Source organism: Silene latifolia, chromosome X, assembly GCF_048544455.1.
Source record: "Silene latifolia isolate original U9 population chromosome X, ASM4854445v1, whole genome shotgun sequence".
Lineage (NCBI taxonomy): Eukaryota > Viridiplantae > Streptophyta > Magnoliopsida > Caryophyllales > Caryophyllaceae > Silene > Silene latifolia.
In genome coordinates this window covers 328736532-328806953 of record NC_133537.1, presented here as the reverse complement: position 1 = coordinate 328806953, position 70422 = coordinate 328736532, and the positions used below count along the sequence as shown (strand labels likewise).

Sequence of the window (70422 nt, the reverse complement as noted above, 5' to 3'; positions counted from 1 at the left end):
GTACATCTATCTTTTAGTTTTCAAACTAAATTTGGTAGTCATTAAACTAAAATCTTAATATAAATACAAAAAGTTACTCGTAACAAATTAAAACCCTTGAGATTTCTTGTTCTTTTTTGAGTTTTCAAGTTAAAATTGTGAGTTTTGAAATTAAAAATTTAAGATAATTAAAATATGTATATGGGAAGTACAAAACTTCAATTAAGCATAAACCACAACCCATAATTATCGACTTAAAACTCAAAGTTTTCTATTTAAAAACACGAGTATTCAATTTTAAAAGATCAAATACAAACCTAGTTATCGGTGGTCGGTGTTGAGAAGTCGCCGACAACAATTGCGAGATCTTAATCTTGAGTTTTAATTGATTGGTGGAGAGATAGATCAGAAAGGGTAAAAAGAAGCTCATAGGAACGACAACCGTGAAGGGGGCAAAGATGAAACATGTTGTGGCAGTAGAGGCGGCGGGCTGCAACGGAGATGGAAGAGTTGGTGTGATGAGGACATGGGTTTCAAAGGAGATGGCAGGCGTAGCTTGAAAGTTGAAGGGGTAGTGGAGGACTAGAGGGTGAGAAGTTTTCTATTTTTTTTTTTTTCATTTTGGTTTATTCTTCCTCTTGTTGGACTATAGACTCCTTTATTGGGTCCGTCTTATGCTATAGGACGGTCCTATAAGAGAGTTACTGAACTAGTATATGATGCATTGTGATAGTTATTATGTTATTTGTATAGGATGAGACGGTTCCTTGAGACGTTTTGATCCGGATCCGAGTAGCTTGAAGAGATTGCAAAAAGGTAGGTTAATCCTACTCGGTTTCAATAATGTGGTGTTGTTTATGTTGATGTTGTGATTAGTCTCATATAATTAGGGCATTTGCATTATAACATGTTTAGTGGTTAATTGCATCATTAAGAGGATGATTATGATATGTTGGGTTGTATTTCATGTTTTGGTTATTATTGTGTATATGGAGGATGTGTTGTTGTTGAGGAGATGTAAGACGGTTGGGAGACCGTTTTACGCTTGAGTCGCCTCTTGGAGCTTCCCACTCCAAGAGGGATGTGCACATTAATGGCTTGAGTCACGGAGGGACTTGTGTGGTTGAGACACGACGTCTGGCAGGGGATCCAGTTGGCTTTCGAACCCGGTACGTTTGGGCGTGTCCCGATACCCTGTTTGTGGTTGTTGGTATGTCTGGGCGTGTCCCGGTACCAGTGTGGTTGTCGGTATATCTGGGCGTGTTCCGGTACCGTGGTAGTGGAGGTTGGTTGATAGTGTGTCATTCATACTAGTAGTCACGTTGCGTGTTCACACACTTGGGTCGTGTCACACTTTATTTGTTTATTGAAACTGACGTTTGTGTGTCTGTTTAATTGTCACATATTTCCGGGGTGACCTGTGTCGATCCATATGATATTTCTAATCATATGGGGAGCAGGTTATGTACATGTTGTTTGGGAGAGCACGCGGGAGACGGGGCGAGCCTGATGGGTCACGAGACGAGTATAGTGGTCATAAGTTGTATTTTATTCATTTGTTTATGTTTGTAACAACTAAACTTGTCATTTATTAATAAAGTTTCTTAATTGTAATTCCGATTTCAGTCATTTCACTACCTCGGGAAATCGAGACGCTAACATTTCCTAATTACCTTGACTGGGTAAGAAGGGGGTGTTACAGTAAGCTATTTGACTATTACAATTCACATGAATTCTAATTCTAATTCCATCACCAATGGATGAAATTGCTTGCCGAGTTCTCCTTGGCAAGTAATTTTCATGAAACCAAAGTTCCTGCTTGACATCAAACAAGTTTTTATAATTCACGTGAAATATAAAATCATGTGAAATGATTTTTTTTACGAAAGTGAACTTTTTATATGTATATGTATATGCAACCAACCGATTAAATTAAAGCGTTTCATGGTTCATCCTATCCGTTGAACCCGGCCAATCCGGCCCACAAAATAAGCGGTTATAGATAATGTATTTTAAGAAAATTTCAAAAGGTTAGCCGTCCCAAACCCGTAAAACCGCTTGTGTGGGCCAAATTTTAGTGTGATCTCGACCGGCCTTCAACCAAAACCCGCATTTGATGACCTCTAGGTTAAAAAGTTTTTCCTTTTTTAATTTAAAAAGAAAAAATCAACTTGGATGTTAGCATTTAATTTTCATCAATCTATTCCCAACTCATCCACCCGATTAAGACTGTTTTGGTAAGAAACAATACGGAGTATGATAATAAATGGAGTATGTTATATTTGTCAAGTACAATATTAGACATTGGCGCCTTTGATTAGGTAATCTATTGATTACTTGGACCTTGGGTAATTAGGCTGTCACTATCCTAAACTGTGATTTTCTATTCTTTCTTTCACTGTATACTCCTTATGTGTTAGTACAAATTTTGTGTAGCTAATTTAATTTTTGGTCGTATTTTCTTCATTTTATTAAATATCCATTATTATTATTATTAGACAATAGGACATATATTGATTATAGGGTATACTACTTACGTCTTACAATACACTCTTTTTTAATTGAAACCAACAAATAGTATAGGAAAATGTTACGGAGTACATCATATTCGAATTATAAATAAATTCATGTAATATATTTGAAACTCATTTCGTTGGTTAAAATATGATCAATAAACTTCCTGAAAGAACAATTTGACTCGAGATTATGCTTTGATGAATCAGAGTCTGTACCAAAAAAAAGGTGATTAACCTAATATGCGTTGTTTGCAAGATAAGCATCATATATATTGTAATTAACGCAAAACATATCTAGTACTCACATAATAGTGGTTACGAGCTCTCCTTATACAAATACATAAGTGGGACAAAAGTAGGATTTTACGTTAAGAGGCGAGAAATTTCAGCAGGCGCTATTAACATTTACAAAAATACAAATAGATAGACGTGGCAAAATGGGATTGGATAAGAGGAACTAAAATGTAGGAATAGGGAGCTATGAAAAATCCCGTGATAGGTATAAATGCATAACGGTGATCCCGCGGCAGGTCAGTTACTACTTACTAAACTACATACTTTTCTATCATTTTCGCCTTCTATCTCTCCCTTTTTTCTTTCTAGACCTTCCTAAAATCACATTCTTTCCTAGTTTTTATTTCACTATTAATTAACTACATTGTTCATATAACATAACAATGTCTTATAAAATTCATCAAATGTTATGCAAAATCTTCAAGTCATCCTACACCAACATTGCAAATTAATCTATAACTTCTATATAGTATTATTCTTCATCAATATTTTGTCATAAGGTATGATCTATTGATCTTCGTAACATTTTGTATTCATATACTGCCTCCATCCTAATCAATGCTTATCTATTTTCATTTTTTGTGACGGGAAATTCAAACATAGATAACTATTGACCAGGACGGATGAAGTAATAGTACTTGTATAAGACTTAATTACTCTTGTTATATTGTATGTTAATCAACGTTTTGATTGTTATTGTTATTTATTGGATTAATGTGCTCCTAATTTTTATTTTATTTTTTGAAAGTGATTTTGTATAAATGGGGAAGAAAGGAGGTGGTTGGTTTTCTAATGTCAAGAAGGTTTTTAAGTCGTCCGAGAAAAAGGTATGCCATATTCATCACATTCTCCATATATAAACAAACATTTTATTGATTTCTTTTTTGTGTAATTTTCTATATCAAATTTAGAGTTTCAATTATTCACAATCCGTTATCAATTTAACAATGTTGCATTTTATGTTGCATTATTTGTAAATATTTTAAGTGAGGTAACTTTGCGTAGCACATGACTCTATTTCCCAATTAATCCGGAAATTGGAATTGTCAATACTTCTCATGAATAACAAAACATAATCTAAGTGCAATAAAAATGATGCGTACCTTAGAATTTCACATTGTAATATAGTTAGTTGAGTAGAACGAAGTAGAATATTGTAATTTAAGTTACATTTTGGTGGAAAAAAAAAATATGAGTATATGCTAATTTCCGACTCATTACGTATGTCTAGATTATACCGATACGCATCTGATAAAAAGATTACGTTTTGTAAGTTTCCTCATCATCTAAAAAAACTAGACTATTCTATTTATTATATTGATCACTTCAATCACTTGTATGTCAAGTAGCTTAAACTTTTTCATCTAACCACATACAAAAAAGTTGCTTTCTTAATAAGAAAGTAAATAAAATGTAACAACTTAATAAAATTAGGTAGGTATTGAAGAACCCTTTAGTGGGGGGAACCTTGATTCACGAGTGCCCTTAATTAGGACCATGAATCAACATTGAAAAATTGAAATGTCTCCAATTATTATTAGTATTTTTATATATGGTCCCAATTTCACAAGTTGCACTTTATGATGGAGCCTTTGAGATTAAGGCTATCACATCTTCCCTTGTTCATCATCATGTGTTTTTTACATGTTCAATCCCCATCATCATCCTTCAATGATCTATCCAAGGATGCTTGTTTTGTACTATTGTCAAATCGGAGCGAGGAGATTAGTTTATAAGTTAGTTATATTACCTGTTGTTTTGGATTTATTGTAAAAATCTAACAAGTGATAACATGATTCGATGGCAAATATTTGGAGTGTATAAAAAGGAGTCGCGACCAGTGTTTAATTTAAACTATTGATGTCGTATGTTAATTTATGACTCGGTCATTGAGTCAAGGCAGAGTCAAATGATAATTTACACTGAAATAAGAAAAAAAAAAAAAAAAAAAAAAAAAAAAAAAAAAAAACAGGGGCCTAACCCGGCCCCTTCGGACATAACTTAGGTCAAGATTAGTTGGTGAAGATTAGTTTGTAAGTTAAGTGAACTCGTTCTCCTGTCGCGAAAGAAACAACAATTCTACTAACAAGAATTTCAAAAATGCTACTCCGTATATGTAATTTTTCGATAATTTGTAATTTGTGTTCGTTATCTATAATAAATAACCGTGACATGCAATAAATTGTTTTTTTTTTTATTAAATGTGCAATAATAGAATTTGATTTCTTCTAAATAATCCAACAATATTACCAATTTTATGTTCGGTATAAATAATTATTGCATTTTGTCACAGAAAGATAATCTCCAAAAAAGCAACAATGAAGTACCAGAGGTAGTTTCAGTAGAGCGTTACTCAATAGGAAGCTCACCGGAATATACAAATGATGGAAGCGGCACAATGTCACCAAACAGGGATGACCAAACTCATGCAATAGCTGTTGCTGCCGCCACTGCAGCGGCCGCTAAGGCAGCAGTGGCGGCAGCACAAGCGGCTGCTAAGGTTGTTCAATTGGCTGGTTATAGTCGTCACTCTAGGGAAGATATAGCTGCTACATTGATTCAATCACACTATAGAGGATACTTGGTAATAATCTTTTCACTAAATGCACAAATATATTGATTTGAAATATTATTTTTATTTTATATTGTGCGAAAATTGTTAAATACATGCTCTGTTTGGTAATTAGCATATTAATTTCGGCCGAAATGGTAGATTTACCAATCAATCTATTAATTTTATCGGTTTGGTAACAAAGGACAAATTCTGATAACGTATTGGTCGGAATCAATTGTTGAATATGTTGCTGCATATTGTAAAAGCATATTCAGTTTTAATAGAGGAGAGAAGTCTAACTCACAAGCCCAAGAATGCTCTTATCTCCCAAAACCAATTGGCAATGGGAGAAACACCCCTAGGCCTTATAAGATAGACAATCTCTCTCTTTTTCACCGATGTGGGACTCACAAGTGGATTTATACTCCAACAAGTTTATACATGAAAATAATATAACAGTCATATAATTTGTTGATTATCAAACACATGTTCTTAATTTTGCTAATTTAGTTTGATAGTCAAACATTACTAAATCTGTAACCGTAGTATGCTAACATTATCCGTTATTATAAATCTGCTTATATCGTTTGCCAAACAAGGCCATTATATATATGTCGTTTTGCCAAACAAAGTCTTTATATGTCAACCGGTCTCATTAAAAGTTATACGCCTCATTTCTCTATAATTAGTAATGAGACATATAAACTATTATAAAACTATTATATATCGTGTTACGGTTTTATATGTGATCATGATAGTCGATATATATTTTTTTCAGGCTCGACGAGCATTGCGTGCCTTAAAAGGGTTGGTAAGACTACAAGCACTAGTAAGGGGACACAACGTACGAAAACAGGCCCAAATGACAATGAGATGCATGCAAGCTCTAGTACGAGTCCAGGCCCGAGTCCGAGCCCGAAGGCGACAACTGGTTCAAGACAAAGTTCCGAATCAAGCTCATCAGGTTAATCATACTAATAATGGAATTAAGAGTAATGGTGATCATGATTGGGATGGAAGGTATCAAAGTTATGAACAAATTAAAGAGAGTTCTGTGAAGAAACATGATGTTGCTTTGATGAGAGAACGTGCTCTTGCTTATGCTTATAATTTTCAGGTTAGTTATCGAGTTTCCCTACTACGCTCTCACATGCTTCATGTAGAGTCCGCTATTTTAATGGTCAAACTAGTAGCACGACTCTCAAAGTCAAACATTATACTCCGTATGAAGTACTATCTTTTATGGTTGCCAAAAAAAAAAATAGAGGAGTCTACACTTGATATTATACTCCGTATGAAGTACTATATTCAGTGACGTTATCTCATTTTCCTTAATAATATTGGTTGTTCTAACGCGTGTCCTGCTCCTGATGACACATGATCGATGAAGTTATCTGAGAAAATATTTTTATGATTTTATCATGAAAAATTGAAATATATACTCATTGTTACCATTCTCAGTGAATTTTTTTAAAAAATATTCCGAAATAATATCAATTAGATAAAGTTATTTGGCATGATATTATTAATTAATTTTGAACTTTGAAAATGGCAGCAACAACAGCAGTACCAACTAATAGAATCAAATCCGGCTATAGACGATGGCATGATCACGGCATACGCCAATGCAATGGAAAAGCCACCGTGGGGATGGAATTGGCTAGAGCGGTGGATGGCGGCACAGCCTCATCTAGCCACCAAATCCGGCCCAAATGCGACAACCTACGTGACTGCGGCCACTAGCAATGATGTTGTCTCCGAGAGGACGGTTGAGATGGACATGATTGAGCCACCCCTTAGAGACTCTGCCTCTACGTATAGGTAACAACTAATAAGTCTCAATTGATTCATTCAGTTGTTTACCTTTCATATTTTTTGTAAGAGGTGTTTTAATCAAAGAGAAATAAATAATTGAAATGAAGGTTATGCCAAAAGTATGGTGTCATTTGTCATGGACGTGATTTGTTTTCCTACTATAAACATGTTTTGAGTAATTTGCAAAACTCAATTATTTTCTTATCTTGGATGGTAAACCTTGGGCTAATTCACGACATCGACTTATTAACAAACGAATCTAATAATTCCTAATGATGTTTATACGTGCACGATATAACGACTAATGGTGGATTTAAGGGGTCTAACAGAGGCGCTCATTCCCTGAACAATGAAAAATTTCGAATTTTTTCCTATAGAATCTTCATTTTTATTTCCTAGTGCACATTACCAGATTAGCAATTCGTCCCCTCGAACTTTTTTACTCCTAACGAATCTTGGCTCCATCACTAATAACGACCTGTCATTCGCAGGTCACGAAGGGAACCAAGACAATCGAGTTTCGATGGAGTGCCAAGCTACATGGCTCCAACCAAGTCGGCGAAAGCCAAGGTTCGAACCCAAGGCCCATCGAAACCGAGGTCATCATCACCATCACCTTGGAATCACTCTTCTCCAACAACAAAGAGATCTCCATTGGGCCCATGTGGAGGTGAGTCCACTAGCTCGGGCGGGTCGGCCCATTATCAATTCCTTAACACTCCAAGCCCAAAAAGCAGTAGTGGGCCCACACAGGCCCGGAAATCTGCCGGATATAGCCCAGATTCTATTGGTAATAGTGATCGGACCTTTAGTTATGGTTGGAGATGAGTTTTATTTTAGTTTTTTTATGACTTTTGGTGTTGTATTAATGTGGTGAGTTTTATTGTGTAATTATTAACTATTCATTAGTTGAGTGAAGGGATTTTTACAATAATTTGGATTGATTTTAACCTTAGGATGAAAATATTTATTTGATGAATAATTGTGATACAGAATTTCTTGTAAGAGATCGACCTATTTATAGTAGGTGGGTAACATTACGACTCAAATTGTATTATTGAAAGAGATTGATATATCGTCCTATTTTAGTGTGAGAACTTAGACGGTTTTCAAGAAAATCAACTCTACGTTAACAATACTCCTTCATGATCCTAATTTCATAAATTCTATGTTCATGTTTTTTTTTAATAAGTGGTCCATATAGTGACACCAAATAGTCCAACATTAATGGAATCAAGAACGAAATTAAAAGGAGTGGGAAAGAATACTAAAGAAGGAATTACTTTTTTCATATGTATGTGTAGTAGAGATCACATATCCCACTTTTATGTCTCATTTCCTTAAGATCTTGAGTCTTGACACATCACAATTGAAATAATAAAAATGATACTATTATATCTTAAAGTGCTAACGTGTCATTAGGAGAAGTAATAAGACACAAGATGGTACAGAAGATCTGCTCTGATGTATGTGCAGTAGACTCTCTGAGAAAGTAATCATGGAAAAAAAATACTACAAAATCGAAGAAGATAATGTATCCTCTATTTAGAAAATGCGAATAATTTGGCCCTGTTTAGTAAAACTAGCTGAAATCTAAAAAAGTCGCTGAAAACTAAAAAACTAATTGATAAGCTAGCTGAAAATTAGGAATTGATAAGATAACTTATGATATAAAAATGTGTTTAGCAAACTAGTTGAAAATGTCGCTGATTTTGATAAAATGTCGTAAAAATATATGATAATTATTAAATATTACTCCTTCTCATCCACTATATTCTTCCCATTTCTTGTGGGCACAGGAATTAAGGGTGGAATGTGGGTGGAGTTTAGTGTTGGAGAGAGGTAGAAATAGTTAGGATTAAATAATAATAAAAGATATGGGTGGTGTTTGGTTATTGGGGAGAGGAAGAAATAATTAGGATTAAATATTAATAAAGGATATAGTGGAGTTTGGTGATTGGTGAGAAATAAGAGTATAATATTAATAAAAACTTTTCAAATAAGAAAAGAGGGTAGAAAACCTGAATAATCCGTTTTAGGAAAGATGAAAGAATATAGTGGATGAGAGGGAGTATATATTAAAGGGGTAAAAATTGGAAGATAAGTCATTTCAGGGATCTGATTTCTCAAATGTTACCTAAAATAGCATTTCATTTCAGGTATGTTATTTGGTCAAATAAGCTATTTACCAAAAACTTGCAAAAAAATCAGGTAGCTGAAATTTTGGTCAAATAAACTACTTTGGTCAAATAAGCTACCTAAAATATCTTGTCAAACAGAGCCAAATTCGAGATTATGTCCTACATCGTCAACCCGGTGCGGAGCTTTAGTCCATGAATGTACTCTGAACCATTGTAAACAATAAAAAATGCATTATCCAACCTTTTCATTTCAAACTATTTTGTTGGGAGAGCTGAGACGGTTTTCAAGAAAATCAACTCCACGTTAAACAATAATCCTCCATGATCCGTAATTTCATAAATTTATATATATTTTTTTTTAAATACCAAATAGCTCAACATTAATGGAATCAAGAACGAAATTTAAAAGGAGTGTGAGAGAATACCAAAGAAAAAATTACTTTCTTTATATGTATGTGATCCTCTCGTATTAAGAGAAAGTAATCATGGAAAAAAAATATCACAAAATTGAAGAAGACGATGTATCATCTACTTATAAAACACGTAACATTTATAAATAACGTCTCAATATCATGTGATAATTAAATTTGTTTAATCGAATAAATGCGAGAGTATGTCTCGCATCGGTTAACCGGATGGGGGACTTTAGTCCACAAATGGAATTTGAACCATTGTAAACCCTACTGTTCCGGGTGTAATTCCAGAGCAAGTATAGTTACCACCCGTGGCTTGTTGAATGATGTCTTGAGTTGGATTCTCCCTTGGTCTTAATCGTTCCTCTCGGCCTCTCCCGCAACAATGAACAATCGAGGGCTTGGCTTTGAGCCAAGCGTACCCACTCCGACGCCCAAGTCAGTAAACTTAGATGTATAAGTTGTATGCTAATTGGCTAGGAATATATTGTAGAGAGATAAGGAAGATTATACCAGATGAATAGTGTATTTAGGTTAAGTTGTGTATTTCTGGATTGGATCCTTTCCTCAATGAAGGTTGAGGAGTATTTATAGACTTCACCTTTTGTCACGTAGTGGCCAAGTGGCCAAGTGGCTAGCAGGTGGAAAGACTGATCTACCCCTCGGCCGAGGGACCTTCAACAGGCCGGCGGGCCCTGTTGACTCACCGCCGAGGGGTCTTGGATATGAGTACGCGGTATGTGTCCTTTTGGCGTTGTCATGCCGAGACCAGTGACAGTGCCGATGGGGCGCATCGGCTAGGGCCGCCCAAGTCGTTGACTTGTTGTGGATATCTTTGACCTTGCTCAATATGTTGACTTGGTCAGCGGTGCAGAATATGCCCCATCAATTTGCCCCCAGCGTAGTCTATGCCGTGGTATGGGCTCCGATGTCCGTTTGAGCGTATATTCTGCGCAAGTAATTTGTAAAAAATTTTCTGCATCGGCTTCTTCTGCTGCGGCCTCTTTTACCTCGGCCTGGTCTTTCCTATGCCGTACCATATCCCCCCTCCACATGGATGCGTAAAGGGCATCCGATGTGGAAAAGAAAGTGATGCTGGCCGAGACCAGGGTTGAGAGTGCCGGTTGTTTTTGATTGCCCTACGCCGCTTATATAGCCTGGTTGACATGGTGGCCGGCGGAGAACTGATGCCTGGGAATTCGTTGAGGAAGGCGAATAGACAAAGAGATATGAATAGGCGTGTTGAAGACGCTTGGTCACTGTTGCATTGATTGACGTCTAACTGTTGCAACGATTGACATCCCGTGGTTGCATGTCCGACACGTGTCCGCACGCTGATTGGTTGACGCTTCATGGGTCATTTCTTTGATTGGTCCTTCTTCATGGGCTTTTCCCTATAAATAGGGCGATTGTTCAAAAAATTGGCCACCAATTTCATTCTCCAAAATTTTCTTCTCTCTAAACTTCCAAGGGTTTCTTTGTCTTCTAATTTCCGAGTTTGTTACTCCTACGAGCGTTTTCTTCAAGGTAAACAAACTTTCCAATTCTTAATTTTGTAAGTTCATTGTAAACATGTCTTCTGGATCGATGCCGGGCCTAGTAAGCCGGCGCCGGGGACGACCTCCTCGACAAGGCCTGGGGGCCCTAGGTCTCCTTCTCCCGAAGTCGATCCTCGTATTCTGGAGGAATGGGAGGATGACTCTGATGTCGATGATGAGCCAGACGATTTTGATGATGATGCTGAAAGGGCTCGTCCTAGTAAGGCGAGGGAGTACGTTATGGATCATGGTGACGCCTTTGTAAAGTCCGTCTTGACCGTGCTTGGACCCATAAGTTAGCCCGCTTGTTCGTGAGATATTTTTCGAGAAACATTTCTTCTTTGGTGAGGGCTACGAAATTGTTGTCCCGGAGGAGGGTCAGGCTGTCTGTTGCCCTCCCCCGGGCCACACCGGCGTATACATGCGGCACTTGGAGTACGGGCTCCGATTTCCGCTGAACGAGCATGTTATGGCTATTATTAAGGCCATGAACGTTGCTGTTGCCCAACTGCACCCATTGGCTATGAGGACCATAGTCGGCTTTGTCTCTTCAAGGGGGAGGCCCCAACGGTGAACTTATTTCGCCGACTTCATTACCTCCAGCCGTCATTCTCTGGCCGCGCCGGGTGGTACAGTGTGCACACGGAGAAGGGTTATGTCTCGTCGACAAACTTTCCTCTTGCAAGGGCGGGGGGTCGGTGGGTGTACGTTAAGGTGCTTGGATGACTATCCGCCGCCCCGCGACTTTCAAAGACCGAGTTAATTTGCGGTGCGAGACTAAGGCGGAGCATGACAGATGGGTCTCCGGAAGAAGCTTAAAATGGACGTCGGCAAGGTCCTTCTTACGGAGGACGAAACGCGATGAGGCTTTTGAGTTGGACAAGAGTGGGCTGCCGAAAAGATGCATCCCCCGACGCAGATCATTCTTCAGGATGAGCCGCTTTGCCATGTCGGCCTCATACCGGCCCTAGCGCAGGGTGAGTGGGGTCGGTGTGAGGCCCATCACCGTTCTCATTGTGTCTTTGAACTTTGATTTATTTCTTCTACTTAATTCTTGCTTCGTTTCCTTCGCAGCCATTTTGGACCGGACTGTCGAGGATATCCTCCGGAGAATGGGGCTGAACAAAGATAAGACCGTCGCTAACTTACGTCCCAAAGCTCTCCCCAATGACCGCAGGAGGTCGCCGATCGATCTCATGGAGCGGCGGTGAAAAAGCTTGAGTGCGGTGGAGACCCAGGCGAAGGTCGTTAGTAACGTGCCGCGCCACACGCGAAAAACGAAGTCCTCGGCGGTGGTGGCGTCGACACCGGCTCCGCCTTCCATCCCCCTGTTCAGAAGAAGACGGTGGAGATCGTTTGTATCTCCAACGGGGATGACTCCGACGAGGAGGAGGGGTCGCCCCTTGTCCGTAAAAAGAAAGCGACGGTCTTTACCGCGACCGTTGATTCTGGCTGGCCGACGAGGAAACGCGTTTTTCGGCCAAGAAGGTCAAGCACGGTATTGTTCTATCTGTGGCTTCGATTTAGTTTGGTTCCTTAGGCGCCGCTCAGTGATGCTCTCCGGCATGTCTGCGTATGTCGATACTTATGCCTACTTTAAATTTTGTAGATCGGCCGCGATCGTCCGCCGCTCTGTTGGGCGACAAGTGGAGGGGAGTTCGTGCGGTGGTGATCAACACGTCACCGTGAACTCTTCATCCCGAGAAGGTTTTCCTCCCCAGTGCAGTCGGTGATCAAAATGTCACCGCCCCCTTCATCCCGAAGGTTTCCTTCTCCCATTCTGTAGGTGATCAAAGGGTCACCACTGTCCCTTCATCCCAGAAGGTTTCCTTCTCCCAACTCATAGATGAGGGCACGGAGCCGATCAAGGAGCCGGCGAGGTGGAACAGTCTTACCGGTGCTCGTATCGTAGAGCAGGAGAAGGTCGTGGCTCAATCCGCTTTTGAGCTTAATGCCACTAAGAAGGTGGCCGCGAAGGCGAAGCGATCTTCTCAATGAGCGAGGCTTAGGGAGATCTTTGAGAGGGCGCTCTTGAAAGAAAACTTAGGCGGACGTTGAAAAGGAGGTCCTTCTTGAGAGAGCCAAGGCCGAGGCTCATGGCACTAAGCCGCTAAGCTGGCCGGAGAAGTGTAAACTTGTTCGAGGCACGCCGACCTCTACCTCCAAAGAGAGGAATGAATCCAGGGACCTGTTTAAGGCCCAATCGGAGGTGGTTCGGAGCAAAGAGGCCGTCATTAGGCAAAAGGAGAAGGACATTGAGATGCTTCAAACCGTCATGCTCCCTAACATGTGTCTTTGAATCCGGGATTTGGCCGAAGGAGCCGCTAGGGAAGTGATTGAAGAGCTCTTCCCTCTTGATGGTTCCTTTCCGTGGGATAGATATGACGAGCTGCTTGATGACAAGCTCGAAGCCAAGGAGAAGGCCGTGGCGGAGAAGGCTAAAGAGGCGGTGAGGAGAAGGCGGAGAAGGAGGCGGCGGCCGAGAAGGCGACTCTTCTTGAGAAGGCTAAAGAGGCCACGGAGGAAGCCAAGCGGGCAAGGCGGTGAGGCTCACTAAGAGAGTCATTTGGGTTACCCGTCGAAGAAAGTGCATTGCTGCTAGCTGGCGATGGTGAACAACAACGGACATAGGGAGATAATATCCGTAACCTTTTGTCTTTTGGCTTATGCTTGTAATTTCTTGTAATTCGTTGAACATTCTTAATAAGAGTTCGTTTCTTTTGCCTCCGGCCCGGCCGAGGTTTTTACCTCACTTCTTTTTCTTGCGCTAGTATTTGTGCGTCTCGATTGTACCTTAGCGTCTATGTCTTCGTCTGGGTTGTCTCCTTACGTTATTAATTGAGTGTCTCTTTTGTTCCCGCCTCGGCTTGGCCGAGCGATCTAGAGTGCGTATCTCGGTTGTGTTAACGCTTCCAAGGCATTTTGAACGCTCATGAGTATCACCTGCGTTGGTCATTGCCATCGAGGTGTCTCGCTTCCCTAGCGGTGATTGCGCTCTTGTCGGTGTGTGACAAAGTGTGAGCCAGATCTTTCTTGTTATCGATCGCCGTGGTGTCTACCACTTGGAGTGACTGCGACGGCGTCAAACCTCTTGGGGTGACTAGTGACGTCTACTACTTGGGGTGACTGCGACGGCGCTGTTTCTTCATAGAGACTGCCGTGGCGTCTACCACTTGGAGTGACTGCGACGGCGTCAAACCTCTTGGGGTGATCGCCGTGGCGTCTACTACTTGGGGTGATGCGATGGCGCTGTTTCTTCATAGAGACTGTCGTGGCGTCTACCACTTGGAGTGACTGCGACGGCGTCAAACCTCTTGGGGTGGCTGTGGCGTCTACTACTTGGGGTGACTAACGACGGCGCTGTTTCTTCATAGAGGCTGTCGTGGCGTCTACCACTTGGAGTGACTGCGACGGCGTCAAACCTCTTGGGGTGGATCGCCGTGGCGTCTACTACTTGGGGTGACTGCGACAGCTTTGTTTTCTTCATAGAGGCCGCTGTGGCGTCTACCACTTGGAGTGATCTGACGGCGTCAAACCTCTTGGGGTGTCTGCCGTGGCGTCTACTACTTGGGGTGACTGCGACGACGCGCTGTTTCTTCATAGAGATCGCTGCCGCTCTTGTCGGTATGACGGTGTGAGCCGACATCGCTATCGATAAAGACTGCCGCTCTTGTCGGTATGACAGTGTGAGTCGGCGTCTGTTGCTTCCTAGTGACTATGGGAAGAGCGAACATTCTGATGGAAGACTTGGATGATTTTTCATTTAGATAAAAACATGCGTCGGGGTGCTCACAATTGTTTTGGACACCTCCGCCGCTACATAGATTATTCCCGAGATTACCGGCGTCCTAATGGCCTAGTCGGCCACTAGTTACATCCATGAGGTCGCCCTCTGTTGTAAGGATAGACCTTTCCCTTTTTCGATTTCTTTGCCACTTTGAGGGATTGCATGTTGCATCCTCCGCGCTATCCGGACGTTGACCACCTCGTCATTCTCGTCTTTGGAGACGAGCTTATGCGCTTCCCCCGGTCCGAGACATACATCCGTGTTAGGGCCCGGATGGACATCACTGCGTCGGCCTCGCTCAGGGTGACTCGGCCTATGAGAACGTTGTAGGCGGACGAGCCGTCGATGACCACGAACTCGGCTAGGACATTCTTAGCCGCTTTCTTTTCGCCGAACGTTACGGAGTCCGATTGATCCCAGTGGTACCAGGCCGGCCCCGAGAAGTGTATAGTGGGTTGGTGCGGGGGCTCAAGTCCTTGACTTTGGTGAGGCCGAGGAAGCACTCCCGAACATGATGTTCGTGTACGCGCTGTGTCAATCGGGCACCTCTTGACCATGTGGTTGGATATGTCCAAATTGACTACAAGTGGGTCGCTGTGAGGAGCGATGACTCCTTCGTAGTCCTTCCTTCCGATGGTTATATCGGGGATGTTGGAAGCGGGGATCGCTGTGTTGGGCACAAAGTTGATGGCCTGATATAGCTCGTTCAGGTGTCGTTTGTGCCCATGAGCGGACCCTCCGTTCTCGTTGCCCCCGATGACAACATGGATTACTCCTATCCGTTCAAGACGGATTTCTTACCCGTCTTTGCGCGGCGTCGGTCTTTTGGCCTTTGGCAACGTACTTGCCGAGGCTCCCCTTCCGGATCAGCTCTTCAATGGCATTCTTTAGATGCCGGCAATCGTTGGTTAAATGGCCGGTGTGGCCGTGGTACTCACAAAGATCGGCTCGTGTCACCGTCACTTTTTGGCTTGGGGGTTTCTCCCACTTCGCCCTCGCTTTTGCTCGGGGCAAAGACCTCGGCGGGCGATACGACGAGTGGGGTTTTATCACTATACCGCCTCTGGTGGTACGTTCCCGAACTCCACCCGGTGCCCGTCGAGTCCTGTCTCCTGGCAGGTTTGTCCGACCGTGACCTATTATTCTCACGGCGTCGTTCATCGGACCGTGACCTATTGTCGTCACGGCGTCTTTCATCCGGATTATCCCCCCGGCGGCTCTTCTTTTCCGAGTGCTCAGCCACGCTGGGGCCTACCCAGGTCTTGTGGTAGTCCTCCACCTTAATGGCTTGGTCGGCCATCTTCCTGGCGGAGTCTAGTCTTTGGCCGCCGCACTTGATGAGCTCATTTTTTAAGTCCCCTCTCGGGAGACCTTTCATCAGCGCGAAGGCGGATTGCTATTCGGATCCCGAACCTGCTGAACTTTGGCGTCGAACCTCTTCACATAGCTTCGGAGAGTCTCGCCTCCCTCCTGCTTGATAGTCAGGAGGTCCGATGTTTCGACGGCCCTCCTCTTATTGCAGGAATACTGGGCCAAAAATCTTTCTCTCAGGTCGCCATACCCGTATATCGATCCGTCGGGGAGTCCTTTGTACCGACTTTGTGCCATCCCATGCAAGGTTGTGGGGAAGACACGGCACCGGACCTCGTCAGTGTTCCCATACCGACATGTGGGACTCGAAAGCCTCCGCGTGGTCGGATGGGTCGCCTCTCCCGAGTACGATATGGGTGGCAATTTTAGCTTAGTTGGCACCGGATTTCTAGGACGTAGTCGCCGAGGGGCTGTCGACCACGTGTCGAACGACACGCGCGATCGGCTCCTCACGCCCCTAGTTCGGCTCCTCTCCCCGTGGCGGGAAGGACTTCTTCCCGACTCGCGAGTCGGGCTTCTTCTTCTCCGACTACGAGCCTGGACTTCTTTCATTTCTCCGGGGCAGGCCTCGTGGCTGCTGCGGTGACGCTGTCCTCCCGCGAGCGCGGTCAGGACTTGTGTCCACCACTTGCATTCTGGGCTCTTCCGGCGTTTTGACAGGGCCAACTTCTTCTAGCGCTCCATTCAAGTCTCTTGGAGTCACATTCTGGGCCCTGGTCTCCTGTGCGGGTTCCGCCGCTCTTGTCGGTGTGACAGTGTGAGCCGACGTACTACCAATGAGGTCTAGAAGTTGCTTTAGTAATGCCATGTCGACCACATGTCCCATGAGGGTGACTTGGTTGGGTCGCGGCGCGCATCCAGTGTTATTGGCATCCCGAACTCGGTTGGATCACTCCGCCGGTGGAGGGCCGCATGACTCCAGAATTGTTGAAGGTATCATCTGGGTGGAGGGGCTCGTCGGTTACGAACACCTCTTGCTGTTTCGACATTTTCTTAGCTTTTAGTATGCGATCCCCACAGACGGCGCCAATTGTTCCGGGTGTAATTCCAGAGTAAGTATAGTTACCACCCGTGGCTTGTTGAATGATGTCTTGAGTTGGATTCTCCCTTGGTCTTAATCGTTCCTCTCGGCCTCTCCTGCAACAATGAACGCAGGCGAGGGCTTGGCTTTGAGCCAAGCGTACCCACTCCGACGCCCAAGTCAGTAAACTTAGATGTATAAGTTGTATGCTAATTGGCTAGGAATATATTGTAGAGAGATAAGGAAGATTATACCAGATGAATAGTGTATTTAGGTTAAGTTGTGTATTTCTGGATTGGATCCTTTCCTCAATGAAGGTTGAGGAGTATTTATAGACTTCACCTTTTGTCACGTAGTGGCCAAGTGGCCAAGTGGCTAGCAGGTGGAAAGACTGATCTACCCCTCGGCCGAGGGACCTTCAACAGGCCGGCGGGCCCTGTTGACTCACCGCCGAGGGGTCTTGGATATGAGTACGCGGGTATGTGTCCCGGGGCGGGTTGTCATGCCGAGACCCAGTGACAGCCGATGGGTCGACGGCTAGGGTTGCCCAAGTCGTTGACTTGCTGTGGATATCTTTGACCTTGCTCAATATGTTGACTTGGTCAGCGGTGCAGAATATGCCCCATCACCTACAAAAATGTCTTTTAGACTTTGAGTTTGTCACCCTCGGGTGGTTTATCTGGTATACGTTGTTTGCAGGCTATTATTTATACGATATATCGGGGGTTTTCACGAGAAATAGGAACATACATCAGATGTAGTACCGGCCTCAAACCTCATTTGTTATTGAGTTTATGGCCTTGTTTGGTAATCAGCAGATTGCTATTAGCAGAAGCAGATTGGTTAAGCAGATTATAAATGACAGATTGAATTAACAGGTTTGACTAGTATATTTCAATTACCAGATTTAGTAAAAGTATTTGGTAATTAGCAAATTTTGGTTAATAGATTGTTGTATCTATGTATAAATTGTTGACGAATTCATATTTCACAATCTACTAATGTGAATATGCTGGGTAGAGCAGCATATTGGAAAACAGTAGATTGAGCTTCAATCTACTATTTCAATATGCCATTTACCAAACGCTCAAAATAGTAGATTTATGAGTTAAACATGCTAAAAGCCTTGAATATGCTGAAAATTTCTCAATCCGCTGTTTACCAAACACCCCCTATGTGTAATTTTTTTTAGCTTTTTAAAGCTTATAACTAACATATTAATTTTTCGCCGTCAAAACTCAAATTTAATTAAGTTTATATGTAATATGTTTAAGTTATATTGTAATTTTTGGAGCTTGATATTTAAGTGAATGAACTCAGAAACTTTTTGGCAAAACTCAGAAACTTTAAAACAAAACTCGAAAACTTTATTATAATACTCAAAAATTATAAAACTGGTGGTAATACACAGATGTATAATCCACTTACTAGATTTTCACCAGTGCGCACAAAAAATAGTGACTGTCATCCCTCGTCATTAAGAAAACACTAAAATGCGTTATCCAACCTTTTCATTTTGAAAAAGAAAGTTTTTTAAGATTTTTTTTTGAAGTGGGTGAGTTCAGATACTTTACAGAACTCAGTTCGTTAACAACAAAATTCAAAAACTTTAGTACAAAACTTTGATTCTACAACTGGTGGCCGGGATAGTCTATTAATTGCTTGTTGAAGGGGTGTGATTGTTTTGGGTAGTCTTTAAAAGCACGTAATCATGGAAAAAAATACTACTAAAATGTAATCATGGAAAAAAATACCACAAAATTGGAAAAAAATACTACAAAATTGAAGAAGGCGACTTATTATCTACTTGTAAAACACGTAACTCTTATAAACAACGTCTAATTTTCACGTAAAGATAAAATTTGTTTAATCGAGCAAATGCGAGACTATTTCGGTATGTCTCACATCGGTCAGCCGAGTGCGGGATTTTAGTCCACCGATCTAATTTGAACCATTGTAAACACTAAAAAATTCACCATCCAACCTTTTCATTTTGAAAAAGAATCGGGTCAGATTCAATGAACAGAACAACTCGTAAATCGTAAATCGTAAATCGTAATCCACCCCTTATCGAAGGGGTGTGATGGTTTGTGGGTAGTCTTTAAAAGCACACACTTTTAGCCTGGGTGTACCCATGTAGCAGTTTACAAATACACCCAGGAAATTAATTAATCAATTTACCCACCACTCTTCTTTTCACAATTCATTTAGGGAAGAACAATAGTCCAATTTGCCCCACTTTGTTAATTCCTTCTTTCACTTCACATCTTTTTAACTTGTGGGTAAGTTCTTAAATTGGGTATAATCTTGTCATTTTCATATAATCTAAGGATTGACTTTCTTATAATTTATGGCCGTTATTGAATTTAAATTTAGTGTTGTACAGTAAATTTTGCTTTTTGGGTATTAATTTTATGTTTTTGTTTGTATTTATTGTTGTTGATACTGTAATTTTGTGTTGTTTGATTGTAAAAATGTATATGCATTTTTAGGGTTTTGGTTTAATTTGGTTTTTGTGAAGTTTGAGTGTAAATGTTTAAGTTTGATTAGTGGATAAATGAAATCCTTGATTTATATGATTATGATTATTGAAAAGTTTGAATCTTTTTTGTGAAAATGGCGTTTTAATTTTGAATGAAATGCTGTCACATGGTATTAATGATGTTTTGGGGGTTTCCCTCCATTTTTTTTAATGTCTATGAAGTGGTACGATCTGCATTTGCATTTTCTTGATTCTTGATTCTTGTTTTCTTTTGCACAAAATCTCGAGACCGTTTCAAGTTTAAGATGATATCGTTCCATGTTATGAGAATTATATAATGATAGTCATGATTACTATGTAGTAAGTTTAGGACGGTTCTCAACGAGACTATTTTGCTCTTGTTTGAAACTTATTTCTTGATGGGTTTTAGTAATGATTTTGGACTTGTTCTTTATTTTACTAAGTTGTTCTCATTAATCCGTAGGATTTACTAAGTTTTTCTCATTAATCTGTAGGCTTTAACACTGTTTTTCATTGTTTTAACATGTCATTAAGTGGCTTCTTAAATGTCTTTGATTTCATAGCAACCCGTAGAATCAAGATGTTCTCTATAGTTCATTGAATGGTTGTCTGAATTGATTTGTAGACAAACGGGGCTGAGTAACTGATGCCTCTGTTGTCTATGGTTGAGTAATTTTGTTACCATAGATGGGGAATGCACTGATAGAATCTCGGAATTTAATTGGGATATGGCGCATTTTTATCTTTCGTTGCTGCATGTTACTTTTGTACGTCTTTTGTTTCAACCCCTTGTGCTGATTTAACTTTGAAAATCTGTTAATTGGTATTCATAGGATGAATCGAGTGCTGTTTGAATCTGAGGATATAACTGAAACCCAACAATCAATGAGTTTGTCGTTAGTTGCTTATTAATTCTCTGCGGGTTTGTGGTCATATATGGTTAGTAATAGACAAAGAATCAACAAAAAAGTTCTATTTCCGTTTCTACGTTAGCAAAATGTGTGTCGTCTTAACTATTAGACATGCATACGTCAAAGGTTGCATGGCAAATGCTGTTGCTTATTAGGTGTCGACGTGTTGTTGTAGGCTTGTTGCTTAATTTTGTGAGATACTTTCATCGTGGAAAGGGGGGAGTAATCAATGTTATAGATTGAGTTTCTTACATCAAACTTCGAACATCCACTCCATGTTATCATGAGTACTGCCTCACCTGAGATTAGCTCATTGATTATGAACTTCATGTTATCATCAACTTTATCAAGTTATGTTTTTTTATAGAAAAAACTGACGTAGTTATTCTGATGGCAGAGTTTTCAATGTGTAGTTTAATTTTGACATGTCCTTAGCAAGGCTCTTGGTGCTTTCTATATTGAATTGATTTGGCTTTCATGTTTGGAATCAGTTTGCATCTTTTCTTGTTTTGAGGGTTGTCTATACTTGAACAATCTAACCTTTCTGTTAAAGTCTCTCCTCGCCTACTTACTTCACAAATTCTGATATTGGAAGGCTTAATGATAAAATTACTGACCCATATTTCTTAATTAATACGGAGTATGGTAGTTAAATTTTAGTTAGGTGGGTTAAACTGGATATATTACTGACCGGAATATCTTTCAAGAGACTTATTACGTTTACTTCCGGTTTACCTTTTTCAATAACTGATAAGTGTTGCTCTTTAACAGACCATTTACATAATCTTATATTTTTCCTTTTGCTGATCTGCATACTGAGTAAGATATCATAGTCTTTATGTATGTAGTATAAAAACAATAATCGTTTCACTGAAATGTAAGTAGCTTCCGTGCTTCTATTCTACTTTTTTCTTTGTCAATTTTCTTACAAGTAACTTTTCTAGAGATGACGTCATTGAGTAATTATCTCTAAGACTGACTGACTGACTGAACTACATTTTGCAGAAATGGACAGTTAATCAAATTGGTTTCACTGTATACCAGCATTTTTTTTACAAGATTCAGTTAGAAAAAAATTAACTTCTGTGCATATATTTTTCTACTGAATGGTCATATATGCTGTTATATGTTAATGAGTATCCCATGTTATCTAATGTTGAGGCACAAATTTGCGTGTTCTACTTATGCAATGATTACGTAGCTCTTGCGGTCTTCGCATGTGCTCTCTTGGCGTGATGACGTGATTGCCATCTACCACTTTTGTTTTAGTTACGACATTTGTGCTTGACAGATTTTTTAATTGGCTATTACTTAAACACCTTGAGTAATATGTACTCTTTGTAGGAGGTGTGTATATTCATGATGAGCATGTCTGTTTATAAGATTCTTGTTATTATTAGAACCGTTCTTCTCTCCCTTTCCCTCCATGGTTTCCGATTAGTTAGAGTTGAAGAGGATTGTTGATCTCATTTCCGGAATTATGCATGCTCGCTAAGTAGTTATAATTTGTTACAGTTTGGACTGATATACTCATATACCCACATGCTTTTTCTGGAGTCTGTTACCATTCACTCTGTCTGCATTCACTCAGAAAAAAAAAATTGCAATTTGTTTGTTACCTCAATCTGTACTCTGTTCATCGTATCCTTTTTGTGCCATGTTTACAAGAATGGTTTACTAATCCCCTCATCCTCTCAAATTTTGCGTACAGTTGAAGAAATTATCATCCGGAAGTTATTTTAACTAATTATCTTGGATGCACTGGCTGGGTTGTGGTTGTGGATATATTATTCATTTCCGTCATATAATCCAGGGCTATGAAAAAAATTACACGATATGTCTAAATTCATTTCTGGATCAACTGTGGAATTTGGAAAGATATTCTTTATCATGTTGGCATGCTTGGGATTTTTTACTACTCATGTTTCCCTTAGCATCTGGATGTTCTTATCTGATTAACGAATGCTGTTGAATGGTTACTTGAAATATTCGTTCATGTCTAACAAAACATTCAGGATTTGTTTTCAGTTATTTCTTAAAATATGAAGAGAACTCTTGCTTGAGTGCCTGCCATCCTGTTGAATTATATACGTGTTTGATTCCCCGAGTAGATTTGGGACTCCACTAGCTACTCCTTGAGGCTTGGCTGAAATTTTTGTCCAACACTAACGTTCAAAATGATTATTCGGCTCATTTATTTGTTCACCTGTCTTGTATGCCTAATGTATTCTTGAATTGAATTATGGGAACATATTGGTCTGATTAATTCTTTGGAACTTTAATCATTTTTCAGGTGCTATTTTCAAAGAATTCCAGATTTGCACCGACAGTTTACAAGTGAAAAGATGGACTGCAATAAAGACGAAGCCATGAGAGCGAAGGACATTGCTTTGAGAAAGTTTACAGATAGAGATTTTATGGGAGCAAAGAAATTCACTCTTAAGGCTCAAACTCTGTATCCTGGTCTTGACGGTATTTCACAGATGTTGTCTTCCATTGACGTTTACATATCAGCCGAGAATAAAGCCGGGGGAGAACCTGACTTATATGGAATACTTGGAGTTAACCCTATGGCTGATGACGAGGCTATTAAGAAGAATTATAGAAAGCTAGTACTTCAACTCCATCCCGATAAAAATAAGTTTGTCGGTGCTGATGGTGCCTTTCGCTTTGTGACTGATGCTTACAATGTTTTAAGTGATAAACTCAAGAGATCCGCTTATAATACAAGACGCCATGTTAAGATAGCCCAGAAGGTTCCGTCTCATCCTTCTCATCCTAGAGTTCCAGTTCCACAACCTTCTGTAAGACCTGTTGATCTGAAGATCCCAATACCTAAATCGACATCTAGGAAACCTTACAAAAGTCGAAAGACACAAAAAGGTGGTTGCCAGGAACAATCTGCAAATGCGCAATCGTTTCCCATGGACGGTGAGACGTTTTGGACTGGATGTGCTGTATGCAAGATGAAGTATGAATACATGCGAAACTATCTGGGCAAACTCCTTAAATGCCCAGAATGTAAGACTGGGTTTGTAGCTGAGGAAATCGCACCACCTTCAAGTCTCGCTCCACTTCGACCCCGTGGGGCAACTGCTTCGGAGAGACCAGCGAAAAAGATGAGGGAGACGAATGGCATATCAAATAAGTACGGATCAAGCAAATGGCGTCCTGAAGTTAGTACCGGAGGATTTTGAGAGCTGAATTTATGGAAGAAGTTGTTTTGCGCGAGAGACGTGGGATTTTGGTAAGTAGAAAGAAGTCTGTAGTTCTGGTTGGGGAATAGATACATGTAAAACACAGTTGAACTTCCGGGATGTGTTTGCCGGTAATGTTTTTCGGTGGTAACTCAAAATGGTGTTAGTTAGGTTCGAGTCTAGCTTAATGTATATTGTATCGGGTCATAGAAGGGGTAGGTTAGCGCCCGACCTCAACATGTTTCAGGGATGTATTTTCCGCGTTAGATTAACTAAGCCTTCTTTGAAACTTGGATTAATCTTTGAATCTTTTCCATAGCTTGGTTGATGTCCGAAACCAAATGGGTTCGAGACTTCTTCCGACTCAACCTGTATGTGGCTTCTCGTCTGTCAATCGGGTTTTAACCTGATTTATGTGATCCGTTTGACAAGTCTACATGCATGCCTGCATTGAAAAAGAGTGCATCAAATACGATTTCCGATCCCCTCGTTCATTAAATTTAGATATAGCAAATTAGCAACTGCGAGTATGCGTTATTTATGTCGATAATTTCTAAATTTCTATAGGAGATCCCTTTCATTAATATTTAATATTTCGTATTAGATATCGCGTGCATACAATTATTTATAATAGACATTAGAACGAAGTAAGTTCTTAGAATCACAATATATGGCCAATTATATCAAGGTATATATCTAGAATCCAGTTTAAAATGATACGCAGAGTATTTTATATATTTTTATATAGGAAGATAATATGCGAAAAAAGAAAAACAAATGAACTTTCTACCAATATTTGTCACGATGCAAAATAATTCACCGAAATTATATTCCACGAAAAAAGGGGTGAGTCACCAAAAAGGAAACCAATAAAAAAAACTTATTACAAATATAAACTCAAAAAAGAAAAAATAACAAAAATAAAGGAAAACAATACTTAAATGTTCCTAAATATAAATGGAAACAAATCAAAACATGACAAATATATCCTTAAAACGTTAAATCTTTTTTTGACAATATCCTTAAACAAATTAATTAATAATGAAGAATCCTAAACATAATCAAATCTTCCCTCCCAAGTCCTAATTATCTATAAATACATCCTTTCATACATTTCTTCACCCCCTTCCTTCATTCTCTCCTTCATAATCTTCCCTTTGCAATTATCTCTCTCTCTCTCTCTCTCTCTCTCTCTCTCTTCTCCATTGCCAAAAACCTCACTTCCATTTCTTCCCGACTTTTAAGGTACGTTCTTTCTCCGTTAATTAACCTCTAAATTTAATTTGCATTAGTATATATCAACATGCATTGTGTAATTTGATTATTTTTTTTCCTTATATTCCTTGATTAATTAATTTAATTAATTCTTCTATTCTTCGATTATTTTCATTGATTCTTCGATGAATAGCATAAATATTAGGTGATTTTAGACAAATTTATCATAAAACGAGTTTTTATTGAATGTATTTTTAAGAATGCGGAGGGGCGCGTGGAAGGTACATGTGGAGAGAGGGGAAAGGAGCGTGAAGTTCACGTGGGGTAGGTGAGGGTGGGGGTTTCGAGGTTTCCGTTAGTTCAGTTGAAGAATCCTAAGACGGTTGAAGGTCAATGTCAGATGCATAGAAAAAGGGGACAGTTTAGGTGAATCTGCTATACACGTGGCAGATTCTTAGCTGTTTCGTTGACTAGGAATCTTATGTTTTGGTTTAACTTTTAATTAACTCTGTCAAACTCTTATAGGAAGAGTGGAGGACTAGGTAAAGGAATATATTACTATAATAATATATTTATTTGAAATAATTATAACTTATATGAGACGATTTTATGATAAGGTTAATGCCGCGATGATATTTTGTGTAGATTAGTTAAATTTTTTCAAGTTTAAGGGCATAGGATAACTGGATAAGTATGAATTTTAATTTGTTGAAGTTTAGTAGCCTTACTATATAGGAGTAAGACTATTAAAAAGACTAATGGTGTGATATTTAGCTTTAGAAAGTGAAAATTTAGTGTTAATGTGATGCGGGTATATAAATATTTGTCATCATGTAATACATGCGCATCTATATACCATTCTGAATCGCATGGGTGAATATAGAAAAAATCATATATTACTAAAGAATATCGTTTATGTGATGTGATGTTCTTTTGATGTAGGACCAAAAATTCACTTGATTTATCTAATATGATATTCTTTTGATAGGTCCTTATATAAAAGTATCCATAGTGCATTTCTAAAATTATAACACTACTCTAAAATTAGCTTAAGAGTTGTTTTTACCGAGTCAGATGTGTTATATGTGACAAAAAAAATTGAAATGTTAAAAGGTTTGAAGTTGCCTTTAGTTCATTATCATAATCTATTTCAACTTCAAATGAAGAAGTTGAGTAAATTAGAACTTTCAACCATTTAACTTTAAGAGACTCTTGAATCTTGATTGAGTCTATTGTCTATACCTTTAAAACATGTTGAAATGTTAAAATTTAGACACATATATATAATGGCGATGGCAAAAAAAAACATTTAATTTTTATATTCTTGCGGGAAAAACCCAAATCCTGCATTAGAAAAGTTATTGAATCTTGCCTTTTTTTTATTAGAAGGATCCATTAGTAGCCTTTTGGAAGTACTCGATCAAACAAATTTGTACGAGTTTGGCCTAAAATGGATAATATCATACTAATATGACAAAGTGGTGGAGGCGTTAGTCATCTCATGACCTCATGACAACAATGTCAACTCATTTAGTTGTGTGAAAAAAAGATAATTAAACTACATAAACTGTAATAAGATCGGTGTATGAGTTACAATTGTCTTATGAAAAACAATTTCAGAATACTCCCTTCATCCCGGACATTTGTTTACCTATTACATTTGTGCGTGAGTGTCTTAGTCATTTGTTTACTTTTTTTTTATATTAGGAATATTTTCAAAGGTTAATTTGACCATTCACATTATTTATTGTCTACTTGTCACTCAACAACATCCTTAAATGGTCTCCTTCCATCTCGTTAGTCTTTAAGTAAAAATCAAAGATAAACAGATAATCGAACGAGAGAGTATCAACTAAATAGACACCCTTAGGTACTACTTGTCTACTTTGACTCTTATTTCAAGTTTTCCTAGACTAATAAATTGTGCTAGCTACTATATACCACTTGTCTAATTAAGTAGATTTGCTTTTGTTAGGTTATAAACTATCATTAAGAGTTATAATAAGTCTCTTATCCATCTTAATATTAAAACGGGTCAAATACACACATCATTGTTTAGATAAGACAAATCAATTTTGCTAATATCTAGGTATTTTGTTTTTGTGTCATCTATAAAAATAATAGCTATTTGTCTCGTCTTAAATTTAAGACAGATAGCGTTACGTCTTAATTAAGAATTTGTGTAAGAGTCATGAGTCATGCATGAGACTCGATCATGACTCATATGAGATCTCAAATTAATCCAAGTAACCCTATAAAGTTGACTTTCAATTCAAATCTCTCATTCTTTAAGAACATGCCATGTAAGCTAATTGTAATTTATGTTGAAACTAAATAAAATAATTTAACTTAGCTTAAGGGTAATTTTCATTTGATGATTTAGACGTGCTACCTAAAGTTATAGTTTAAATAATTAAATTTTTAATTTTAGGTTATGTTGTTCTTTAGACCGTGATTTATGTAGTTATGAGTCACTTTTACAATATCGTCGTGTTATTTTACCTACCTTTCCAACGTGTTCTTCTATACAAAGTGATGTGCGATGCAATTAATCTATGGAAGAATAATCATAGCTTGCTACTTCAATTTGTTGTGACTATTGAGTTTGAAAGAGTAAAAGTTTACCTTACCTACAATGGTATTACCTTAGAAAATTCTTTGAGAACAAATCTAATTGAAGTTCGCTCTTAATAGAATAGCGAAAATGAAATGACACTATTAGACGATAGAACTAAATCTCGATAACCCTTTCACATTCAAAATGGAGTGACCATCAAAATGATGGATTCTATGTTCCACGTAAAGCATGAGAGAGGGTGGTACTGAGACTTGATAGCTAAAGGTGTTTCCAGTGGGGGTGCAGTGGGTGCATGTACCGAATTGAGGCTGAGACATTTTTATATATCAATCAATTAATCGTTCTAAATTGAGATGTACATAACTTTATATTTTGAGAGGTCTTAACAAGATTTATTGGTTTTGGATAGTAAAAAAGAGTGCAATATAATTAAGAAGTTTGCTCATCATGTAAGCCTTAGCGTTAAAATAGTTTGGGGTCAGCTAATATAAATCATCATCTTAATTCTCGTTTAGGTTTGAATCCGTCAATACACTGGTGCGGTATTGTAACTTGTACTCTCTCCATACCACACCAATGGTAACATGGAATATATAGCGTGGTGTAGTACAAGTTTAATAATCTTTTGTGGGGTCATTTGTTTTGGTGGGTGTTGAAACAAGTAGGTAGTAGAGGTGGTCTTACATGCTATATTTTGTTCCCCATCCGTGTCCTTTTTCTTTGATTTTTTAACTAGAAAGAAAAAAAACGAGGAAGAACACAACAGTAGCAAACTAGCAATAGTTCTAAATCCACCGTACATGATGGAACGATTTTTCAACTATAGTTGGAATTTGGAAACGTGTTTTTAATGATTAAGGTATAGTACAATTTCGCACTAGCTACTAGTAATAATAAATTTATTACACATTTGACCCCTTTTTACCCCGTGACCCTCCACTTACGTACCAGCAAGACATGGAGGTAATGTTATTGTTATGTTGTTGTTGATCTTGGTTGCACTCCAATAATAGAATGCGTCCGGCCTTGTAGGGGAGAATTAGGGTTTTGCCTAAATAGTGTTTATTCTTGCCTTTGATTTCAATAATGATCCAGAAATGTACTTAATTAGATTCGATTAAAGCAAATAAGAAACATAATCAAAGAGTTAGGCGGAGGGGGAAAGCTTAGTACAAGCCGCCGAGTCAATATTATAGTAATTGGAAACGAAATTAGGAGTAACAGTTCATATCAAATTTCAATTCCTTGTTTTAAGCCTTAATCCTTAGTATATGATTATAATTTGTACATCAGTAGATGTTCATGTATTATTAATCCATCTACATACAATCAATTTGGTTTTGATAAAGACCATCTCAATGAAATCCTTAAGATGATGATCGAGATTCAGTCAATGGTCTTAGCTTATAGATTAACATGCCCCTTCACTCGAATATCTATTAATTTTAAAGAGTGGATAATGCATAGGTCCACCCATACCATGTGTTCAACTTCCACTTGTGAGATTTTTGGAGGCTTCTAGCTAGGACTTGAACCATGATAAAATACCATCTCAAGCAAAACCTTAAGGTGTGATGATTGAAGCTCAATCAATGATCTTATACCTTCACAACTTTATAAAACAATTTAATCACTTTGTAAATAAGTAAATCGGTCATCCTAAAGTCGATAGAAAATTAATACGAAATGTTCAAAATAGAAAAGTATGAAGTGCAAATGAGAAAATGAGATATAAGGGGCTATTATCTGATCTTATAATAGGAAAACTTTACATGTAAAGGCCTTAAACCGTTTGTAAGAAGACTTATATTTATTTATTTTTACAAAACGGGAAATTATCATTAACTAAACGTCAAACGACATTACAATTATGATAATGGATATAAGAAATAAGGTAAATAATACGAGAGATTTTATAGTGTTACATGTTAATACCCCATGAAAACTTAGATCAGTTGAGATTTGAGAAGAGGTTGTTTTAGTTTAATCGGAGGTCATGGGTTCAAGTCCTAGCTAGGAATGCAGCAGGATTAAAACTCATGAGAAAGAGCTTTAATTTACTGCTTTAATGATCATATCTGGCTCAAATTCGAACTAAATCAGATGACATAATAAAAAAAATGTTAATTAGAGCCATAAAATTGCATTTATGATAATTAAGTCATGTTATGTTGCATTCCCATGAATGAGAAAAGTTGTTTTAGTTTAACGAGAGGTTATGAGTTTAAGTTCTAGGAATAAAGCAGTATTAAAACTTATGGAGAAGAGTTTTACCTCTTACCCTAGTAAATCTACCCGGCTCAATCCGTACTAAACTAGATGGCATAACAAAAAAAAAAACATGTTAATTAGAGCCACAAAATTGCATTTATGATAATTACCTCATATTAAGTTGCAATCCCATGATTAATCACTTCCAATTAAGTTAGCTGTCACTAGAAGTTGTGTTGAGTCATTTCTTGAATTCTTGTTAGTCGCATAATGGTGCAATAGTGTTGTCAAGGTGGTTGTGAAATTTTGTTGTCTTGGCTTTTATACCTACTTTTTTGCCTTGCTAGATTGTTGCCCACTCTATTATTCTTATTATTCTTATTATGATTATTTTTATTATTATCATTATAAACGTTTTCCTTCTCTTGCGATCTTGTCAATGTCAATTTCCTTAATTAGGTACACATTAGCTAGCACACAATAACTAGTTGTTGTTAGTCAATTTTTACTATGGTTCTTTTGAAATAGGGTCCCCGTGTTTTCGACACAGGGATCGGTGTAAAGGTACAGGTACGTGCATTATTTGACCCCTCACACCTTGCTATAAATGTGAGGCTTTGATCTATGAGCACTTAGACCAGCTGGTAAGACTACAACGACTTATTCTAACTTAACCAGAGATTTTAATTTTAATTTTGAAAATACAACAATATTAAAACTAGAGAAAGAGTACTTTACTGTCCTTGTGCTCCTATCTAGCTTGAATCCCGACAAACTGGATATTGTACACCGAAGAAATGCAAGTCTTTGAAATATTGGCGTTAATGTAATATATAATCAAATTTATTGCAAAATGTTAGTCTTTAGTCTATGATCAATTTGACCAACTGATAAGAGTGCAAGATGTTATTCTAGCTTAATTAGAGATTTTCCTGAAAATGTAATAATGTTAAAATTCACGAGAGTGTACTGTCATAGTACTCCTAGCTATTTGACTTGAATTTAGGCAAACCGGATGTTATATACACAAAAAACAAGGGAGATAATAAGTTTGATTATTCTCACAACTTGTTTGGTATTTGGTTATTGTGTATGAAGTTATGAGTAGAGCACAATGTACCATGTCACTTGGCCAGTTGGCCTTAACATCCATTTTAGCCATGCCTAATTTTTGGTTTCTATCAAATTAAGCCAGTTTTAAGGGTAATGACCTAATTTACAATTCCTAATTGTAAAATCAAATCGAACAAACAGAAAAGTGTTGGCTAGATTGCTTAAATAGGTATGACTTTTTGCATTACAAATTCATTTCATGTTTATAAAGTTGTAATTAGTCTATGTTGGTCAGACTCGGCAGCTTTTCCGAAAGATTAGGTAGTGGAAAAATGTCATGCGTTATACATGCACACTCTTTAGAGTGTATATACCTTCTTATGTGAAGAAAGATACCGAACAACGTAGTATTAGGAATCGTTTGGTTCGTAACAAGAACTGCAACTGCAATTTCTGGGAAGTAGTAATTCACATAATTATGCATTTCACATGAATTAATAGAAAGTCGTTTGATTGGAATGCGGGAAGTGAATTATTCCACAGAAACTCTCACTTACCTAAGAATTGGAGTTCTGATAGAAGTCTAAACTAATTCATAGAATTTGGGACAAACAATTCATTAATTTTACAAATCCCATAAATTCAATTCATGTGTTTTAAAAAGGATAACTAAACGCCTCCTTAGATCGTCGCCTTCACTACTCACCCACTCTTATAAGTTGGTCTCGACAACATGTGCATGAGAATCCTTATGCCAGCTTGATAGTTTCGTGCATCTTAAATTTTGGTTACAATGATATAGACCTTGTCATATTACCTTCAATAGAGTCATTTTCCTTTCCACATCTCCCACAATTTTGGTTACAATGACTTTCTTGTTTTTCCCATGTGACCTACCTTTATTTCATGTTTATATTACCTAATTATAATTATTAGTAATTCTCTCTTAAGACTTTATTATGCGTGAAACCGATCCAGCGACCTACTTTTTCATGTTATAACATTAATAATGCTTATTTCATGTTGGGTATTTGTCGCTGGATTATTTTAGATGTGTTTCACACTTATAATAACCGTCTTAAATAAGAATTTATGCCTAACAAACTTGAACAATTCATGTTCTACCATAAATCTCATTCTTCATGAAAGTCGTGTCAAACACTCTACTATTAATCCATGTCCGATACTTACAGCTAAGTCCGAGTAACGAGTCCAAGTCGTTACCGACTTCCAATTAGACACTTGTCAACAATTATTTGATTTTGGTAATATAATTACTGACTAAGACCCTATGATTTAGGAAGTTTATTCATTTTTTAAACATGATAAGCATATTAATGATATTTGCATGTATTTATATTAAGATGTTCGTTAAGTTTTCACTACTTATCACTATTATGGTGTCAGATATGTTTGGTCACTGAATTTTGCAGACATAATCAGATATTCAAATCTCTTGATTTGCATTAATACTTTACTTTTATTGTTATCTTCTGGGGTTTAGTGTTGTAATTAGTTATGCACAAATTCTTGTTGAAGACGGATGTATCAGTCTTAAGCATAAGACAGATAATAAGAATGGGACTTAAACAGAATGCATAGATAAAAACAAAAGATTTGTCTTATATGCTCAAGTTGTATGATACTTAAACCATTTTAATGTTAAGACGTTTGTCTTAATGGAAACTAACTGGTAGTTATATTAATTTCTTGTCTTTTCATGTTAATGAAGAGCCATGATAGGTTGTTTTAGATCAACACATTTTTAATATTTTATGAATACTTAATAATCAATTACGTAGTAGTAATTAATTTAATAATATGAAGATAATAAATAATTGTTGAATGATGAACCAATAATGAGGCTATGTTTGTGAAGACTTGTGTTTTATAGGTTGTTTGGTACGTATAGCCAGAAATCAAATAATGTTGTACAACTTTCGTTTGTTCCCATGACCCATGCATCTATTTCATGTCCCTTTCCTTCACTTTCACATTCGTGGCATGATTTTGAAAAAAATAAAAAAAACTACCTAAACACGGGTTTTAAAATGCATTTCTTGTAAAGTTAATTTAGAAAACTCGTCCCGAGATCTTAAGAGAACACGTCCTAGTCTTAACTTGAAGACGAGTTGATATGATCATACTTACTATGTAATACATTGTTGATTTACTCCAAGTTTAAAAGAAGTTAGGACTTTGTTTTTTAATAGTTTAATGTATTACATTGTTGATTTACTCGAAGTTTAAAAGAAGTTTAATTTCTACAGTAAATCTGTAATAACATGACACCAGTGTCTTAATGGTTTCCGCAAATTATGGGGTAGAGGGGGTCGGATGTAAGCAGCCTTATCTTTGTGTTAGCAGCACAAAGAAAGTTCATTACTTATAAAGTTAATTAAGTGGAAAACTCGGCCTAAAATCTTAAGAAAACACGTCCTAATCATAGACGTTTCGTAGACCGGTTGATACATAAATGTCTCAGTCTCAATTTGGTACATGATAGGCTACATATATAAAAACAATAAGTCCATTTTATTATAAGTTATGGGACAGGTAAGGGGACCTCTTGAATTAATATTAATTAATATATTTTACAAGAAATTGGACTTTCTAATTGGCTTAGGAGCACAAAGTTTATATATAAAATCTAACATAGCTTTCATGTTCATTATAATTTTTGAAACTATTTGCCATTTTATGAGTTTGTAACACTATATGTTGCTTTCAAACTTTATGTGATCAATTGGTCAGAATAATAGTCTCTTCTTATTAAATTTATTCTACATTTTTAATTTAATTTGAATATTTGATCATCATATAAACTATGTTGCAGGTATTGTGTATATATATATATATAAGAGTTGGGTGAAGCAGCTGTAAATTTTAACTCCATAGTATTTCTTAGCCGAAATTTGTAACAAGGTAAGAGTTTCGAGAAATTAAAATTACCCATCTTCGATTTTGTCATTAGTTTTTATTTTCGTTTGAATGTGCTTCTTATATTGTGAAATAACGAGATAAATAATGTAATTTTTGTCGTTTTTTTCATTATGGTTGATTTGAAAGTAACGTTGTTTGTCTTATCAACGTATAAGGTAAGGTAAGGATGAGTACATCTGACCCGTCTTACCTTGCCACGTTAATACGTTGTTCAACATCACATGAGCTTAAATTTACAGAAGTTGGCACAATTTGATGTTGAAATTAGGTAATGAAGAGAACCCAATTGAACAAGATGTGCATGGCACTTGGTTTGAAGAACTCATCGTCTAATCCTCATCCAATTGGTTTTCCGACCAATGTGAGGAGCGAAAGGAGTATTAGTATGGTGATACCGGAACCATTTGAACAAGACGAGCTCAAAGAACCAAATGCCGAAGATTCAAAATATGAAGCATGGGTGGTAAGTATCGGAAACCAAAGACATTGAGACATTAAGTGCTGGTAGTCATGATCTGAGTTCAAAACCCGTCAGCATGAAATTAACCCTAATTGTTTCCTTTGTAATTGTAGGTTGATCATCCCTCGGCATTGATGTCATTTGAGAGAATGGTGAGTTTCGCAAAGGGGAAGAAGATGGTTGTATTTCTAGATTATGACGGAACACTTTCCCCAATTGTCGATGACCCTGAATTAGCCTTCATGTCCGATACTGTAATATTCTCAACAAACTTTCTCTACAATCTGTGTTTAACAGTTAATGACATGCTGTTTTACTCAAATGTGGCCTGTGGGCTATTCTTGCCGATTTTTCACAGATGAGATCAGCAGTACGCGAAGTTGCTACTAATTTTCCGACAGCAATTATAAGTGGAAGAAGCCGAAACAAGGTCATTTTCACCATTTGCTCAGGAATTCAAAACTTAAGCCCTGTTTCATCTATCTATATAGATTTACCAAAAAAAAAAAATCTATCTATATAGTTGAATTAACATTTTACGGAGTAACTAACTAGTTATCGCTTTTTTTAACAGGTTTATGACTTTGTACAGCTGAATGATGTATACTATGCAGGAAGTCATGGTATGGATATCATGGCAAGGCGGCAAAAATCTGTCGACAAAAAGGTCAGTCACATCTCACAACTATTTCTTTCTCTTTGTGTACTGATTAAGCGTCTTTGAAGGCATCATTATCTCAAGTTTCGAGCTTTTTATGATAATTTAGGGCAATGATGGCAGTATCTTTCAACCTGCTCGAGAATTTTTGCCAGAGATTCAGAAGGTTAGCTTATTTTAAGAAAGAACAGTTTTTCTTGTGACCAAAATAAGTTACTGTGTACAAGTTACCCTCTTTTCTTACCAAAAAAAACTTTGACCATCAATAACTCTTTTCTACAAGTTCAGAATACGATTAAAACATTTTTTTTCAAATTGACAGTCTTTAAGAGGTCTTCAGTTTGAAAAAGAAGTCCCCGCCGTCTCAATTCGTAGTCGGGAATTATGGTTGGTCAAAGTTTATTCGTTAAAAAAGTTTTGACCAACCATAATTACAGGCTACGGAGAAAAAGGATTGTACATCAGATGTAGTACATCATACTTAATAACTTTTTGAGTTTTTGTGTATTTTTTTCGAGTATTATAGAGGTTATAAATTACATTTTAGTTTTATGATGTCAAAAGTCAAATTTTTTTGAGCTTATATGTAATTTTTTTGAGTTATAATATAGCTTTTTGAGATTAAAGTTTAAGTAAATAAACTCAAAAATTTTATAATAAAACTCAAAAATTTTAGATTAAAACTCAAAAACTTTATATCAATGCTCAAAAACTATATCATCTGATGTAGTACATCAGATTTATAATCCACTTACTGCAGGCTACGAGTTCAAAACGTGATGATTTTTTTTTTTTTCAAATTCAAGGCCTGGACGAGATAATTGGTTTGAAAAAAAAAATTACCGTTTTTTGAACTCGTAACATAGAGTTATTGTCGGTCAAAGTTTTTTTAATGTAAAACGAGAGGTACATCTTAGAAAAGATTCAGGGGTATACGAGAGAATATTCTTTTTTTTTTTTTTTTATGTAGTGTCATCAGTTGATTTTGCTGCAAACAGATATACAAAGAGCTTGAAGAGGCTGTGGAAAAGATAGAAGGAGTGACAGTGGAAGACAACAGATTCTGTGTGTCGGTCCACTTTCGCAGAGCTAAAGAGAAGGTATGGTAGAAATAAATCTAGTTCTACTAAAGAATACAGAGTAACGAATAACAACATTATTTCAGTGCCTTAGACTCCGAACTACTCCTATGTTAATTGATAAGACTCGTATATGTGAAATTACAGGATTATCCTCTGGTAGAAGAAAGAGTGAAGTTGGTGCTAGCAAAACATTCAAATTTTCATTTATCCAGAGGTAGAAAGGTAAGACCATGAACAGAGAAGAGAGAACAAGTTATCAAAGGCACAGTTGTTACTCTGGAAATTATAGAATTAACATAAGTTTTCGTTCACAGGTTTTGGAGATACGGCCGTCTATAAAATGGAACAAAGGTAACGCGGTTGAATACTTGCTTGAGACTTTAGGCCTTGCGAAATCAAGAGATGTCCTCCCCATCTATATTGGAGATGATACAACGGATGAAGATGCCTTCAAGGTACTCATTAACGTACTGTAGGCTGGCATGAATCATCTTTTAGAACCGTCCCTGGTTGAATTTGTCCAATGTCCATATGGAAATTCCCTGGTGTCTCCTACAGTTTCGATGTTCATGAGCAAAGCGTGGTGGAAGCGTCTAATGTAGAATATAGGATTGCGACTTAAATGTTTTGCGACCCAGAGTTCCGTGTCATGATACTCACCTCTTTGCTAATCGTAAAATTTGATGTTTTTGCAGGTAATACACAAAAGAGGCCAAGGATTTGCAATCCTAGTATCAAAGAAACCGAAGGAGACAATGGCTTCATACTCACTTCGCGACCCCTCTGAAGTTCTAACTTTTCTATTACGACTAGCTAGATGGAGAAGGAACTCCTCCTCAGCGCGTATATGACTTAGCCAAATCCCTTTGCTTGGGCAGTGAGTTTTTGAATGACTGCCAAGTGAGTTTTGGTTGTTTATATAGTATGTTGTGCATATTAATATAAACCAAGTACTAGAAGTTTAGAACATACAAAACTTATCAACTTATGGTTAGAGTCTTAAGCCAAACTAGCCAAGTGCCCTCTTTTTTGTGGGACTGCTAGTGCCATGGCCGAAAGTTGTCGATTTATAAGCGTTTGTTCAGCAATAATACATGGGGATCGCATAATTACGTTACTATGCCCTATTCGGGATTGTTTCAATTAAGCTAGCGGACATATGCATCGGATTAAAGGTCCTATAACTTTGTCCATGCATGCGACCGAGTGAAAATCGACAGAGTGAAAATCTTCGACTTACTTTTCCACACGATTATGAGCAATGAAAGATTTTCAAGATGGATACAAGTTTATACTAGTCACAAGTACAGATTCGGTATATTACATGCTCTTCGACTCTTGAAAGCTGAGACTAGGAATTACAATCAGTACATATCCTGTGAGAATTAGAGTATCGCTTGGTACTTCAATTTACAACAGGAGTTAACCCACTCGTAACTCGTTAGACCAGAACAGAATTCAGCAAAAAATAATCTGGACCGGCGTAGGATGAAAGCTCCCTCAATTGGCCAACCACCTATAGTTTCTTGAGACACAGCAGAAAAACCAATGCCCAAGCACAAATACGCGACCACACTATAATTCTCGAGATTCTTTGATATTCTGATTCTGATTAGTGGGTGCTTCAGACTTGGGGAGGTGCAAACCTCAGATAATAGCATGATAACATTCCGCGCATGAATCTAGATGTAAGTCGTCAAGGAGCGCAACGCCGATTCCTGTTCCTGCTCCACATATTCCCGAAGGCTGGAGCAGATGAGACTCCAATGCAGTAAAATTCATGTGTAGGCACATAATCGTTAGGGATAATGATCAGGATCCACCACCGCTGTAAAATCATAGAAAGACACGTCACCAAATGACCAAAAACTTTTCCCGCTTTAGTGATATGCAATCACTAATAATTCATCACTAGATATACTTTTTGATAAAGGCTGTCGATACCAAGTGCCAAACGATTATTGGCAGTCAATGAAACTCGATAACTAAATCCAGTTCCATTTCCACTATCACTCCTCACCAACCAAGTGCGTCTGTTTCTCGAAATAGCAGCCGTCCACGCAATTGGTCAATAATATTTTGCTATGCAATTCCCCTTTCAGGAAAAAAACAATGAATTGACCATCACTTCAATTATAAAAAGATCACGGACCCAAATCTGAATTGAAAGTCAGTTGAACGATTTACCGCAGAAACCTGGGGGAAGATGCATAGTCTGGCGAAGTTGGTCTTACATCTCCCTCAAAATTATGCAGTTCATGGGAACCTCTTTCTGGACACCCACTGAACTCTTGTACTTGTGCTCTCGCAATATGCTCTGGTCGAACAGATCCAAATTGAACGTTCTCAGTCCACGAACCATAATCAGTAGGGTGAGGAGGATAGGGATATAGCATAACAAGACGATGAAGAGCATTGCCAGCCGAAGAAACTTCATCATTGTGTTCAGAATGCACCTGGTACACTGAATAATCAACGGCGTCAGGAACATACTGTGTGGAATTTGAAGGGGATGGGCAGTTTGACAAAGAATATAATGGATTAGAGTTCTCCTGGAAGGTATCCCATGTTCTATCAGTTTGGGAAATACTAGTTGCTGACCGGTCTATCTTTGTGTGTTTCTTCTCATAGTAGCTTTGAGATTGACCACGACCACCAAATCGGGGCTTGTAGACATTTCGATTTGCTTCTCTGTCCCCATGATTCTCATTCCTTTCATGACCATAGCCCCCTCGATACTGCCTCGGGGTAGGACTTTGGCGCTCCTTGATTATGTTCTGAAACAAGTTAGAGAAAGACACATCAAATATTAGTAAGATGTTTTCCATTTCTAATATTTTAGTTGAAGTCAGATACTACTACAATTTTATCGCTTTTTCTCTCTTTTTTCTTGTCTAAAATGGATAAGCTAAATAAATTATGAAATCAGCCGTGCAAGTCCAAATACCCGAGGTGTTGTACATTTGTACTCAAGAAAGAAATCACTAAAGATTATCATGTGATTTGAGGAACAAACAAAAAAGATATAGCTCCTTAATTCCACCAATTAGCAAGGAAGAATTCTTACTGGATTCGGAAAGTAAGTTCCAGTTCCATTGCGTTGTTTAGAAACTTCTCCACTATAATGTCTAGATACACCAGCAGGATAAACAGAAACAGGTACTACATGAGCAAAGGTGTTCGACCCCCCAGGGGAAACACTTGAGGTTCCTTGCGAAGGCAGTGGAGGTGGATAGGCATAAGGATGTCTAAATTGCGTGCCTTGACAGAGGCGGCCATACTGGAGGTTCTTCCAGTGGCTAGCAAAATCACTATTAAATATGTCAGAAAATTCGTCAGAACGTGCTCCAGAAGCAATAAAATTCCTTGAGTCATGATTGTCAGTATGTCTCAACTGCTCTTGCTCTTGATTAGTGGGGAACGTGGGCTTCCCTTGTTCCTCATTATCATGACCAGTGGGTCCACCAGAGCTTCCGGTTTCAGCAGGTAAATTGTATGAGGGGACCATAGTTACAAAAGGCACAGGAGGACCAGCGTGATAAAATGCAACCGGTAAGACTGCATGGTTATGGACAGCTCCGTGATGTGAAGCAGGATGCACAAGCACAGAGCCGAAAGGTGAAACGGAACTTGGACAACTTATTTGAGGGTGTCCAAATCCTGGAATCTGATTAACCTCGACATGTGATGTTGCCACAGATTCAGCAGCTGACAAGTGGACCCAATCTTTGCGGTCATCATTGACATCCTCAAAAGAGTGATGAGCTGGCTCACCATCCTCCTGCCACCTATCATGGACTGTGACAGTGGAATTCCTTGTGGAACTTCCCTTTTTCCCAAGTGGGTATTTCGAATTTGTCATCTTGGTGGGTTTTCCCTCCCAAGAACTTTCTGATGAGGCCTTTGTTCTAGAGGAAGCTGAAGGAGAAGCAGGCGATAACCTGGAACTAGCAATAGAGAAGTTTTCGCTTTGAGGATCAATCTCTCTGTTAGAACGACCATCAATCCAGATACCAGAATCTTCGTCTACACGATCATCAAGTCCCGGTGACGCCGCTCTTTTTTCCAATCTTTCAATCATGTTTTCCTGTTCAGGTATGACTCTAAAAGGGGGAATTTGCTGATGGAACTGCACTGGGAAACGCCCGTTGGGATAATTCATCATCGAGCCCCAATCTGACTCAACAGCCAACAAGTTTGTCGGATTCGTTCCAGCATAGTTTTGCTGATTAAATCCCATAAGAGGGGGCGGAAATGGAACAAATGAATGAGAAGCTAGATTTACTGGCATCTGAACATGCCCTCCATAATTCTGAACCCCAGACGATGACAATTTTTTCACAAACTCTTGTTCCTCGACAAATCTCTGTCTCGAATTATCGGAACCAGAAGCAACAGTATTTCGAGAAGAGCTCTCTCTTATACATGGTTCATCATCATTAAAGCAATTTGTAACATGATTGTCAGTAATAGCGGTATCAATCTGTCTCCTAGAATATCCAGACCTCGAACCGGAATCATCATTCAGCTTTTCTGTTGCCCCATTATGCCTATAACTAGATGAAACTTCACTTGACATATTCGTCAGTTCAGGACTAGACGATGTCCTGGCAAATTGATGTGTCGTATGCCCACTTGCTTGCAAGATGTTCATCCTGCAGGTTCGCTTTATATCATCATGTTGCTTCTTCCAAAGCTTATTCCTCTCAGTGGAATAATGATTCACACCAGAAGTCATTTGATTTCTTGTTTCATCGTGATCCTTCTGTTTAGGAAGACTCGAATCCTTTTGGGAATCTACTGTCCTAGCTGTAGGAAGCAATGGAAAAGTGTCGGGCTGCATTATATTATGGGGTTCATCAACCTCTTGCTCCCGATAACCGAAGTCAGAAATAGGTGCATCGGGACGGCAGCCCTTCCCATGTCTATCCCATGTGTTTACAAAGAATTGGTTGAGTTCAGGCACTATGTCATCTACAGGACACTTGAGTATTTTGGCCAGCTGCTGAGCCCCAAGACTAAAGGCACTGCGAATTCTATAGAAATTACCTAACAGAGCACAAAAATAAATTAGTGAGTGCTAAACCTTGGCCTTTAGATAATCTTGACTGGGCTACAAAGAAGGGACAAAAAAGTAGTGACTGGGTTACAATACTTCAGAAACAAGCCCCGGACAAACATCTACTGAGCACAATCATTCAGATACCCTAGGAGGCACTTCACTCAAGATGAAATGTCAATGTCATTCATGGTCAAGATCAAGGACAGACCAACTTAACGATAAATGACTGCAACAGCAAATTAACTGATACATGGCATAGATCGCATCACAAATATTTCCTTGAATACCATCATCAGTACAGATGATGACAGTATCAATACAGATTATGACTGCATCAATACAGAATATGACTGCAACAGTGTGCTAAAACTAGCACCATAAAACCCCAAGAAGAATTCTTGAGCTCTTTTAACTTTTCATATAATGACCCCCTTTTAGTAAAATACTAAAATCCTTGCTTATTCCCCTTAGAAGTGCAATTTCAATATGGGGAAATTAAGATGCCGCAATAACACTACGAAAAACAATACCATCATAACACGCTCAAGCCCCCAAGGGCCCATCAAAACAACAATAACATTCCTGCAAAACTTCATATTGAAGATATTTGGTACAATTGTCAAGCCATACAGCTTATTTAAAAAAATGTATCTAGTCACACCTCTTTACTAGAGTATAGTGAAGGACTTTATGCATGCTGATTTTTAAATTGTCTCACCCTTATAGTTGAAAACTACTTAATTAAAGTTAGCTCTCCTTCAGATACACTTATTGATTCAAGGTTAGACTACGTAAACAAAAGTTGAATTCAGTTAAAGAAAAAATATGTGGTATAGATTTAGATTCGGATTCAAATGCAGTAGAAACGCCCTACATATAGCTACCTCAAGAATGCAATCATATCGAAGAATACACCATTTCCCTACTTTACAATACACCAATTATGTATCAACTCTTCACTGGTAGGGCAATATCCGTGTCCAATACAACACTTGAGAATATGAGTATGGATTCCTAGGGCGGCCATTCCAAATCCGACAATTTTCTGAGCACAAACAGAAATGGATAGATGAACAGATCGTGTATGGAGCATTTAAAATGCTTTTTCAACTATTTTAAGCGTTTCGACTATTTTGAGCGTAATTTTTCCAATATCTTTTCATTTCACTTTAAAAAACACTAAAATTTTCAAATTTGATGAAACTTATGTTTTGAAGTGTCCCGTGTCTATTTGAGTCATAGTGAGTCCCACACTTACATATATACCAGTCCGAAACCCATACCCGAGAAACATAGTACATCAGCATGTTCCTACAAGACTTGACTTGAAAAATCCTTTAGTCCCCTTGAAATTAAATCTGTACTTCACAGCCTTAGAAGATTAAAGGTTGGTCAAAATCTCCAACACACACAATCTTCCGAATCTCAGTTGAGTAGTTGACTATGCTTTAGTTCAAGTTTATGATGGAATAAAACAAAACAACTCACTAAATTGGTGAAGTAGTGGTCATTCAATGCAGTTCTCAACACAATTTTCATCTTGGTCATTCGAAAACTAACTCTTTGTGTTGCTAACACAAGGGTAAGGTTGCGTACCTCCGACCTCCCTACCCTATCCCCGCAATTTGTGGGAGCCCTTGAGGCACCAGGGTAGTGTTTTTGTTTGTATGCTTTAGTGGATAGCAAGCTTGGCAAGAATGCTTTACAAATTATACTTCGTATTAATTACTACATTTATCAATCCATTTGCCTGAAAAAATTTGTAGAAAAGCATAGCTGTGGTAACCAAGTCATATTCTAAAAAAATTTCAGTTCCCAGCGGTTAACAAGCTGACATCGAGGTGATTATGCATTAATTTCACTTTATTCATCATAGAGCACGATCCTCAAGGTTTCTAGGCCAAACATATGGCCAGCATATGCAAGAAAATATCACAAATAAGCTTTAAGTTGTAAATATATACAAAAATTGTTATCAACTGTTGCCATTAATAAAGTGAGAAGTCCAAAGATAAAAAAAAAATCATATCCACTACACCAGCTTTTTACTTTCTTCTTGCCACAAGATGGCAGCCATTTTCCTAACACCATCTCAGTCGCATAACGAACACAACCACATAAGCAAACACTTAAAGATTGGCCAACTATTTTTAAGAGGCATGAACTTTAGACCGTACCTTTATTCACACTGCGACCAAGGTTGTTGTTTAGACGCAAAGGATCAATAATGTTCAAGTGTTTGGAACTGAAACGGCTCTCCCGATTCTCTAGACCAGCAGGGAAAACAGAATATGCTGTGCCACAAGCATCAAGAAACATTTGGCTAAGCAGTAAATTTCCACCATCCTTCCTAGGAGGAGCAGCTGCAAGGTTTTCAAACACAAACTGCATCAGTCACTAGGAGAACTCATTGCTTTCTAGATAAGATTACCTTTTTTATTACACAGTTACCTGCAATATTGGGAAGCGAACCAATTGGTACTGGACCCCACAGACTAACGCAAAAGTTTGCCCAATCAAATTTACTGAAGAATTCCAGGAAGCGATAAAGCACCTACGAATAATGGCCATAGAGATCAAAAAAAATCCCCAATGGAACATCCAAACAAAATGCACGATTGGAAGTCCATTTATATCTCATGAAGGAGAAAACCACATAAAGTTACTTGGATACCTCAAGTGGTCCAGCAAACGAGTTGTTGAAAACATTAAAAATATACAAGACCAATGTCTCAAGGGCATATGTTGATATAAGTCCATGATGGGCACCCAGTATACGGCTCTCATAATAACACCACGCTTTGATTAATATGATGCTTCGCTTAAAAAGATGATTTTGACTAATCAAATTATCAACCTGAAAACAAAACATTGGGTGTGAAAAAGTCCTTTACATTAAAATCATGACACACTCAAAAAAAACAATTCATATGCAATAAAATCACACCTCCTCGAGAAAACAAAGGGTACATAAACCACCAAGCTGATTGAAAGATATATCAACCACGATGTTATCCACAAGGCACTTGATAATCCTAACCTGCAAAGCAGTACAGTGAAACAAGATTCGGATATTAGTCACTACAAAAGTATAAAATTTGAAACCTAGCACCAAATCAGGTCATCAGTCATGCCAAATTCTTGAGCATACAATCAGGTAGTTTAGGTTATAAATGTTTATCAACTTTGTTCATGTACTTATTAGTGTCATCAATTCATGCAGGATCTAAGATTGTGCACAGTGATACGCTAGCCAGTTATATTGAAACTGATTAAGCACAACAGCAATTAAAGTAAATAAGGAAAACCAATGATGAATTAAAGGTGTACCCAAGCAAGTAGCAATGACAAAATTTCATTGTCAAGAATATTTGCGGGCACAGTGATTTACTTATCATTAGCGCCTGTTTGCTCAACAAAGTTTAGGAAATCCACCAGACACAAATAAGGACAGATAAAAAAGGTCACCTCAGCTTGAATGAGCTGAACCTCTTTGACCTGAAACTCTGCATTCTCATTCTTCTCCTCCTTTAGCAGCATATCTTGGACTTCCTCAGCCCAATGGTCTTTTACATTTTGATCTTCACTAAATGCAGTCAAATCAATATCCCCATCAGGTAGATAAGTCTTTAGGGGTACAGAACCAAAAGTAAACACCTGCAAGAAGGTCATCGTACCCAGAACAAAGAGATGAGAAAAAGAGTAAGCACGATGTCAAAAGGTAAATTTACAGTTTAAAGAGAAAAAAATGACAGAATGATGACATTTTCTTTCAAAATCAAGCAATCTCAACATTTAAACACCAAGTCACTTTGCTTTTCATTGCTCCGGCTATTAAAAAAAACTAAATAAAGGCAAATTCTTGATACAAATTTCACTTTACAATGCTTGTCGCACATAAATGACAGAATCCATGTGTGTATATGAGTTTTCATTAAAATAAATGTTTGATAGGATATCTTGCGTAGAGTTACTCAGACATGATACTAAATTAGGGCTCTGGACGCGAGCGCCATAACAATTGTAAATTCTGTAACATAACAAGAAATGGCACGAACAATGGCACAGCTTGCCTATTCAAAAGCCACATCAGTTACATTGGTCCAATACAAATACTGTTGGTTACATTAGTGGTCGCATCAGTCAAATATCAATAGAGTACTGGCCTCATTGGCCCATATCAGTCAAATTTCAGCAGGTGACGGCCGTATTGGACAAAGATCAGACAAGTACCACCTGTATCTGTCAAATGTCATCAACGTGCCAGCTAATTTGAAAGATACATTTCCAAACTGTGTAATATGCTGTGTATCGGTCAATACTCAATACCAGATACCATGTTCATAATACTACAAAATAGAAGTTATGTTTCTAATACCCTACATATGCCGAGAAACGTCAACATTGTGCATAAAATCTGTTCACAGAAGCTGATATCACAACTAACACCCATACTACCTTCAACAAGTCCAGCAAAACATCGACAATGTGCACAATCAAGGGTAAGGGATTCAAACCTGGCAAGGCACGCAATTACTGACAAGACGTTGGACATAGGATGCCACAGCATTCCTATGCTTCTCAGATGGCCGATTTGGCTGGATACGAGAAATGAGTTCTGCGGTTCTCTCCTCAGCTTTTGTCCATCGTCCAGGGTCAAGAGACCTATTAATGGAAGCCGCTTCCTCCACTACAAGACCATTGGGGCAGAAACCATTCTCTTGCGACCATTCACTACAACCACCCATAACAATCTTTGGATGTTGTTCCTTCTTCTCAAGTCTCTTTCTCCTATTTGTCTAACACGACACAACAGCAAATAACAAATTAATACATAGCCAAATACTCTTCAAACATCAAATACGTCTAGCACTCATAGATTCATTACCAATCCATAAACCATGAACATTCAAAGACAACATTGTTCAAGTAAGGACCTTTAATTTTTCTAACACGCAAGATAACAAAACACGAATTACCTTAACTTGACGTACTAAAAAAAAACATTGATTCCCCTATCCCTAACATCAATACCAAAACAGTAACAAACAAACTAACAACCCAAAACCGCTAATTAGCATCAAGAACCAATGACATTCAAAAATCAACAAGAGACTAACGACATTTGGATCATCACAATGAACAAACCCTAATCATCCTAAAATCAAATTAAACAACAATCATCAAAATGCACAAAATCGCTATTTGCAGCAACAATTAGTACTTCGCCACATAAACCATGAACATTCAAAGATTAACAAGAGACCGCATTGTTCAAGTAAGGTCCTTCAAATTTCCTAACACATAAGATAACAAAACACAAATTACCGTAACTTGAAGTACTAAAAAACATCGATTTCCGTATCCCTAACATCAATACCAAAACACTAACAAATAACCTTCCAATTCAAACTACGCCTAATCAGCAAGCAAGAATCAATGACATTCAGAAATCAACATTTTCAATATCAAAAATGGAAAAACCCTAATTCATTACAATATCATCCTAAAATCAAATCAAACGCACAAAATCACTATTTGCAGCAACAATTAACACAAAACAACATCGAAATCTTCAACTAAACGATACAAAAACAAAATCAACATATAATCCAAAGTCCTAAACTTCAACATTACTTAAACTAATCAGCAGATTAATTAGCAGTAGGTGAAGAACAATCAGTAAAAAAAACACAAAATGCAATTAAAACAATTAATATAATAAATTTACCATAGAAAGTTAGTGGAAGACCTGCTGGAAATGAAATTGAAATTGAAATTGAAATTGAATTGAAATTGTTGATGAAGCGTGAAGAAACCCTAAGAATCAGCGACAATATAAAAATTGGGGAAAAATAAAAAAGGACAAATTTGGATCGAAGTAAATTGAGAAGCAAAGTTAAGTTTTTGTTTTTGTGGCAACAAACAGGAAATACAAGGGTGACTGGAGTTGCACGATATATACAACAACCAAACAAATGACAAAAAATGTCACCACATTTTTAAATTTATGAATTTTTAAAACTATATTTAATGCTATTATCTAATTATTTTTTTTTTTTTTAAAGTTTGATGAGTTTATTTGTAGATGAAATGACTAATGTTGAATCGTGTTTAATTGGTGATTTGTGTTTGATTAATAGAATTGTTGTTGTCTTATTAATTAGCGTTTTTTCATGATCAATTTTAAATGTTAAAACGGACAAAATTGTTGTAGTTAGATTAAGTTTCAGGGTATATATAAATGATTTTGAAAATGTTCGGTGTATGGTAAAATTTGAAATTCGAAGGTGCAACTTGCAAGTGTGCAACATAAGAAAATCTCTAAACTATCTAGTAGAGACATAGAGGTGATCAAATGTGAGTTTGAACCGGGCACGGGTCGAGCTTATGTTTAGTTTTTGGCCCACGGACAAGTGGTTTAACAAGTTTGAGGCGGGTTAGTAGATCGGGCCTATGTAATGTGTCTGTACGCAGGTCGGGTGGGCTGGAATTAATAAACGGGACGATCCATGAACAACTCTATTATACAGCAGATATTTATGTGGAGAAAATCTTTCATATTATTTCTTGATTGATCAACGATAAATCCCAGATTTGCCCCAAGTAATATTTGGTGACGGTGTAATTTTTATTGTCATTTTACCTATTAATAAATAGGACGATACAATTTTTAAAGATTTTCTCGTGTACTTTAAGAATAATTTATACCAAAGTTGGCTGGTGTGAGTGGTCTCTTAAACAAGTGGTCAACCCATTAAATTGTTTTCAATACGATTAAATTGCCTTCAGTACGATTGTCTCAGCTGTTAGTAGGAGATACTCTTGATTAACACACACAAAAAAGAATAATTTATTCGGGATTACGGTTACACATCGGTCATCACTAGTTCATTATGTTAAATGCTTTTTATAGATAGTTAAAAGCAATATCACCTTCAAAATGCTGAGACAACGCTTCGCCACGATGCGGAAACGCATGACATGAACTAGTTATGCAGAGCATCACGCAATGTGTGCGCTATGTGTTGCAATCAGCGTTGGTTAATGGAATTAGGAAAGGCATTGCTTTAAACTGTATCTTGAAGACTTGAAGTTATTAAATGATACAGACAGTCCCCTTTTTGATAGTTTTTTGGGGAAAAAAAAGGCGATTAATTAGTTAAATAAACAATAAACGATACTGCAATAACGTAGGATCATCAACGATTCAAAAGTCTTCAGCTTTTTCGAAATCTCCAGGCTTTTCCAGAAAGGAGCAATTGCTTCGTCTTTGTTTCTCCCTTGTTAATAGCAATGAAACGGAGTAAATAATCATCTTCCCACAATTTTCGAACTTGTTAAACAATTTGATGCAACAGAGAGAGCATATACATCAGATTGGCGAAGTTCAAACGCAATTTGATGCAATAAACGACAGTCGTAAACTAGAAACTGGAAAAATGAACCCCATTGGGTCTAAATGGAACTATTACGATTTTTGGGATAAAACCAAGTAAAAACATTGAAAAAGATACAACTCTGTTATTAAACTTCCTGAATTGAATTTATCTGGCAAGAGCAACCAATCCTGCCTAAATATTACACTGATAATTTACAATTTGTGAATCGAATTAAAAGAAGAAATAGGGTTGCTACTACCCTTTTGGCCCTAGACTCTCCCAAATTAACAGCAAGATTGGCTTCAATTCACCAAATAAAAATTATAGAACAGCTCTGGTAATGACGGCCAACCCGACTGGTGTTAAGATCAAGTGTGTAATACACATGACTTAGTAATTTACATGCTACTGGGAGATTTATTGGTGATGTAGAGCCGGTCTTTTCTCGACAGATTCATAATGGATGACAAAGTTTTCCTGCAAAAAAAAGTATGCATCAGGGTTTAAGCTTAAGTTTATCAATCAAATCAGGGGAAAGAACCAACAAACAGAAACACAGATAGATAGATACCTTCAGGGATGTGTCCCAAGAATTAGGGTCGAAAGCAAGAAAAGATCCCCTTTCATATGTATTGGTCTTGGCAAGAGATTCCATGTTCGGAACTCTCATTAACCACAACCGCAGATCTTTGTGGTAAAACCAACCTCTGTTATAGCTGCGAGAATATGCAACAAACAGTTGGCAAAGTTGAATAGCTGCTGTAAAAAAATTCAGGCCCTTGATTTAAGATATTTTCACATAGGAAAATATGCTTGTGTAAGGCGGTTTTACACAAATTTATCGTAAAACAGGTTCTTTTAATAACCACTTTTACCCACTAATATGGTTGTGTTTGGATCCGTTTTACAACTATATTAGTGTAAAATCGCCTTACACAAGACCAACGCTTTCGCATTAGATTTCACAAATTCTACTTTGGTGACACGGGGTTTGTCTTATTTGCTACTTAGGTTACCTATGGTGGTGTGATGACTGATGCACCCAACATTTCATCAAAAACACAAATATTTTCACTTTGTCAAAAAAAGTACTTTAGGTAATATTAATGATGTTATATCTTGGGCCATCCGTGAGAAATTACTGCAATTATTAAAGTGAGAAATTTCTAAGCACACATCAGCAAAGTGGAATTTGCCCAAAACTCCAGCCACCAAAGGGAATTTTCCAAAGAGTTTGAGGATAAACAAAGTCGAGTAAATAGATAAAGAACTCGGAGTGGATGGGGGCGGGAGCAATAGAAAGGAGTATAAAGTGTAGGTCATACAGCTCATTTGCTGCAAATAACTGAGCTTCGTCTTTTGGCATACTGCAAAGAATACAAGGCTCAATCAAAACATCGCTCAAGATTTGAATTAGATCAACCACGAACAGTAAAGAACCTTGATGAGAAGAGCTACCTGTAAAAGATTAAAAATAGTGTCTGTAGCTGGAACTTCGCAAAATAAGCTTGCTGCAAGTGCAAGGCAAACAGTCAAGGAAATAACATATACAGTCCCAATGGAAAACAAAAGTACCTTGATCAAGTCAAGAAGCTCACATTTAAAACAGGAGGTTGTTTTCCGAAATAACATTCCGGTATATTGAAATCGGGTTCGCCCTTAGCCGGCTCATCAGACCAAGGAGAGGCAAAGGTCTTATAAAGATTTTCTGATGAATTTAAATTAAGACCTAAAGTCGTCAAATCAATACCCAGGGCAAGTGATGTTAGATCAGGATCACTCATCCTTATTACGCTTAATAAACCAAGTAATCCAAAGGGGTCAGGAGCCACTTGAGATGATTGCATAGATTTTAAACCCTGATCTCTAAACGTTTGATTTACTGACGGCATTTGCTGAAGGCGAAACTGCGGTTGATTCTGCTGTTGATATTGCTGCATTAATTGTTGCTCATATGTACCCATATTAGAAACTGCGCCTGGTGAATTTAGGGTCCTTAGGCTCATACCAGGAGGCATGCTGCTCTGTTTAGTAACAATATCACCAAATACAGGACATAAGAAAATACTCCAAATAGCATGTTTTTTTTTTCCCTGTTTTCCTCTCTTCAAAATTAATACTCCCTCGAAATTTTTATCAAAGACGGTTTTAACTTTCAAGAGAACGGTCATGTTTTGAAGAATCAAGAAACTTATTAGATTTGTACCATATTACTGCTCCATATAACTTTCAAATGAATACTACATCACAATTGAAATGCTGCTTACTAAAAGTGAAAAGGATAAAATACTGACAGATAGGGTATGCTGTTGCTGCTGCTGCTGTGGACGGTGAGATGAGTACATTCCACCCAAGTTGAATCCAGATCTTCCCATCTACAACAAATACTTTTCAACGTAAGGGCACACGGGGATAAGCCTCAAAAGTTAAAGGCAAAAATACCAGCTTTAGAACACAACTTAATCTTGACCACTAATGACTCACTGAAAAATGTTGAGATTGAATAGGTACGCCATTATCATGAAGCTGTTCCTTCTGCTGAAAATCGATTCCATAATCAGCACTTCCAGCTGTTAAAAGTGAATTGCATAAATTTGTGAAGAGCACGATGCGTAAAGTAAAGAAAGGCAGAAAATTGGAGAAACTAGTATCGATGTGATAAACAAGTCAAATCAAATAAAACAAAATAAACCAGTAAAGTAGTAAACCACTGTTAGAAATACAGAATACAGAAACCCTGAGATTCCTAAGTCCTAACCAACAAGACTGATTTTGCAACAATGTAAAATAGCTATTTGTAAATGAATGCGTCTTTCTCCACATATCTATACTTACAAAGGGTAGAGGAAATGGGAGGAGACAAATCATAAACTTGGCTATCAATCACCTCAAATTAAAACATCACCATCTAAAATCCCAAGACTTGTAAAACTAAAGGGAGAAACTTAAAATTGGAGTCTCCCGTATTCACCCGGTGTGTCAATCGAATTATAATACCAAGGCCCGAGAAACAATCACAATGGACAATGGATAAGTCAACAAAGACAGCAGACTGAATTGGGTAAATGGAGTTCTAAAAGCTTGTCTGCAAACAACTTAGTATAGACAATCGTGAGGTTGTAAGGCATTATCTAAAGCAGCTCTTTGTTTAATAATCAGAGGCAGCAACGTCTTCAAGTTTCTGGCAAATGTCACGCGCAAATATCAAGTAGAATCATAAGAAGGAATCTAGTTGATTTCATCACTAGAAATAATAACACACACTATTTGGACCACAGATACCACACTCTCACTATAAAGTTTTAAGGTTAGCCGCCAACCTTTGAAACCTGGTAATGCAGGAAAATCTTCACTTTGGATACTGAATTCCTGGTTTTGTTGTACAATGGGACTAACACCAAGTCCTTGTTTCCTTAGAGAACCTGCATATTTCATCATAAACCTCAAGCTACAAGAATAAAGATTGGGAAAAGAAAAAAAAATTGACCAAAAAAACACAATTAGCTATTACCTATTTGCCCATGCGGACCTCCAGCAGAATTTGGACGACTACCTAACTGAGGGAAATCATTTAAAGTAAAAGGAGAACTGTTGTTGGAGTTTTCATCATTCAACATTCCCATGGAGTTTAAATTATTTACTGCTTGAACATGGTTCTGTGAAAGAGGCCCTCCAGTCGAAGGATACGAGTTCCCAAACATGGAAAGTAGCTGAGGAGAAGCTGAGGAAAAAAAATCACAATTAGGTAACGCAAGAATCAATGGATAACTCACATCAGTCAGGTCCACCCTAAATTGTTGAAGGCATTATACCATGTACACGATTTAAGGATTTATGCAGAAAGGCCTACAAAGGTCGGACTTCGGAGAGGTGGTAAACTGAACCGTAATTAGAACATTAATTTTATGGCTGATGGTATCACTACAAAGAGATAGAACGGAGCACAGGAGATTGGCTATTCCAAATCCATTATCCTTGAGAAAAACCACCAATCATTCAACCCATATTGACATTCATTGTTACAATTCTATCAAAGATACTATTTACAGTCATCTTTAGTAAATAAAAGAAAGTGGGACCACAAATACTTGCTTGGTTGTTTTATCAGCTAAGAAACGGGATAGAGGCCACTAAATTTTACTCTTCTAGATAAAAGAGCAATCAAAGGGACAGCAAGAGGTCGCAGGTAGGTAATAATGCAACAAGCCCGCAATCAAAAGAGCATTGCTCAATCTTAAGAGCGAAGGGGTTTGCATCAATGTGATGATTGTGAGCTATATAAAAAAAATGGGCAGTGCAACAAGGATTTCAAAAGCAAGTTGGCAATAAAAGTAAAAGATCCTTTTTGTGTAATATTTTTACAGGTCAAATTGTCTCTCTGTATTGGTTGCAGCACAATTAAGTTTGCAGTACTGTACTCTCTCCCATCGGCTTTACCAACATTAAATATCTTTTTCATCCATGCTTCCCTTTTCATTTTGTTCCTTCTCTAACAAGCGGCCATAAATCATAATTAAATTGTCTGAACAGATTCTCGAATATATTCTTCATCATCTATCAATGATTTTCTTTTCCTCTTAATTTTTGATCGCTTATTTCCTATAGTTAAATCTCTTCTAATCTCTATTCAAAAGGTTTTTCTCAATTTTATGTCGCTGCCCTTTCTTTCTCTTAACACTTATTTTCTAGCCTTTCTTCATTTACAACATCGTATTTTCCCTACCCTCAACTTTTTCATTGTTGACACAGTGTTTGTTCCATTTAGCAATTCATTTTAATCAACCTCAAATCAGTTTAGGTCTATATCTTCCTTGTTGTTATGAATTGCAGAGGAGATATCTATAGAAAAGGGCAATCTCAACTACGCAACATAGCTCTATTTTTTTTCAATAAAGACCTCACTCACCCTGCAACATTTCCTTTTTCTTCTTTATGAAGCAGCCACATACAATAGTTTTGTTCTTTATTTCAACTTCCAACAACCAAAAATCCTAGATAGTGGTAATGCACACCAAGTTAGTCATGCTGCTTCGTAAATTCATCATCACTTCTTTTCTTGCTGGATCATGTAGTAAGTGATATAGGAAGAAAGGAATATGAATAGAAACGTGATACCTTGTTGGAGTACACTGCTATTTAATCTATTTGGTCCTTGCACTCCTAAGCTCCCAGATCCACTGTTTGTAGACATATTCAGACGGGAAGCAAGACCGGCCACAGATATTCCTCCTCCTGAACTTAAATTTCTCCCTATATTGCCACTGCCAACCATACTCCCCATCGAGCCAGAAACTCGAGGACCTGCATTGCCCAAAACAGGGGAGACACCTAGGCCTGGAACACCACTACGATTACCAATAGCAGAAGAAGTTGGAAGAATACCGGGAATAGAACCACCCGCACCATTTGTGTTATTACTATATCCAGGACTTCCTACAACATTCATACCTCCTCTATTGTTAATCCCTGAATATCCACCATGCAAGCTCCCATGAGACATCTAAAAATTAGTACGCAAACGTTAAAATCAGGGTTTAAAATAAGATTAAGCCAAAAGACTAAAATGCATTGCATAATCTACATCAAACTGTTACCTGAGACAGAGCGACAGGGATGTTATTTGATGTAAACCGCCCACCTGGTATGTTGCCTGTATTTTGTTGCACCCCACCAGAGGCAACAGTATTCATTGTTGAATTTCTGGATGCAAGAGTATTGGGAACGTTAAAACCACCATGCATACTGTAAGACCTCGATGGATTCCTGCATTCAGAGAGTTTAAAAAGGGAGAACTGCATCAACTAATTAACAATAAAATGTAATTCAAGTGCATCTAACAGCACTGTCTATACCTGATTGTTGACAAAACTGCTACCGCTGGTCAATTGCCTCTGCCGGAAATTTGATACAGAAAACTATTCAGTAAAAAAATGCAGAAACAAGAAAAGAGGATGTTCAATATATATAGTTCTAATTTTTTTTAAAGACTTAATAAAACAGAGGAAAAGCGGAAAATATCATCTTCACTGTCATCTAACAGTAATCATAATACATGGAGTTGAAATATGAATACAGGAATATCCAACAACACAGTGGATCACTTCAAAGATTTTGCAGTTTAGGGTTCTTGCTTGGCCTGGATGTTATTGTCACAGAAGTAATGCAGCTTGTCAGCTCGAAACAAAGTAGAGGAGGGAATGATGGTGATAAAGGGAAAATAAAGGGGTGGTGAAGGTTGGATGACTAGGTAATAAGGAACCATTACTCCAATATGTGGACAATGCATTAACACTACATCAGAGGTTACTGCTTCCTTTTCTTTTATGGTTATATGGTAATAGTACATCCTCTTTCTTTTCGTCCATCCAATTGTTTTTGCTTCCTTTTTCCTTTATTTTTGGGTCAAACAATCATGAGATTTAAAGTCTATTTTTCATAGCTTTCTGGACATACGGTGCAAAGTAATTGCTACAAAACAGGGGTAGGCCGCCCCATTCAAAGTTATTAATAACCAAATTATCCACGAAAAAACAACAAAATCAAGTCAAAGGTTAGTACCGGAAAGGTTATTTTTTTCCCGGAAATTGGTTGTAGGTAGTGTTAAGACATAAAGATCCATTAAAGAGGAGTGTTTCACAAGATGAATATAAAAAGGAGAAGTTTGCAAAATCGGGAATTTAGAAGGTGATGTCTGGAATTGATCCTTTAATCTAACCAGAATATATATCATTGGCGATAGACAAGATGTATAACACTATCACATAATTCTAACAGCTTGCATAATGAGATTACATGACTAATAGATCATGTTGCCCAAAAACACGGCACAAGATATCAAAAAAAAATGCTCCAAACATTTTGAGCAAAAGCGTGGAGGCCTCAGAAGCCAAAGTATTTACGGTTCATGTGACTTGGACACACCAACTATGGAACACGTAATAAAGCATCAAATCCACAGCTTTCCATCTATTTCATGAAACTTGAAGATCAGATTATTCGTGGTCAATTTATCCACGCACCATTCCTAAAATCACCACTTGTATAGCCATCCTATTTTCGTAACAACTACTACTATACTGCTAATGCCAACCAGTATACAAGCTATCAATAAAACACGGCTTCTCTTCGGAATGCAAAAACTGTCAATGTGGCCAATCCATCCAGTGATACAAAAAATCGTCAGTGTCACCACTCTTTTGGGACAGTATTAGTCCTTACTCCTTACATACTTACCCTCCAAATTTTTCCAACGAAACGAATCACGAAACCCGTAAAGTCGTAAACTACATCTTAATCCATAAAACCTAATTCCACACCCAAAATTCCCCAATAACAACATAATAATCACACAAATTTAACGAAACCAGTCAAATCACAACATGGGCAGATACAATTAACATCAAAGCATCACCCCCAAAACGCTTAAACACATCAAATCGATGAAATTTCTCAGACCCAAAACTAATTTACTACTAATCCAATAAAACAAGACGACCCAACAAGTAATAAGATCAAATAATTAAAAAAAACATGAAAATTGGAAAATACAGTGAGAATTATTATGGGATTAAAAGGGATAAGTAGATCAAAAGATAGTGATTTGATTGAGTAAAAAGATTAAAAAGGGTACCTGAGACGAAGTGTGGTCCGTGCGGAGATGGTGAATACACACACAGTAGCAAGTTAATGTTTTTAATTTGGTTGGGTATGTTTTACTTCGTTTCCAATTGGTAGTTATTCCTTTGCTGATTTGGGACACGTTGCTTTCGGGGCGGTTATTTGTTTATCTATGGTTTGTGTTGGTTATTTACGAAAGAGAGTTGGTTATTTAAGCAAAAATGTGGGAAAGAATGTCAACTGGGTTAAAATTAACAATCCGTCTCATTGAAGACGGTCACTATCCGTCACAAGCTGAAGATGGATAGTGGTCCTCTCATAAAATGCAAGTGGGAGGGCAAGTGGGGGTATCCATTTCACCTCAACTTGCACTATCCATTAGCATTTTGTGAGAAAAACACTATCCGTCTTCACCTTGTGACGGATAGTGTCCGTCTTCAATGAGAATTTGTGTAAAATTAAAGGTGATAATTCTGACAAATAACAATCATTGACCTAACCCGAAACACAACACGATTTACACGAACTCGACAAATTAACAGCTTATGACTAAGACATTGTGACCCATTTATGTAATGAAATTGACACAAACACGACACGAAACTTATGCATGTGGGTTAGGGTTGCGGTTTTGCAATGCGCCATCCATACAAATAACCCATTTATTTAAGTTAGTTGTAATTTTGTTTGGTTAACTTGATAATCAAAACCAACAAGCTCAAAAGTAGTAGTTATAAGTCATCATTTTGGGTTAATTGGTTATGAAATCTGGGTTGGGTTAAGGAATTAAATGGGTTAAACGAGTTAAGCGGTTTGAAAATGAACTATTTAAGGAATAAATGGGTTTAATGGGGCTGGTTGGATTGTTGAAAAAAATAAACGGGTCGAGTAAGGGTTGAAACAAATAATCTTTATGTAATTGGGTCGAATTCAGATTGAGGTAATGATGACCCATTTAAAAGTATCACCTACAAACTCAAAACGATCTAACCTATTTACCAGGGCTCTCAAAACGCATATAATTAATCAAATTAGTCATGCGAAACATTATGAAAATAGAAACACAAATGAATTAGACATTAGGATGGTCGGGAGGCAATTAAATGTGGCATCGCGTCCGTCCTAGTTGGAGTGGTGTGAAGAAATTCATATTAACTCACATGTGATCGATGTGAGTGTCTCAAATTGATAGAAGTGGAAAGAGTTTATCACTTTATAAGTTAATAGGTTGCTCCCTTTATTGGCAATTGGTTTTATAGTGGAAACTCTTTGAACTTATGTGGACTCTCTCTCTCTCTTCCATTTGGTTTCGGCCAGGCCAATTTGCATCATTTAACATGGTATCAAAGCCCACGGTTATTATCATGGGTATGAACTGTGCCCTTATTACCCGCAAACCGATTTAAAATGGGTCTCACATGTGAGGGGAGAGTATGAAGAAACTCATATTAACTCACATGTGAGTGTCCAGCATCGATAGAAAAGAAAAAAGTTTACCACCTTATAAGCTAAGGGGATACTTCATCTATTGTCAATTGGTTTTAGTGTAGAATTTTCTTGAGCTTATGAAATGGACTTCCACTCCTCCATTTGGGAGCGGCCCATGCCCGCTTGCATGATTTAACAAGCGGATATGGATTAGAGCTTTCACGGGTGGGTGCGTGGGTGGGTATGGTACAAAAACTGTGTCCGTCTTGGGTGATGGCTGATGGGACGAAGATGGATATTGCATCATACACACTTCATATCAGGACAGTCAATTATTAGAAGTTAATATACTAATTTATAGAGAGTTTTACAAACTTTTTGTAGCCAAATAACCAACTTGGTGAAACACAAAGTGAGGAGTGTTCACCGCATTGGTAAACACATGTGGGAATGGGGTGGGTACGTGTTTGAGATTTCTACGTATTGGGGCAAGTATGGTTTTGGAAATACACAATTGTTAAGGTGGTGTCAGAGGTACGGGGTACGAGTTTTTCTTAATAGGCACATAGCAAGGAATTCCATCTCACCTCGACAATAACAACCTACAATACATCCTAAAATGCAACAAGTATATAGATAATTGGGATGAAAGAAAAATACCGTATACTATATTTTATAGCAAATTTATACCTTCAACAGTTCAACCTGATCTATATCACCTTTTCAAAACTCACATTTTTTACTTTTTATTTTTCAAAACTCATGCTTATTAAAAGCATTTCTTTAACTCTCTTTTTTCGGAAAATTATATTTATTAAACTATATTAACAATATATTATTCATTTATAACTTTACTATCATCCCTTCTCTTTATCTTCCATTGTACATAGATTCCATTACATTATTATTATTATTATTATTATTATTATTATTATTATTATTATTATTATTATTATTATTATTATTATTATTATCATATTATACTTTTTTTATTCCACTTTTATTATCTTACTTTTTATTTTGGGTTGATCTAAAGAATAGCACAAGTAAGATCCTACAACCAGTTGTATATTAGCATTATACAACTGGCTCATTTATAGTATATTTAACTGAATCCCAATCTAATATTTGTTAAACAAAACACTCTCCCTCTCCAAATCTCAGTGTAACCAAACGATTATTGCAAAACCCCCTCTAAACCTCTCTTAAGTGACAAAACTCCATTATTCTCTAATGTGGGAGACTTCCATACTCGTTTAAGTCCAACCAATTCTGATTTTTCAGCTTCAATGTCTATGAACTCATAAATTAAATTCACATGAAGAATATGAGCTATTATGAAGCTATTATAAAAAAGAATACGAGTTTAAACTTAATTGTAATGTACTTTCGAAAACATGAGCTATTATGAAAAAAATACAAGCTTAAACATAATTGTAGTGTACATTCAAATATCCGAGCTACTATGAAAAGAATACGAGCTATTATGAAAAAAATACGAGTTTAAGCTTAATTGTAATGTATTTTCAAAAATACGAGCTAATATGAAAAGAATACGAGCTTAAACTTTCAAAAATACAAGGAGATGTAATTTCTAATTGTTTTTCCAAAGCCATTGATTATGAGTTAAATGTTTCAATTTCCATTGAAATTTATTGCTCATTTGATGTTCATGTTCCTGATGATGATGATACATATGGTGTTTCATCCGCCTTCGAAACTTCCTCCACTTTTGGTAAAAATTGATTAAATACTTATTGATTATGATTGAAGAAGGAGAGAAATAATAGTTGATAGATTAATTTAATGGGAGAAGATGATTAATTAACTGCGTAATGAAGAAAGATGGAGAGAGGGAAGAAAGATATAGAAGCAGTTAGAGAGAGAAGAGGGTTGAATTGGATTACGTAGTATTGTTTTAGGTTTTAACAAAAATAAATAAGAAAGACTAAAATAACCTTAGATGTACAATAGCATTGTGCATCTCGATGTATAATCCATGAACTGGAAGAATAGGGGTAAAAATACGTACTATACCCCTTTCATTAGGAAGAACGAGGGCATTGTGGTTTTGATAGAAAGGTGGTAGTTAAAAGATTAGGGATAAATGTGGTAGTCCACCCCTTTTAGTATACCAAATTTGAAAGAATACAATTAATTTAGAGATTTCCGCTTATTCAACCAAGCTCTGCTCGGGAAAACAAGCATGGAGATCGACGGTTCAGATGGAGAGTCTATGAGCAAAGATAATTAAAAGTAAATACTTTCCCACTTGCGATTTTATAGATGCTACTCTCGGACATAATCCAAGTTATACATGGCGGGGAATTTATGAGGCTAGAGCGGTGTTGAATTGTGGGTTGAGATGGAGGATTGGTGATAGAGCAAATACACGGGTTTGGAGGGATGCTTGGATCCCTGGAACGCAGACTGGTCGTATCATCTCGCCGTGCACGGCTGGATACGAAAATATGGTTGTGGTTGACCTTATCGATGAGGCAGGTGGCTGGAAGAGTGACATTCCGAGTTCGTTGTTCCTACCTTTCGAAGCTCAGAGGATTGCGAATATTCGGGTTTGCGTGAATAGAACGGTTGACTCTTGGTATTGGGAGGCCGATCGGTATGGGGAGTATATGGTTAAATCGGCGTATGGACTCGTTGCTGGGGAAGCTCTTGATATGGGTGATACTTCGATATGGGAAAGGGAGAAATGGTTATGGATTAGGCTCTGGAAAATTCCGGTTTGGCACCGAGTAAAGCCCTTCTTCTGGCAACTGTGCAGCGAAGCGATAAGAGCGAATATTGCAACTCGAGTGGGAGGTGAGTCTTCTCTTTATCCTTTATGTAATTTATATATTGAGTCAAGTCGTCATTTATTTAAAAATTGTGGGGTTGCGCGACGGGTTTGGGAGGAGGTGGGTCTCGATTGGGATGTGGATGATGGAGATGGGGGAAGTGTGCAAGATTGGATGGGGGCTTGTTGTAAGGATATGGGGGTGGTGAAGTATGGTCGTCTTATGGTGGGGTGCCGGGCTTTATGGGAACATCGCAACAAGGCTATTTTCAAGGCGATGACTCCTGATCCGTGGAAGGTTATTCAGCGTGTCCGTGATGTCATAGAGGAGACCGAGAGTGGAGGGTGGGTACGTAAGGAGGCGGCATAGAAGTGGCGGTGATAGTAGGGGGCAGTGGAGGAGGGGATGGAGGGTTGGACAGCTGCTCCGGTGGATTTCGTAAAGGTTAACGTGATGCCGGGGTTAAAGAAGGCGAGGGAGTTAGTGTGGGAGCGGTTTGTCGAGATGAGGAATGTCGCGTGTTGTGGGGCTTGTCTTGTGTCAAGGAGCAAGAGTGGGAGCCGCGGATTGCTGAAGCGGTTGCTGTTTATGACGGATTGTTGGAAGCAAAGCACCGGGGTCATGCTAAGATTGTCTTGGAGAGTGATTGTCGTGAAGTTGTGGACGCTTTGAAGAAGTTGCAGCGCGATCGAAGTATTTTTAATCAACTTGTAGATGATATTTTGTTCCTTTGCGAGTCTTTTACTTCAGTTATTTGGTCTTTACTCGTAGAGTTAATAATAGTGTGGCACATGCCCTTGCGCATGTCGAACCTAGGATTACTAGATGCATGTAGTCGGATTCGTTACCTCCGGCTGCAGGTGATGCTGTACGGTTTGATTTATTGTTAATATAATTGAATTGATACCTTCAGGTATTATTCTCAATAAAATCCAATGAATTGCGGTTTTTGAAGGTTGTTTGGTTACCCCATTTTTTATTAAATGGGGAAGTTTCAAATTCAATAAGAGTTTCCAACTCTTACATGATGGGGTATACGTATACCTACCCCCTCATAATCATTGGAAACTCCTAGAAAACAAACTCCAGCATTAACTACCATACGTATTATTTCAATTCAGGTGAATTTCGATATAAGAATTAAAATCACATGCATTACAAATTAACACATCAATTTAGTTCCAGTGGTGGAGCTAGGGGGGGCTAGCAGAGGCGGCGCGCCCCCCTGACGGATGAAATTTTCGAAGTTTTTAGTTAAATTTCCGATTTTTTTCGAATGTACTTTATGAAATTAGTCGTTCGTCCCCCTAGAATTTTTCGCCCCCTAAGTTCAAATCTTAGCTCCGCCATTGTTTAGTTCGTGTATGAACCAAACCAGGCCTAAAAGTAAAACGGAGGATGTAAATAATACTTTGTACTCGTTTTTATCTCAAACCAACCAATGACGAAGAGTCGAGGACCATTCTCCCCAACCTATTTTAAGCTTAGTCAAGGTTTGTTGAGTATTTCCAAACTTATCCAAAACTATATTCATTGTTCTTGGATTAGTATCAAAAATTTTCAACACAAATAAACAAACTCACGTCCTTTTCCAAAGGTAATAAAGTAGTACTAGTACTAGTACTAGTAAAGCACTAATAAATTCAATACGAAGTCATCAGGTCACACACTCACACCACTTACAAAATGAGCTTAATGGTTAAGACGGGGGCATCGTTTATTAATCGCATGTAGACACAAGTTCACACAAGTTTATTCATCGCATGTACTCCCTCTGTTCAGTCACTTATTTACCTATTTTATTTTTAGGCGTAACCGTTACTAAGTCGCCTAGGCTGCTAGGCATATAAATTACTTGAGATAATTTCACATTTACAACCGTCTTTAGACTTAAACCGATCACAGACAAGCCTCTCAAAAAAAGAAAAGTTAGTCTTGTGCAAGACAGTTTTACACTTATATAGTAAATAATAAGTCTCCATTGTAACGGGTATATCTGTCACAAGTTTATGACGAGTCAAATATCATCCACTCAAGTAGATAAGACAAAAGTAAAAGTGCTTAGGGAATCACTAATGGCTTGTCAAAATCTAGCCAAGTGAGTTTTATTTGACCCATTACAAGCTTGTGACTGATATCGTCCGTCACAAATGAGAATTTGTATATAGTAAAACAGATCCAAACACAATTCCACTAATGAATAAAAATAAAAATGGTTATTAAAAAATTCCAATATCCAATAACTTTATGTAAAACCGTCTCAACCAAGTATTTCCGTAAAAAAGGAGCACGCAACCACGAGGACGTTCTCGGAAATTCACCCACTTTTCACAAACACAAACGCATTAATCCCATCAAATATCTTCCTCCATTTACTGTAACAGTAACAAAAAATAAAAACAAAAATAAAAAATCACTCCGTACAAATAAAATAATCACAAAAAAGTACCATTTCATTATTTTATTAAAATTAAATATAAACGCGATGAGGTTGTCCAGACCTTCGCGAATAACAAACAAATCCCATTCACATCCAGTTAGGAGAGAGAAATACCGCACTCCCCGAGTTGACTCGTCCGAGTCACGAAACTCGACTCGTCAACACTTGCTGATTCCGCCGTAGCTCGCCGGATATTCGCCTGAGATTCTGCGATTGCGGCGGCTAGGGTTTCGATTTTTGTTCGATTGCGCGGTTGACTTTTTTTTTTTAGAGGGAGAAAGGAGGATGACGATGAATGGTGATGGATATGGCGGAGTAATGGAGGAAGAGTATATAAGAAGACATCATAAGCATGAGATTGTTGATAGTCAATGTAGTTCTGTTCTTATTAAGCATATTAAGGCACCTGTTCATCTGGTAATTTCTTACTTTTGTTGAAATTAATTTCGTTTTGTTCATGTAATTTTGTTATTATTGATTTGTTTATGTTAATTGTGTAAATAATGTGTAATGTTGTGTTTTTTCGTTTCAATTCTTGATGTTTGAGTGTTTTGTGTTTGATTTATCAGTGATTTTTGCTGTGAATTGCAATAATTTATCCTCAAATTGATTATCGCGTATTGTTTGATAATTTTCGGTATAATTAGTTGATGTGATTTTGTTTTTGATTTCTGTATTGTGTGATTCTGTAAATAATGTGGAATGTTATGTTTTTAGTCGTCGATTCTTGATAATTAAGTGATTTTTACTGTTAATTGCATGAATTTGACGTCAAATTGATTTTGTTACATACTCCGTATCATTTAGTAATTTCTTTTTGTTTCGGTTAATCTTGTTCTTGCTGATTGTCTTCTGTGATTGTGTAAATAATGTGGAATATTGTGTTTTTAATTTCGGATTCTTGATATTTTAGTGATCTTTTAAAGTGAATTGCATGAATTTAACATTAATTTGTTTTTGTAGCTCATCGTTTGGAAATTCTTTTTGTTTCGGTTGATTTTGTTGATGTAATTTTGTTACTGTTGATTTGTGGTTTGTGTATGTTGTTTTTATGTGATTGTGTGAATAATGTGGAATGTTCTGTTTTTAGGGTTGCAATTTTGATGTTAAGAGTGTTTTTAGTTTATGAATTGCAGGAATTTAAAGTTAATTAGATTTTGTCGCATATTGTTTGGTAATTCTTTTTGTTTCGGTTGATTTTGTTGATGTAATTTTGTAACTGTTGATCTATGTATGTTAATTTATGTGATTGCGTAAATAATATGGATGTTATGTTAGCTATTTAGTTTGGATTCTTGTGTCTAATTGTCTCTATTTTATGGAATTGTTGATCATGGATGTGAATTACAAGTATTTAATGTCAAATTGATTTGTCTTGTGTTTTCTTCGTTTTGATTCGTGTAAATAATGTGGAATGTTACGTACGTAGTATTTTTGTTTGGATTCTTGATATTTGACTGTATTTAGTTTGTTTGGTGTTGATTTTTACTATAAATTGCGGGAATTTTTAGGAGTTGAAATGTCAAATTGAATTTGTTGCATTAATTGAAGTAATGATAATTTTGATCATTCAAGATGTAGAAAGAAGCTAAATGAGGCTATGTTTTTCACTTGTGAATGTACTGGAATCATCTGTCTCATAAACTAATGTGCAACACAAACGACAAGAGATAGCTCTGATTTCTTGTTTGAGTAGGGTTTTCTTGATGTTGAGCCTTTTTTTAGTACGTTTAGAATGCAAGATTCGGGAAGGATTGAATGAATAACTAGTTCATAGCGAGGGTAGGGTTTGTAAATGTCTATAGGATATATAGTCTTTTATGGTCAAATTGGTGCCTTTGAAAATTGAGATGATACGTTACCTGTGGTTGCGGAAAATCTTTTGGAATGTTGATTTACAAATGTAGGAAAAGTCATTTGAATGAACTTGCTCACAGTTGAGTCGAGTCATATCCCTTTTCGCGATGAAAGTGTGCATTTAGGTATTGAGTTGTTTCCAGATGTTGCTCGACCGACTAACAAGAATGTTGTATGTTCCTTTCGGACAAGGGAGTGTGTGTGGTTTTCCGGACCGATTAGCATCGAGTTGTTGAAACTTGAATTGATGATATAGATGCTGCATTTGTTGTCGAAGTAGCACCTAAAGTTTTCCTGGTTTTTGCTGATGAAACAGTATCTTCGTGCAGGTCTGGTCGCTAGTCAGGAGATTTGATCAGCCACAAAAATACAAGCCCTTTATAAGCAGATGTGTTGTTCAGGGAAATCTTGAGATTGGAAGTGTTAGAGAAGTCGATGTTAAGTCTGGACTTCCAGCAACTACTAGCACTGAGAGATTGGAGCTTCTGGATGACAATGAACATGTTCTTAGCATCAGGATTGTTGGAGGAGATCACAGGCTAAAGGTATGTCCATTGCATTCTCAGCTTTCTCTGCACACGACGAGTTCTCTGCTTTCTGCTGAACATATTTATTGTGTCATAGGCTTATAGGTTTATATGGTCGTAGAGAGTCTTTTTTGGACGATTTTTTTAATCTATTATATGCACCTTTTGTTCTTATTTCTAGTGTAGCCAAAAACCCGCTATTTGTTTTTTGGTTATGATGAAATAAAGTAAAATTGGTACCTGTATTATCTGTGCTTCATTTTGTTGTCATTCGATGCTATTCTCATAATTGGTTTGCCATGGGGGATCGTTCTCCTATTATTTAATATATGTCGGTTAAACATGTGTATGATTCCATCTAGATATCGAGAGGAATTTAACATCTTTTTCACTTTCAGAACTACTCTTCTGTTGTATCTCTCCATCCAGAGATCATCGAGGGAAGGCCTGGTACAATGGTGATCGAGTCCTTTGTAGTTGATGTACCCGAGGGCAACACCAAGGACGAAACCTGCTACTTTGTTGAAGCCCTAATCAAGTGCAATCTCAAGTCACTTGCTGATGTCTCGGAGCGTTTGGCTGTACAAGACAGAACCGAGCCAATTGACAGGATGTCAGTACAGGTCTGAAGTTACGCGGCACTAAGCTTTCTTCTCCGTGGATGAAACTTGGAAGATAATTCATATTGCAGAGAGACTTTGACGTTGGCTGGTACTTCCCCATCTTCTATATACGACTGCTTTCATTACTTTCGGTTTTGCAAAGGCTCGTGCATTTTATAAAACTGGTGAAACCACAAAGCTCACATAAAAGGGTGCCATAAAATGTTCATGGAAGAGTAAAAAGAAATAGATACCTTTTTTTTTTTTTTTTCCATCTTTCTCAAAACTTCTTTTTCTTGTGCATGCATCTTAGTTGTATATATAAACGAGTGTTTGTAGATCTCTGTCGTAATTTCACAGGGTCTGTTGAAAGACTCGAGAGGTGTTCTGATAGTGTAGTTACAATTTGCATTAGGGAACTGGGATGCTTGTAATTAGTTATCTTCTCTTTTAGTAAACTATTCGTTTTGAAAACTGTTTTTTTTTTGTCCTTATGTCGGAAAGTATCTCCCTGCTCATTTCACGTCTAATAATGCCCTTATGAATTAAACTAACGGTTTTGCTCCCAGACCACGGATTTTGTGGCTCGATACTTTAGCAGCCAACTAAGTGAAATAGTTTAATGGCAAGATAAGATGAGGTGAGGGTAGGTTTGCGTCGTTTTGAGTTAGGTATTATCTCTTTGGAAAAATCTGTGTGTGGTGTGCGATTGCAAGGAAGTTTCTAGATGCAACTATTCTATTCTATTCCAAAATGAGGTTGAGGTTGGGGGATGATTCCCATTTATATGGGCCCTACACTCTTGGCTTACCTATTTTTAGGAACCTTTAAATTTATGGCGTTGTATATAGATAGATCCTTTTAGTGAAAAGAAGTTAGAAGACCATTGACCCACTGTTGAATTTCTCATGTACTTCAGTTTGACGTAAACCCTAAGACCTAACTCGGATCTAAGCTTCAGACTTTTACGAGTCTGATGCTCATTAAGGTGGATAAAATTTTGTTTGCTTTTAGAAATTTAAGACTCAACTTAAGACTCAACTTGAGACACGTGAATTAGTAAAATGTGAGTGATTTGCATTTTGCAAGTCTGAGCGAGTTGCTAAATTTTTTGCCTGAGATTAATAGAATTTCAGAGTGTCTCCAATAAAGACAATATTGTTTTTTTTTTTGGTAAAGAGAAGCGGGATGAGAACCCAAAATAAACTACAAAGCATACCGAAAAATAAAGACAATATTGTTGTAGAGAGGATCATGCGCTTGTTGTGGATGTCTATGCTTACATTTGAAGTTTATTGTTACGTTATGGTTTTTGCGGCGACACACCTCGTAATTGCTCTTCTGATAGGGATCATCTGGTTTCAGTAATACATTAGTTAGCTCTTTGCATGAAAATGGTGAAGCTAGAAATACTGGGCAGGAGGAAGGACAAAAACTCATAATGTAAAACTTGCACACTATCGGTAAGATTGTGAAAATCTGGGAGATCTTAAGACACCAATATCCTTGACCTTTCTGCATGTGTATTGCTTCCGTGGACGGACGTAGACAATATGTAGGTCACATGTTTGAATCTCCATTAATATCACCTTTGTGGTCATTTCGTCAACTTCTCCCCGTTTCATCTGTGACATTATTGTTAGACTCAAAATCACCGTGCTCCTTTTACACAAAAAAAAAAAAAAAAAAAAAAAAAAAATCATTAACTACTCTATTTGGAGATTATGTGGTGAACGAGTGATATATATACGGAGTAGTATTACCGGTCATTCAAAAACAATTGACCATACGACTCTAATTTTAATTTTTGATGTTTTGTCAGCGATAGATCAAACTTCAAACTTGACCTCCAAACTACTCTTTCAAATTCAATTTGCCTACTTTTTACCAAAATTATTTAAACTGCCTCGGTATTCACCAACGCAATGAAACAACCCTCCCACACCACCAATGAACCACTACACAGCGCAACCCTACCACACTGACTCGGTATCACAGTGAGACCTCCAACCACAAGAACACCATGCAACTACACTTCACCACACGACCCAAGACAGCCATTATTAGCCAAAAACCATCCACAACCACAACTCGACTGACCCACACCATTGCACCCACGACCAATCACAACCGTCGACCCATATTAAACGACCATGGCCAAGAAGGTTGAAGAAGAAAAATTAACTCCGCCATTTGATGGGCAGAAGATATAAAAAGAGACTCCACAAGTAAATTTTAATTCTGAAATTCAAAAACCCAGGGAAAGAGAATTACATGCTGCCCTACCTATCTGCAAAGTATTTAGAGTTAACATTTTCAAACCAAAATTGACGAATCAGGCCTGGCTTGACAGGTGACGTCTTGCATGTATTTCGAACAACCAACCATGTCAGTAAAACCATGGTTGTTTTTAGAGTTGAAACATCTGTCATCCGCTATACGGTCGCATTCCAGGCTGCTGCGGAGATGTGCCAGGTGGGCCGGGAGGGACAGACCCTGGTTGCATGTATGGATAGTTATGCTGATGCATAGGCATCTGCGATCCCATAGGCTGCTGTGGTGGTCCCCAGGCATAAGATGTCGGAGGACCTGCATACTGAGTGCCGTTATAGGGAGGGCCGGGCAATGGGACTGCTGGCTGTTGTACAGGAATTGCATGGATGGCAGGGTTGGGTAGGGTATAGTCTCTGCCTCTGTCATTGTTAACCTGGATTTTAAACGTCAAATTAGTAACAATTAACATCATAGAAAGAGACTTGTCTTTTCAAGGGAAAAATATTGCTGGTGAAGGGATTCCGAACATGTATATGATGTTAGATAATTAAGGGAAATAGAACAAACACACAACGCACTAGAATGTTTGCGCTTTTTATATCGTAAGTAGGAGCTGGTTGATGAAAATTTCATCACATCATCCCATTAAGGAAAAGGAGTATATTTATCACAAAATTGATGTACAGCAAACAGCGCAAGGTTTCCTTGCACCAAAAGAATATAAACCACAGCGACTCCATCAAAAATACATAAACCCTCAAGAACATGCTTGACATATCAAATTAATAATTCCCTTAGCAAAATAGGCACATATAACATATAAGAGAGTGAACATTAAAAAAAAATGTCATTCAGACAATCCTGTAATACGATTAGTCATACTATCACAGCAAACACACACAAAAACTGCCTGCGCTCAATGCAGAACTCGAGAGACGGAAAATAAGTTACCTTGATGCTTAGATCAGTGTGGCGTGAATATGAAAGGTGAAGCTTGCAAAACCCCCCATCATAAATGCAATGACCTTCAAGTGATTCCTTGGCAACAGTTGCTGTCTGAACATCTGCAGGTGTGAAGCATAAAGAGTTCTCAAAACTTTGTACACCCTCTAGGCCTCTATAGCGAAAAGGATTCATAGCTTACAGAGCTAAAGTTACGATTCTTTACTAAAAAATGAGTGGACTACCCTTAACAGTATATACACATCTTCCTCGAAAGATAAGTTGTCCAATTTGCTACAGGGTAATACAGAACATAACTTAAAAATAGAAGTAGAGCGTACCAAGTACCCTTGTGTAACACAATGAAAGGAGGTGCTATAAAATTGGCAAAAAGAGGTCTGTATATTAGGCCTAAGTCAGCGGTTTCATACTTTTATATGATCTAGTTCCACAAAAGAATGAAGTGGATATGTGACAGCAAAACGACCACTCAAACAACGCAGTGTGCTAGGCAGTTATTTCAGATGATAATTGAACATACTTGTTAATAGCCTCAATGCTCTACAGATCTAGGTTCTTTAGCGTTGTTAACTTGTTATACTTGCCTAATGCCACTGCCGCAGACTGAGTCTGACAACAGCCACAAATCCCAGAACATCTACTACATGAACTCTTAAAAAGTTAGTAATATTAATAGAACTCCATTGCCTAAATAACAGAAGACCTGTCACATGAAAATAACTAGGTACTAGACTAATAGTTAAGACAGCAGTTAATGGCAAGCTGACACTCAGCACCCAGAGTAGCATAGATTTTTTAAATAACCACCAAAAAAGAAAATATCTACCTTTTAAATAATCGCTTACACCTAATGAGATCTTCATCTAAACAAATTCAGTGAAAGAGCTTGACGCAATGAGTGAGAAGAGGAAGACTAACAGAGGTTAAGGGGAAGAGTCGGAGTGAGAAAGGCAAGAGAAGGGAAAGGCAGAAGAGGAGGGGCCGAGGGGAGATGGGTGGAGGAAGCTCTCTAACAACGTACAGGAGTAATAGGAAGTGATTTTGGCCAAGTGAGACTTCTGTCTAGAGGCTTTTAAAAATATTAGACACGATGAGAAAATGAGAAAAAAGGGTAAGCAGGTTCAGCCATGTGAGATAAAATGAGATAAGGGAGTAACAATAAATGTGTATTTAGCAATATGACAAAAACCAAGTGAGATTTCCATTGGAACACTTGATTACTTACGAATGGAGAA

General features: G+C 37.6%; 7 protein-coding genes across 22 annotated transcripts in view; 4 read left to right on the top strand and 3 right to left on the bottom strand.

The window, feature by feature from the left end:
* The first annotated feature begins 2925 nt into the window (after positions 1–2925).
* LOC141618469 (protein IQ-DOMAIN 21) lies at positions 2926–8147 on the top strand. 2 transcript variants are annotated; one of them, XM_074435584.1, is made up of 6 exons: positions 2926–3025; positions 3538–3616; positions 5083–5373; positions 6122–6460; positions 6899–7164; positions 7650–8147. In XM_074435584.1, the coding sequence occupies exons 2-6, from the start codon at positions 3551–3553 to the stop codon at positions 7984–7986; spliced, it is 1299 nt and encodes a 432-aa protein (XP_074291685.1). In that variant the 5' UTR covers positions 2926–3025; positions 3538–3550; the 3' UTR covers positions 7987–8147. The 2 variants fall into 2 exon arrangements, with proteins under 2 accessions (XP_074291685.1, XP_074291684.1); XM_074435583.1 differs by lacking the exon at positions 2926–3025 and adding an exon at positions 3029–3289.
* An 11369-nt stretch (positions 8148–19516) lies between these two features.
* Positions 19517–24329, top strand: LOC141618466 (uncharacterized). The gene is made up of 2 exons (XM_074435581.1): positions 19517–19711; positions 23137–24329. The coding sequence occupies exon 2, from the start codon at positions 23189–23191 to the stop codon at positions 24038–24040; it is 852 nt and encodes a 283-aa protein (XP_074291682.1). The 5' UTR covers positions 19517–19711; positions 23137–23188; the 3' UTR covers positions 24041–24329.
* An 833-nt stretch (positions 24330–25162) lies between these two features.
* Positions 25163–37358, top strand: LOC141618465 (putative trehalose-phosphate phosphatase 2). The gene is made up of 11 exons (XM_074435580.1): positions 25163–25285; positions 33934–34022; positions 34309–34503; positions 34614–34754; positions 34859–34930; positions 35075–35167; positions 35268–35324; positions 36157–36258; positions 36385–36462; positions 36555–36695; positions 36936–37358. The coding sequence occupies exons 3-11, from the start codon at positions 34312–34314 to the stop codon at positions 37089–37091; spliced, it is 1032 nt and encodes a 343-aa protein (XP_074291681.1). The 5' UTR covers positions 25163–25285; positions 33934–34022; positions 34309–34311; the 3' UTR covers positions 37092–37358.
* Positions 37359–37495: 137 nt separating this feature from the next.
* Positions 37496–47306, bottom strand: LOC141618464 (uncharacterized). Of its 4 annotated transcripts, none has more exons than XR_012531404.1 (11): positions 47055–47306; positions 45820–46101; positions 44771–44959; positions 44250–44342; positions 43977–44159; positions 43754–43856; positions 43480–43665; positions 39308–41289; positions 38842–39017; positions 38428–38704; positions 37496–38068 (listed from the first exon to the last, which is right to left on the bottom strand). XR_012531404.1 is itself a non-coding variant. In XM_074435579.1 (10 exons), exons 2-10 carry the CDS (start codon positions 46048–46050, stop codon positions 38053–38055), a joined length of 3573 nt encoding a protein of 1190 aa, XP_074291680.1. In that variant the 5' UTR covers positions 46051–46101; positions 47055–47306; the 3' UTR covers positions 37496–38052. The 4 variants fall into 4 exon arrangements, 2 of the variants coding, with proteins under 2 accessions (XP_074291680.1, XP_074291679.1); XR_012531403.1 differs by having other exon boundaries at positions 47034–47267; XM_074435579.1 differs by having other exon boundaries at positions 38428–39017.
* Positions 47307–48806: 1500 nt separating this feature from the next.
* On the bottom strand, positions 48807–56403 carry LOC141618462 (putative NOT transcription complex subunit VIP2). Of its 11 annotated transcripts, none has more exons than XM_074435575.1 (14): positions 56315–56403; positions 54537–54575; positions 54279–54447; positions 54133–54184; positions 53800–54018; positions 52196–52405; positions 52005–52106; positions 51169–51254; positions 50979–51059; positions 50283–50708; positions 50143–50195; positions 50010–50051; positions 49256–49400; positions 48807–49161 (listed from the first exon to the last, which is right to left on the bottom strand). In XM_074435575.1, exons 3-14 carry the CDS (start codon positions 54423–54425, stop codon positions 49102–49104), a joined length of 1623 nt encoding a protein of 540 aa, XP_074291676.1. In that variant the 5' UTR covers positions 54426–54447; positions 54537–54575; positions 56315–56403; the 3' UTR covers positions 48807–49101. The 11 variants fall into 11 exon arrangements, 7 of the variants coding, with proteins under 7 accessions (XP_074291676.1, XP_074291677.1, XP_074291675.1 ...); XM_074435576.1 differs by having other exon boundaries at positions 54537–54599; positions 56315–56381; XM_074435574.1 differs by having other exon boundaries at positions 54537–54579; positions 56316–56378.
* A 6603-nt stretch (positions 56404–63006) lies between these two features.
* LOC141618461 (abscisic acid receptor PYL8-like) lies at positions 63007–66424 on the top strand. Its single transcript, XM_074435570.1, has 3 exons — positions 63007–63381; positions 65151–65366; positions 65747–66424. Exons 1-3 carry the CDS (start codon positions 63250–63252, stop codon positions 65975–65977), a joined length of 579 nt encoding a protein of 192 aa, XP_074291671.1. The 5' UTR covers positions 63007–63249; the 3' UTR covers positions 65978–66424.
* Positions 66425–68116: 1692 nt separating this feature from the next.
* Positions 68117–70422, bottom strand: part of LOC141618459 (polypyrimidine tract-binding protein homolog 2-like) — a 7272-nt gene continuing 4966 nt past the window's right edge. For both annotated transcript variants that reach the window (XM_074435568.1, XM_074435569.1), the window contains 2 exons: positions 69176–69288; positions 68117–68657 (listed from right to left, as the gene is read on the bottom strand). In XM_074435568.1, the coding sequence (XP_074291669.1) occupies positions 68379–68657; positions 69176–69288 (392 nt within the window). In that variant the 3' untranslated portion in view covers positions 68117–68378. The remainder of the gene's footprint in view (positions 68658–69175; positions 69289–70422) is intronic.

Bases quoted from the DNA above. Each gene is read 5' to 3' on its own strand.
- LOC141618462 (XM_074435572.1), bottom strand. From the start codon at position 54,425: ATGCATGGTGGTTTTAACGTTCCCAATACTCTTGCATCCAGAAATTCA. The intron at 54,185-54,278 runs GTAACAGTTTGA...ACTAATTTTTAG, and splicing joins TCCCTGTCGCTCTGTCTCAG to ATGTCTCATGGGAGCTTGCA. The intron at 52,107-52,195 runs GTAATAGCTAAT...TGAAATATGCAG, and splicing joins AGGTCCGCATGGGCAAATAG to GTTCTCTAAGGAAACAAGGA.
- LOC141618461 (XM_074435570.1), top strand. From the start codon at position 63,250: ATGACGATGAATGGTGATGGATATGGCGGAGTAATGGAGGAAGAGTAT. The intron at 63,382-65,150 runs GTAATTTCTTAC...ATCTTCGTGCAG, and splicing joins TTAAGGCACCTGTTCATCTG to GTCTGGTCGCTAGTCAGGAG. The intron at 65,367-65,746 runs GTATGTCCATTG...TTTCACTTTCAG, and splicing joins GAGGAGATCACAGGCTAAAG to AACTACTCTTCTGTTGTATC.
- LOC141618465 (XM_074435580.1), top strand. From the start codon at position 34,312: ATGAAGAGAACCCAATTGAACAAGATGTGCATGGCACTTGGTTTGAAG. The intron at 35,168-35,267 runs GTCAGTCACATC...ATGATAATTTAG, and splicing joins AAAAATCTGTCGACAAAAAG to GGCAATGATGGCAGTATCTT. The intron at 36,259-36,384 runs GTATGGTAGAAA...GTGAAATTACAG, and splicing joins TTCGCAGAGCTAAAGAGAAG to GATTATCCTCTGGTAGAAGA.
- LOC141618469 (XM_074435584.1), top strand. From the start codon at position 3,551: ATGGGGAAGAAAGGAGGTGGTTGGTTTTCTAATGTCAAGAAGGTTTTT. The intron at 3,617-5,082 runs GTATGCCATATT...ATTTTGTCACAG, and splicing joins TTAAGTCGTCCGAGAAAAAG to AAAGATAATCTCCAAAAAAG. The intron at 7,165-7,649 runs GTAACAACTAAT...TGTCATTCGCAG, and splicing joins GACTCTGCCTCTACGTATAG to GTCACGAAGGGAACCAAGAC.
- LOC141618466 (XM_074435581.1), top strand. From the start codon at position 23,189: ATGGACTGCAATAAAGACGAAGCCATGAGAGCGAAGGACATTGCTTTG.
- LOC141618464 (XM_074435578.1), bottom strand. The intron at 44,960-45,819 runs GTTTGAATCCCT...ACCTTCTTGCAG, and splicing joins GTAATTGCGTGCCTTGCCAG to GTGTTTACTTTTGGTTCTGT. The intron at 41,290-43,479 runs GTACGGTCTAAA...GTGCTCTGTTAG, and splicing joins TGGTCGCAGTGTGAATAAAG to GTAATTTCTATAGAATTCGC.